Here is a 72,089-nt window from a genome sequence, read left to right on the forward strand (position 1 = left end):
CACTTACAAAGTATAGTTAGAACCTACGATGTGTGTCGTATTAGTAAATGTATTACGAAATATTCCCAATACTGGACTGAAAAAACACATTTTCCCTCAATATTTAAAGGATGTGGAGGATTTACATTTTTTAAAACTACACTATTTATCATCAAATCCAGAAATACTGACGAAATTTAGAAAATGAAAGTGAAGAAATACTTGACTAAATATTTTTGCAACAAGTTTTGCGGATCTCACGGCGTATAGTCTGTGTAAAAAACTCTTTGTATCCTTAAACACATATTTGTTTGAACGATAAGTAATTTTTGATACATTTCCATCGTAAAAGAGAAGACTGGTAAAAACGGACTAGTTATTTACACTTTCAATTGTTATATTGAAATATACATGTGTGCACACCATTTCATAATAATGTAAACCACCTTTATATCATCGCCTTTCTTTTTTTTTTTTTGTCATTTAGAAATGTTCCTTAGTTATAAATTGGATATCATTTTTCACTCGTACATTTATCATGTATGTGGTTTATCACCACAAAATTCGAAATACTCTGAGTCAGGAAAGTAATCATTGCTGAACTTAAAATTAATATTCCGATTGAAAGTTGTACAGAGCACACATATAGATTCAAATACATCATTGTTATATCTAACTTGATTGACAAACAAAGATGTTTCTTCGAAAGATGAAATAAATAAAGATTTAAGTCTGTAGATTTATAGTAATTTATTAATCTATGATATGCAGATCAGTCACAGTCTGGAGAATATTACTTATAACATTCATATTTACAGAATTCAGCAAATACGTAAATAATAAATAATTTAAATTTTGCAAAATCATATACAAACTATAAATTTGAATTATATAAAAACTTGAAGCATTACTTATTCAAATCCCTAGAGAGGTGTGTTTTAATGTTGTTTTTGTTTGTGTTTTGTTCTTTTACTATTTTAAGGGGGGGGGGGTCACTTTAAACAAAGGAGAAAATAACCAGTGGACTCACTTTGTGCTGTGGAAACATGAACATGTTGCCCACAAAGATCCCAAATACAGATAAGTCATACAGGGGTTATCATGGAACAAATAACTTATATTGCGAAACAGTGAAAAACACTCATTGGTTCAAGCATAAGAGGAGCACATTTTTTATTTGAATCACTGAAGGTCAAAAGTAGAGGCAATATCTCGGGTAATTATCAATACTCTCGTTATTTGTGCTGTAAACTCGATTTGACCCCTAATTTAATGTTTCAACGGTATGGTTATACATGCGGATAAAGGTTATTTGATTTTAGGGGGGGGGGCTGTTGATGTTTTTCTTATAGACGCCTTGCAAAATGTAAGGTCAATTTCAGGTCACTCATGTTTTATTTAGTGGAGGCAGAAAGCTGTTTACTGACAAGCCTCCACAGAGAAGTTATTTCACAATAATCATACTTTAATTGTTAAAATAAGCAGTTGTTATTAGCAAAATATATCTTAAATGTTTCAGAAATTTGTGAATTATTTGATGCTTTTGTCTGCAGGTTTATTTTGGGTTCATTTTATGTAAAAGTTAAGGATATTACTTAATGGTGAATAAAATAGTTAAAAAAACTAATGAAATATCAAAAATGAAATATTCTAATGAACTATTTTTCATATAAATCAAAAATGGTAACATTATGATATTTCCATCTCACGGTCGGCTCTCAACATAAAATATTTCTTTTCTTGAAAACACATGAAAACTGTGCATTAACAGAATAAAATGATGCGGAACAAAATATTATGCTACTACGTTAAATATATTTTTAACAAAACAAAACATATTTATTTCATACAGGCATTCTTATTCAAATATATGGATGCTCAAATATGCAAAACACAGAAAACACCATGTCATTATATGTACTTAGATTCCTATACGTATATTATAAATACAGTTTAATTCAATAACTTATCAGTGGGCGCATTGAATGATAGTATCTGTAGCTTATCCAATGCTTTTATGTTCCAATAATAATGGATCTGCAGTGTTTTGTCTGCAGAAATGGATAGTTAAAGTAAAAAAAATAGATTTTTATACAGACAAAAAATACAGACAAAAAAGTATAAACAATAAAACCCAAAGATAAGGTCATTTTTGAGCATTTCAATGAACTTAGGCTATTAGCAGACAGCTTGCTGCCTCCAGATGTAACCTGTGGTGCAGCGTTCTATTTTTAGTAATTTTGAAAGGGGTCTATTTATTTACTATTTATTTACTATTTACAATGTTTGTGTTTTTGAAAAGCTTTCATTGATGCTCTATCTTTATTCGTTTAAAAATTATTTATACATTTATAAATATTGTAAGGTTTTTATTTCGGCAGTGTTCATACTATTTATCTGATCTTTAATACTCACTATCTGTGTGATTTACTCAAGTAGTTTTATATACTTTCCATTAAAGTTTGTAATGATATATTGTTACACAGTGAAACTTATTTATAATCACAAATTTCCTTTAATTTACTAAGATTGCTCTCAAAAAAATATCGTTAAAGGAAAAATGTTTCCAAATAGGAGGAAAGTTATAATCTATAACTCATTCTTATCTTTTTACTTATCTTTTTATCATTATCATTATGATTATTTTATTTTTGTTATAATCATGACGTATTAAAATGTCTGATCATAGTGATATATTCAATAAAATTTATAAAAGATATATCGTAGAATGATTTTCATTCTGCTCCTTACACTTGTAAAATCATTAATTAAAATAACGATAAGACTTTTTCATTCATTTAATGAAAGTAACAATTAATACTAGATACTGCATGTTTTATGTTGTATAAATGTATATTATTACCTTCAATATCATGTATCATGAAGTGTAAAAATACTTCTTACATGTAAAGCGAAGACAGAAACGAAAGTCATTTCATATTGGAACAAAAGGAGGCGCTTTACAAAACAACAACACTTATCTGTCTTAGGAATTATTTACTAATGATTTGCCGATAATGTGAATTAGTCAATGACCTGGTATGTAATACGAAGTTACAATAATCATTAATGTTTAAGCATGCATAATGTAATTAGCGTTTTGCGATTTTTTATCTTTCAGAAGTCAACGGGATCGAGATTTATAAGTGATGAGTGTGGAATATACAGTTATTATCAGAATTACACAGAAATACATAAAGATATTTGAAAAAAGTAATGTATGTATAGTCATTTACTAAAAATAATTTGGTTAGTCGACCATGAGAACATGATTAAATTAAGAAAAACTTATATTTACATATATTGTTAATAACTCAATGAATATAAACGTTATAATAATAATGCACTAATTTATGCGTCCACAAAATTATCTAATTAACATAATTCCACCCCACATATGTCAAAATAAAAATATAGTAGGACCAGATAATACACAGACTTGCAATACGCGTGTCTAAAAAACAACAACATGACATTGCGCACATTGGAGCTATAATTGATAACGAGCCCTCTAATATGTAAAAACATGAAAAATTCTTTATGGAAAAAAAAAATTAGAATGAATTGCTTTTTCACATATAATGATTATGAATGATAGTTGAATAAAGATTGGAATTGTAAAAAAAATTGAAGCACTCATTTATTTATGGACTTCCTAGATAGAAAGACATTCTGCTGACTTATGATACGTCGTTTTAGTAAAATCTACATATATATTTCAGAAAGAGGCAAATTATAGCATGATATATGCATATTGCGTCACATAGCTTTATAATGGCTATAATGGCTATTCTATCTTTGAATAAAATATCTGTTCTGTTCTGTTTGAATTAGACACGTAAAAGTGTAAAATACAATAAATTTTTAAACACGAGAAGGATGAACAGGCGCAAATTTGAATAATTCAGCGTTCCAACATATGCTGGTAATGTGGCTGTTCATTTTAATAATTTCGTGAGCACATGATCAATAAAAACGCACACATGTCGACTCTCTGCCATATACATATATTCGTTAAATGTTTACATTTATTTAATTCAGTCGAGAGAAAGTCAACTACTATGAAATTTAATTTCATCAGAAAAATCGACACATTTAGAAGATTGACAAAATATCTTACAAACTGTCAGAATATTTAATATCATCATTATTTAGATCTTTTTTCATCTGAACATAATATGTCATCGTATAACAAAATTCTGGAAACAAAGTGATCCCTCGGAAGCATTAATCACAACAAAATAACATAAGAATTGCAGACTCGGTTTTATTGAGTCTGTACATGAGGGATAATGAATAAGTGCAACATCCCTCACGCCCCCTAGCACCGGCTTGAGCGGTACTCAATTCTCAACACTTTATAGTGTTGGCATCAATGATTTTGAAGGACCAGAAAATATAACAACAATGAAGTAAGTGAAGTACCGGGCAACTTTTTACGGCTGCCACACGGCACTTGACACCTGCTGTTGTGAAGTGAAACCTTTCATTTATGCGTATCCTGGGTATTTAGAACAAGCGAAATTTAACAATAGATATTATATTAATAAATTCATGATGCATGTAAGGTAAATAGGGTAAGCGACGGTTGACGTTTAGGTTGAGTTTGTAACATTCTTATATTTTGAAACTCGTTGTTTCGTGTATGTGTGTGTGTGTTTGTTTGAGTGTGTGCGCGTTTAAAATTATCTATACTCGCCAGATGATACCCATATGAGCATGCCCCAGAAGAGTATTAGTCATTAAAGATTATTAAAATCCCCCAATTTTAAATGATTTTCCTGGCTCTTTAACGTGCCTAGTGTTTAAACGCTCATATAATGGACCTCGATTTAAACTCTCATCCGAAAGACTGATTAGAAAGTTTAGTGTACCAGCCCGGGAATCGAACCCACAATGTCGAGATATTTTTCACTCTAGTTTGTACTTTTATTGTTTGCTCTTGTGTGTCCGTGATCATCTAATCAATCTGTTTTTAAACAATTATACATGAATGATATTGGATCAACGGATTGTTAAACGGGTTGCTCTGTTACACGGTTAAAGTTCTATTTGTATATCAAATTTCTTTAATAAATGTAAAAAAAGGCGAAACATACAGTCATGTATTTCTTCAGCTATTTCTTGCGGAGGGTTCATCAACATCTTTCTGTCAATAGATGTAACGGCTGATTACAATCTTGACACTTCTTATCGCCCGCGAATGAATGACCTTACAGTCTAGCATGATTTACATATGAACAGAAAAGATGCACTCTAGACAACCTGAATATAGACCTGAAGTTTCCATTATTATCAAAATGCTTAACTTTTCCTACTTAATATTAATCTGAAATATTTTTTAAGTATCAGAAAATCTTAACAGAACAGTTACTGATCTTACTAACAATGTGGTGTTAAAAAAACTATCATTTTAGAAAATCTAGAAAAAAAAACAAATCTTTATAGAAAATAAGTCTAATTATCTGTGATTCTTTTTCATTTAATGTTTATATAAGATGCTGTTTATCTTCTAGCGACTTGTTTTGTATACTGAGTAAATAATAGCATTTTTAAAGATAGAACTTCAGAGTGCCGTAAAATCTAATCATAAATACATAACCCCTGCAATATGTACTTCTTAAAGGTCCAATATGTATCAGACATGCTACCATTTTTATCTTAAAAACTTTTTTTAATTTTTGGTATCTTGTTAAAACTCATTTGCCATATATCTAGGCTATCTGCAACTATGTGTTACACCACTCTATCATTGAAATATTTTTCTGTTGGTGGACAGAATGCACGGTCAGCGCGGTATTCGTATAATTATGTGTGTAATAAAATCTGGAACGAATTTAGCGGGCTTTATCTCTATCTCACCGTCATGGAAGAATTGATGTTCAGCAGTACAATTTGTACATTTGTGTTATTGTTTTATAATCAAAAGGATTGTACTTAAACTGAGCAAAAGGTTATGCGATCATCAGATGCAAATTTAAGGTATTTATTTTATTTTTTTTCAGTTCAGAATCAAAAATATGTATCAATGCCATGTAGTGATTGTTTATATATTTTAATTTTAGAATATAATGTGAAAATCTTTAAGGGATGGCGGTTGATAAGTTGACTTCTTATGAAATTATTGTTCCATATACATGAACATTGCACATAATTTTTTCGTCGATTATCGATTATATTGACACCCAAATAAACAAAGAAGGTTACTTTATTTTGAAGGAAGAAATGAAAAATGAACAGAAATCGGTATTTTTTCCTGTTCTTTTAAAGAACATAATTAAGTAACATTTTCTTTATCTTTGCACATTGTTAGAAAATCATTATAATTCATTGAGATACAAAAAAAATGATATAAACATATGGATGAAATAATTGAAACGATATTATTCGAACATTTAGAATAAAAATATCTAAATACATAGTCTCTTGTATCTATCTATAAGATGACATGTGAAGAAAATAATAAGTGAGAACCCTGAAACTTTATATCTTAAATGCCTTGTTGAAATTAATACAAACTGCATACACTTGTAAAATAATACACAGGAGGTCATGAACTTCGACTAGCCGATACAGTCCTACGCATTAACCCTTCCAGCCCGCTAAATCTCAGTAAGGGCTTATCAGCTAGTAAATCACTATTAACTGTACGTCTCCCATTTATGAGTTGAGAATTATTGTCATTTTTAATTGGCCCTAACATTGAAGAATCAAATTTCTGTAGAAATTTATCAATGTTTTTTTTTTCTCCTTTCTTGTTAAACCGGGTCTGCGGCTTAATTGAATTGTAAAACTTAGCAATTATTTGTAAATATACTTTATAACACACGATATTTTTTTTTTAATTTATAATTAATAAAATTCAATAGTTAAAGGTCAAGGTCACACTTATATCTTGCAGGTTCATGCTATCACATTTAGATATTACAGGTACAATAATTCAAAGAACAATATGAAGCAATTTGTTACTTTCATTCTCTTTTCTTTTCATAATACCTGCATGCTTGAAACCTTTTCAGGGGCATTCACCACTTGGGTGACAGCTCTTGTTATTTCTTAAGGTATCGGTTTCAAATATATATTCCTTATCATCATCCACATTATTTGATAATATGCAAAACTCTGAAACCACAATATTTCCAGAACTATATACCCTAGAACATATAATTTTCCTTGAAATAATGTTATATTTTACTCTAACATCTTCATTTCATATTAAAGGATTGACATTAAACTTCAAACATAGTTTCCAAATCATCAACTAGATCTACATCATAAAAAAATTATTTGACAATGTTTTAACACCAATTTTTCCATAATTATCTCCCCATGAACTTATTTTTTCTCTTAGAAAATGTTACTTTTCACTTACTTTTTTTTTATTTCTGAATGTATCTACTTCTAAACTTTAAATTTATGTATCTTATCATGTGTGATAAGATTCAAAACTATAGCATGAATATTTTCAGAAGTATTCCCCCCCCCCTGAACTTTTTCAATTAATGTGATATCATCCAGCTTTAAACTATACATTCTTGTAACATGATAGGATCATAAAACATTCAATGGTGCTGCTATCAGTGATACAGTGACAAGCCGTGTAATTACGATTAAATGCTCATCACTGACCAGAGATAGTAAATTATTTTTTTTTTGGGGGGGGGGGGATGGAAATGTTTGGTTAATGCGTAGGACTGGATAGATTACGCGTGAGTTAACCCTTATTAGTCGCCGGTAGAAACCGGCGACTATATTTGTAACAGTTTAATATTATATCTATGGTAGGAGAAGGCCTTAAAATCTGAAAATAAAAGCAAATCAATTACTGAACAATTAAGGACCACAATTATTTTTCAGAATCTTAAAAATTCAAAAATAAATTAACGTTGCTAAATGAAATGAAATATACAAATATTGACATCTTAAAAAGCAACATTACAATTTTCATAAAATGAATTAATAACGTATCCCTATGGACCAGTCATTGAATTTAGGGATACTTTTACTTTTTTCTAAGTGTCAAGCGTTGCTATTTTATGATTGATAAATCATGAATGATATTTAAAATGACACATTTAAATTATCTGGTTGTTTTATATCTTATGACACCTATTATATTTCATTATTTTATCTAATTATAAACAGATTCTCCCTGTTCTATTGTAAGAATCACGTGACTACACGTTGTATGTTAGTGTTATAGAATCTATTAATAGTAACAGATTGCTGATAAGAAACGGTATGGGGGCTAATTAGATGCAAATGTATAAATAATTACAAAGTTAACTTTCATTAATCAGTTTCATATTTTATATCATTAGAAAGGATTAGTACATTAAAGAATTAAATAAATTTTCAAAACCTTTTCATTTTATCTTGGTAAAGGGTTAAATTTTGCCCTTTCTGTCAATGTTCAATAGTTTAGTTTAGGTTGAACATCACAAAATAGATTTATGCTAAAGAGGCACATTTATTGAAATAGATAGTGGTAATCGTCGTCTTCGTTATGTTCCGTCGATTTCCGTCGCGCAGGTTACCAAAACGGTACGACACATAATAATGAAAACTAATAAAATATCTTTTTGTTAATATTTTATCGAACTGAAAGGCAATTAAACGTTAACTATATCGTATGTAACGACAGGAATATTGATTTCAACTAAATAGCTTATTTTTTTCGATAGCGCAAAAAAATAGTTTTATGAAAACTGCAAAAGGGATTTTCAAAGATTCGAATTTGGCCTACTAGGTCACAACTTCGTCCTATACTTACCACATATTAATTAATTTAATATCGAGATCTATACTATCAATAAAATCTTTAGCATAAATCATAATAAGTTACGTAAACTAACGTACGAAATACTTGCTTAATAATCATAGCAGTTCCTTAACAATATTGCTAAGCAAGTTTGCTTCATATATGATGTTTTATTGTGAATAAACAGTTACTCAACATAAAGTGTTCCTCTTTTCTTTATACCTGAACCATTAATTAAACTGATTTTTTTTATATTTATGATAATACAATCATTTTCTATCCGGCGACTTGATGCTTTAGCATCAAAATCTCTACTTGTCTCAGCTGTAATGGATCTCACTGGTTTATCAGTAAGACAGATTCAAACGTTTGATTATAAATAGGCGGGGCTATTTCCTTACTGTTTTAATTTTATAACACCTTTATACTATGCTATTAAAGAGGGTTACTGGGTTTGTTCATTTAATCGATTCATTTCATTATATAAAATACTTTCAGCAAATGAAAAGTGTGTAGAAGATATGTATTATATTATATGAATGAAATAAATGAGCTATGATAAATTTCTTATGAGAGTTATTTTCTTCTATTTATCTTTTTTACATTTACATTTTACGCTTTTCATGAACATTTATGCAGAATCTGATTTAACAATATTGACAAAAGGGCTTTTTAAATTCCAAACTGTATTCTTTTTTTTATCAATAAGATAAATTATGACGGTAGAACTAAGTTGTATCATAAAACAATTTAATGTTATTTCATTATTTGTTTTCAGATATGTGAAACAAACAACACAAAACAACAGACGTGATAGACGAAATCAACTAGATATCACACAGTACCTGGATTTTAGAATTTGATCTACAATTTTATTGATTGTCTGACAAACTTTATTTTATTATGCTTTGCTTATTTATAAATTTTTGTTGTTTTATTTCTATCAATTAACAAACATATCTTGAACAATAGATTACACATGTATTGTACTATGTACGAATTTAAAATAAAAAAATAGAGAGGACCGAATTTTCATTTTTTTTAAAATAACGCTAAAAAGAAGATGATACATTATTTAATAGAACATGTTTGAGTTCTTTTTCAAAAAATACATATTTGTTTTCATCCATTGAAACTAGTATGAAAATAAATATTTCGCGACAAGTGAAATATCAGAACTTTCATGCCACAATGTGAAAATTAATCCTGTATTAAATTCTATAGAATAAAGAACTTGAATTTTCTGTTTATTGTATACATTTTTCTTTTGTTCCGCATTGAAATTTGTCTACACTATAATTATGTGATTTGGCTGACTTAGAAGAATATAATCCGACAAGACACCAATGACAATATCGAAATAATTTCAATGCAATGAAAAATAAATTAAACGAAACCACTCATATTTATGTAATAAATATTTTTCTAAATATTTCTGAATTTATATTAAGGATATTCAAGAATATAATGAAGTTTTATCTGTAATTACATGTTTTATTTCATCGAGTGATATGAAAACAAATTTTTCACTAGTTGTTGTAGACACATGCTAGATATAATAATTTGATAATAATGAATTTCTGGAAAAATGATGAATTATCTGTTTATCATAGTTTGTTATGTTTTAAAATGATTGCAGCGATTACATTCCTTTTTCATTTATTTCAATATGTATATTGACAAAAGTGGTTACGACACCAGTGATAAGTACGGAAAATATGTTACTTTGTAGTAAAAGTAAACTTAAACATAGAAATATATGGAAAATGAAAATACGCATTTCATTTAACCAATTCTTCTTAATATTTTTTTTCGAAAATGTATAATAAATAAAACATATATTTAACACTACATTTAAACATAAGAATTAAGTACGACATATGCTTATCGTTTTTTTTAAAGTTTTATAAAAATCAGTTTACTTAAATGATCAAACGTGTACGATTAGTTATTTGATAAATATATTTATCTAACAGTAAGATGAATAATTTATAAATAAATGTAATATGTTATATAGCCCATTACTATATTTTTTAGTGTATGCACATTAATATTGGATGTATTTTTCTCTCTCTCTACTTTATATTCTCAACAAAAAATGAAAATGATCTGATATTTGTGTTATTTTTAACCTTTTTCAATTTCATATTAAAAAAATATATTGACCGTCTACAATTAAAAGGTTTTTTTGTAATATGCGTAAATTACTGTTACATTAAAAGTAAGATGTATGCCTCCGAACAACCACTTAGAAAATAAACCCATTTGAAATTGATAGTTGTATATCATATATCCGCAGAACAAACAGGTACAATGCGTTTCGTCTGAGGTTTAAAAGATAGGGGAATTGTTCCTCTATGTCTATGCTCTCTCTGTGCATGTAAAATTGTTGCTGAAAAAGCGCATTGAGGTCGACCCCCGGAAAAAGGACATCTGGAATTTCCTTTTATATTCTGGAACGCATTTGTTAATGATAAAATTGCAGACTTAAAATTATCAATTAATAACACAGATCAGTATATGATGTTAAGAGCTACTTCTGTGATAACATAATTTTATCATATTTGATAATAAATAAGAAAAATAGTGGTGGACAGGTGGGTGGGGATTGAATATAGCGATCATTATGAGAAAATGTAAACATTATATCTTCTTTTAAAGGTTTTGTTTCATCATAAGGCTTTGTTTCATCATTAATCAAGAAAGTGCAATCTGTTAAGGACATATAATAATAAGTATCCACTATCAAATGGACCGTTGACAATTTGGACCATAACAAATTATATTTGTATGGGTACAAAGGCAATTCAGTCCCCGGAAACTTCCCCCCCCCCCTCTTAAAATTTTTTTGTAAAGTGAATATTTTTATTATCGCAATCAACTGCAGTGCAGCATCATTGTCTGACATAATTATCCAGTATTTAAATCAAAGGTAATCTAAGGGGTCGATAATAGCCTGCCTTGCTCTATATATAATGTAATAAAAGGCAAAAAAAGCCCCACTTATCCAGAAATCAGGGTCAACTCTAAAACAAATTTCGGCCCTTTACGAACTCGACCCATAATTATATATAAATGGTAGTGGTTAATTTTATTGCTTTTTATATATTTTCATAAAAATTTTCATTTTTTAAAATTTTCACGGTCACAGACCTCCACTCAAGGAAAATAATATGTTTTATTGATGAAAGTACTAATTTGTATGTGAATTTGTAGAGAAAGGAAGAATTTATAATTTATATACTTCAGAATATTTTTTGTAAAAAACATCATTTAAAAGTTAAGTAAACAATCTTTCTCCTAATAGGTTTTTTAATAGAGGGACCACTTGCCCCTCACCGCTGTGGGTTCGAATCCCGACAGGGACTTTGGATTCTTTCATGTGAGGAAGCTCTCCAGCTAGCTTACGGAACGTTGGTGGTTCTAATCAGGTGCCCGTTCGTGCCTGAAATAATGCATGGAAGGGCGCCTGAGGTCTTCCTCCACCAGTAAAGCTGGAACGCCGCGATAGACCTATACTGTGTCGATGTGACATAAAACCCAAAACAAACAATATTGTAATTTTACCTTTGACCTCTTGTGACCTTGACCTTCATTTTGCAAATGACAACTCGCCATTCTAAGTTATATTAAAATCCAGCCATGTATATAGAAGTTATACTCTCAAATGAATGTTTAATTTATTCAACCTTTGACCCTCAAGTAATACCTTGACCTTTGCCACAGACGCCTGTATTTTTTGAGCGACCCTTTGCCTGAAGAAATTACACTCTGGACAATCATTTGCATCGTCCCCTCAAGTGTGACCTTAACCTTTGAAAAACAGACCTGGGTTTACCATGTGACACACCACTCATCATGGTGAAGTATTGTATCACACTATTTTGCAATGAACACACAGACAGACCTTTGCCACAGACACCTGAATGTTTCAGGGGACACTGTCTCAATAATATTATTTCTTAAGTTAGAAAAACCACATATAAGGTATTAAATGTATTTATTCTTCAAATAACTAACCTAACTTAAAGATATATTATGCTCAAATTTTATATTTGAAAACATTGATATTTATAACTATGGTTTATGTTTTTAATGTAGAGTTGTGTTTTATAAGTTTTGAGTGCACACTGGGACACTGCTACACATTTTATCACAGTCTAGATACATGGTGTCATTACAAAAACAACTTGCAGTTTTTTTTAAGAAAGGTCAGTAACAGAGAATGCATATTCCAAAACATATTCAAATTAAGACAAATTTAGTTTGAATTCTCAACATTTAAAAAAAAAAGTTCTGCAATAACAGTAGTTTTTCCAAAGATGAGCATAATATTTCTTATATTAATCCATTATACCAGCCAGGTATAAGTTGCATTTTTAGCACATGCAAAAAGTCCAATAAAACATATCTATAACAGTGTACAACAGTAAATATACTAGAACTATGATTAAAGCAGCACGCCTCCAGATTTATGCTTATTTTCATGAAAATTTTGAAAATGTATTTGAATGTATAACATTGTGAAATAACCTTAAGGAAGCAATTTACACATTTTCAATGGCGCTTTATAACCTCATTAATTACCAAAAAGTGGTCAAATTATGCATAAATAGCTCTTATTGCGTTAGTAACGCAGTAGAAATATAGTTGTAAATACTGAAAAATCAGTCATTTATTGCAAATAACATGTAAAATATTACTTGAATCTTGAATCATTTTACTTTTCCTGAAATCTTAGTACATATTTTTCAAGTATGGTTATATTGAAATAATTTTACTCATCTGGAGGCATGCAGCTTTAAACCACACCATTATACTTAATGGGTAAGGTGTGTAACTTTTATTTCAAAAATACATAAAAATACACAAATTGTCCCGGGTGAATCGGCTAACATATTATAAAAGAGGTTTTAAATGATCAACTTCAAGGTGATAAAATTGGATGGACCCATTCAAGAACCTACAAACTTCTTGTCTTGGATATTTAGTGAAAATTTCAAAACTTAGTAAATTTCAAAAGGGCTATGAAGAAAAGCTTACATAATTACATAATGTTTCTTGCCCTGTGGAAAATGATCCTTAAAAGAGGTCTTTTAAGAGACCAAGATTTTTATGAATGGGTGGGGTGATTGGGTCAATTTTGATTCAAGGTAAATGCTGAACAAAACTGAGGATTAAGATATCAAAAATATTTTAGTTTTGAAATATTTAGAAAAATGTTATATAGTACAATACAAATAGAAGAACAAATTGCATTACCTAAAGACAAAATGGAATATCCTCTGTAACATAAGAATTGTCGTGTAAATCAAGAGTAAAATAATGCTAAAAAAACCTAATAATGCTTAAAAAACCTATCTGTAAAGAAAACTAATAACATTTGTATTCATCACTATACAAAAAAGGGGACAAAAAGATTTTTAGGCATGAGAGAGCATGTGTGAGTGCTTGTGTATGTATGTGTATGTGTGTGTGTGTGAGTGCGTGCATGTGTGTGTGTGCATTAGTGTGTGTGTTTACATTACTGTTTTAGAATTGAATAATTATTAAAATGGAATATATTATGTTGAATACATAGAGGATATTGAATGAGTGTTGGTTTATAACTAAATTTATTGAACGAGTTGAATAAAATCATATTATGCAAGCATCTGGTGAGCATAATATTGTTATATTCAATGAGTTCAATAAATTTAGTATTTGATCTACACAAATATAATATTCTATTTATCACATATATAAAATAAGAACGGTAAACTGTTAACAATAGTCATTTTCATTTGACACTCCTATAATGTAACGCTAACATTAGTGCGCCTGAACGCTATGTTTACACAAATGACGTCACATCAAAGTGTTATTACAATAGTGTAATAATGTCTAGTGTTATATCTTTCTTAGTATAAATGGCTTTATTACACTCATGTGCAGCATTTTATGCGATATATGTAACAACAGTATGTTAACTGGAATGTTTGTAATTCATATATGAAAGAACATGATAAATGAAAAAAAAAACAACAACTGAGGATTACCAATATATTTCGCCTATTAACCAGAAAGAGTATATGGTTTCAGATCCTGGATTACCCTTGAATCTGCATATTTGTTAATTATTGTATTTCAGTGTCCATCATTTATAAAAATGTACCTAAAAGAGTAAAAAATATTGTATGTAATACCTTGACCCTTTAACAGCCTAATTTTCATGACAACACAAGGATGTTACTATTAAAGACAACTTTTATACAACTATTATAACTATTAAAGACAAATAAAGGAAACCAAAGTTTCTAGTTGGATGGCTAGTTTAAGAAGGTAATCAATAGGCCTCCAAAAATTTGAGAACCATCCGATGAATCATACCTCATACCAAATATGAAATTAAAAGTCAGTGAGGCAAATAGCCAGTGACACTGACCTAGACAAGAGTGGATTTTTCATTGGATCCATAGTTAACATGACCTGTCGGTGGACCAGTATTCCAATTTTTAAGTGATTAACTTGGAAAGTTGACTTTTTTTTGAGAAATTGATCTTTTATAAGTTATCGAATGTGCCCCTTATGTAATGGTATAAAATCTAGATATATATTATAATAATTACCAAATGATCTAACCATGACATTAACCAAAGTATTGCAGTATACATGTATATAGTAATGATTAAAGTAGTTCGGAATTTAAATATCTATGGAGCCATAGTTTTTAATTTCATATTCTCAGTAACATTAACCATACTGATTTGTATTGAAGTGAAGTTTCTGAACAAAATCATATTAGTTCCATGATAAAATATTTAATAATAATAAATAATTTAATGTTATCCATAGTTTAAGTTCTTAAACCAATTATCTAGTCTTCATGCCATCAATTATGATAGGGATTTTAAGTCAAAAATGTTTAAAAATCAATTGAATATGACACTTCACAAACATTAAGTAAAACAAATTAACATTTTTATATACCTAATTATTGTCTGTCAATAATGAATAATAAACTTAAATACAAAGTCTCCTTTGTATGTAAAGCAGCACGCCTCCAGATTCAAGCTACTTTTAGAGAACATTTTGAAAATGTATTTAAATGTAAAATATTGTAAAGTGAACAAAGAAAATAATGTTCATATTTCAATCAGCACTTCAAATTAACAAAATATGAAAAAATAGTCCTTATTGCGTTAGTAACGCAGTATAAGATAAAAAATAATTCAAAATTAGTCAAAATCTAAGAACATTTTTCTTAAGGTTTATTTTCTTGAAATATTTTGGCTCATCTGGAGGCATGCAGCTTTAATTATATGCAGCCAAACAAAACACACACTCAAAATCGTCTTCGATGGCTGATTTTGTTGTGACTCCACAACATTTTGTGTGGAACCACCGTCCACAAACACAGCACTGTATCAAACGCAAGACTCCCTTTTTCCCTTGCAGTCGGGCTGGTCACATCTCCTGTCATCTTTCGATACTCCTTTAAGTATTAGGGCAGATCGTACATATTTCCTATAATTTAGGCAATGTACCTGACGCATTATCTTAGGTGGCAGGTTATGTGCAATGCACTCTGCATTCTAAAATTTAAGAAAAATATTTTAAATATCCAAGAGCAAAATGTATGTGCACTAAGAAATACTCTCATTAAGACTTAACATCCATCAAGCTATTTGTTGAACCTGACATTCCCCACAATTCCCAACAATTTAAAAATATAGCTTTTAATTCAATTATTTTAAAGCATACAATTTTCAGCTCAAATTATCGAATTGATTTGATTTACTTGTAGCAGAAATGTTAATAATTTTAAAACTATTTGACAATGTAAATAATTTAAAAGTTAGATAGTTCAATTAAACCAACATAAAGAAAGGGGTGATAATTCTGCAAAAGTGCTTGGCTGATTGATTGATCTGCCTGTGGTGGTCAATAAATATTTTTAGTTTTAAGCATATACCTTTCAGACAAATAAAACATAATACAAGACGAGACACTGAATAGATTTTGTGTAAATCACTTCATTTATAATGTTTCTACGTATAATTTAATTACCATAAGTACAAAATTCTGGAAACAAAGTGATCCCTCGGAAGCATTAATCACAACAAAATAACATAAGAATTGCAGACTCGGTTTGATTGAGTCTGTACAAAGACACCACAGGAATGGCCATCTATCTGTTTATTTGAAACTGAATCAATTGCTGTCCATTGTCCCAGTTTTTCGTGTACCTCTGGGCAGGAATCCCTAATCTCCATATGCTTTCTGAAAGATAAAGGAAAAATGTATGAAATACATAACTTTTTGACTAATTCAACAAAAATATAACTTTGCTTTCTATGATTAGTAGGTCAGCCAGTAATTTCTTTCAGTACCTATACTTTATCAGCAAGATATAACAAACTTTAATTTCTAAGTTCTTAAGTTCTTTTTGTTACATATTTTGTCATATCTTGGAGGTTGACCTACCCGACCAGTCCTCCTGGATATGTAAACTATTACTGTTTACTGCCTTTACTACTCCCAAATGACAGAGAGCCATTTATTAAATCGAATGTCATGTGGTGGAGAAAATTTACACTCTCAAGAGGATTGAACTAGCTATCTCTGATAACTAATCCAATGCTGGTTGTAAGGTATCTTCTAAAGTGGTCATGGAAATGTCATTCAAAAAGTTTTCCTTCTTTAAGATTTGCATGCCTTCTTGTTCAGCAAAAAGGTTGTTTATAAACAAAAATCAATTGAATATCTGTTTGGAAGAAGTTGAGCTGTACATACCTCCATAAACTGATGAATTTCTCTGCATTTTTGCCATTCATAGAATCAAGTATGGTTACAGTTCTGTCCCTTGTGTTGGCATCCAGTAAAACCCAATGATTTCCATTGACATTTATCGGTAAGATAAGATGCTTGAACTTCAGAAACTGTACCTGAAATATTTAAGTGAAGCATAAACATTTTTTTATGTTCAAAATTTCATTTATTTGTTTATCCAACCATATTTTTATACGGATTAGGCTATACTTCTATATTGATAAGGTATATAAACAGTGACTAGAGAAATCCAGAAGTTTCTGTATCAGTATTAAATTTTTACATCCATGTTAAAGGTAAATTATATTTTTTGGTAAATTTAAACTTATTTATTGAAGATTTTTAGTTTAACTTGTTGACCAGATATAGTTACAGTCAGCATGAGGCCTGTAAATCACTATTTTTTTTACTATACAGCCCCTTCTTAAAGATGGGGTATGTTATGGTATGTTATGGTAAAAATCTCAGATAACTTAAGGTAAAACAAGAGCCATCACCACAGGGACAACACTTAATAAGTATGAAAAACTCACTGAAGATTTAATACTGCAGTAATAGCACTTCTAGTGAATATAACAGTCTTTAATAGTCTTTAACAAATAGTAAATCAACTTTTATATTCAATCTTGATTCACAGTCAGTCAAGGTCATGTAGAGGTCAAGATCAAAATTTAATTAATTATCAGTTCGCATCAAGTGTTGTTCTGTCCAAGAATGAACCAAAGCCATATATGATAAGTTAGTACATTTCAATAATTTGTCCTTGATGGTAAAGCTCAACACAAGGTCAAGGTCATATGTTTGTCCTTTACAAGTCAATTTTAAATTTGGCTTAATCTTCTTTTAGGATTTGCCATCCAGATAGATTTGCTCAATTATAGAGACATTTAATTCAAAAATAACAAAGTTTTAGCCAATCATAGCAAATAATAAGCAAAATTCAATAATTTGACCTTTACTGTCATTGATGAAAGCTATTATCAATTGGGTCTTTATAAAAAACCTTCTCCTCAGGATTGTTGCGTCTATATTTGAAGACAATCCATTCACAAATAAAAATAATCATAGCAAATTAAAATTATTGGTCTTCAAAAGTATTTAATGGTATGTCTGAGTTGGAAGACAATCCTTTAACAAGTATCAAGTATCAAAGTTCAATTATGGAGTACAGGTCAAGTTCAGTCTAGACAGGTTGAATGGCTTGTCCTAAGTGTTGCTGTGTCCAAGTATGAAGGTAATCCATGAAGAATTAAAAAACAGTTTTTAAGTTGACCTGACAACATGAACCTAAAATTACTTTTTTTTCTTCTGAATAAAGCTGACCATTTTTAAAATTAGTATGACCAAGATTTGTATTTATGTAACAAGCTTCTGGACTTACAGCTTATGTCTGGACAATGAAATTATATTAATATTTAAAAGGGTTTATTATTTATCTTTTTAAATAGCCGATGGCCAAGGTTGCCATTCTCCCACAAAACCGCTGTGTAGGATGGGAACACAAATATGTCAGTTACATTCATCTGTGTTTTGAGCAATCCAAGAAATGCATTTATTATCTGCAAATGATATGTAAATAAACATAATATTAAACAAATATTCCACTGATATTGCCTTGTTTCAGGTTTAAAATGCTATTTGTACTTGAAAGGGAGATAACTCCCTGTAAATGGTTCTCATAACCTTTATTTCTACTTGACTTTATTTCACCAAACAATCAAAAGACAAATATATATATATATATATATATATATATATATATATAGTTCAGACAAGTTTTGTGACAGACAGACAGACGACAGAAAAGTGATCCCAATATGTCACCATATATATATATATATATATATATATATATATATAGCGGGAAAAAAAGAATGAAGTGATGCCTTTTCCAGTTTACATTGCAATTGTTTATTAACAAAACTATAATAAATAATTGAAGAGAAATATCAACCGGTTTCACCCGTTAAAGGGATCTTCAAGATAATGACGTTAATAACGTCGCTTGGTAACGACGTCAAAACAGTGTAAAGGGACGTTACTCTTATAACGTTTTAAAGGGACATAATAATAAGCTATAATATTATTGTTATAAAATGCGGCCTGTGCAAACACATGATAGAAGGAAATACATACCATTTCAAGAATGGCCGCGAATTTAAAGTAAAATTCTCAGGATCATGCGACATTAGAAATGTAATTTATGCATTGAAATGTAATGGTTGTTCCAAAGATTATATTGGAGAAACTTCAAATTTAAGAAATCGAGTAACATTACACAACCAACATATACGAAATCCAGACAATGCATTATTACCAGTCAGTCGACACATTGCAATTTGCGCAAAAGACATCACTCCAAAGTTTAATATAATGCCAATCTATAAAATGCGAGAACCAGACACATTCAAAAGAAAGAATGAAAGAAACTGTTTAATAAACGTTCTTAAACCAGAATTGAATTCAAATTACTTTGATATATATATAACAATAATATTATAGCTTATTATTATGTCCCTTTAAAACGTTATAAGAGTAACGTCCCTTTACACTGTTTTGACGTCGTTACCAAGCGACGTTATTAACGTCATTATCTTGAAGATCCCTTTAACGGGTGAAACCGGTTGATATTTCTCTTCAATTATTTATTATAGTTTTGTTAATAAACAATTGCAATGTAAACTGGAAAAGGCATCACTTCATTCTTTTTTTTCCCGCTGTTTTTATCCGTATTGTTTTAAACTTTACATTTTGGATATATATATATATCTATATATATTAATATATATATATATATATATATATATATATATATATATATATATATATATATATATATATATAAGATTACGGGAAATAAAATTATTTTGTCTAAAGAAATAAAGAATTAAGAAAAAATAAACTATGTTATTCAATTAAAACTACAAATTAATCTTATTATAACGTTCTTGCATAAGCATCGCCTCTGTCAATAAATGTCATACGTTTGTAAAAGCAGAAATCAATGAGATTCTATATATTTCAGTCAAACTTGTTCCTGAAAATTATATTTTATTTTTCAGTAACCAATGTCTCTCTTTCCAAATGTGTTTTTTATTTATTTACTGAATGACCAGTTCTCCGCGACCATTATGACTTTTTTCACAATGTGAAAAGTCTTGGAGTACCAGTAAGGCTCTCATTCATAGCTATCGCCTTCCCCGAACCTGGTCCCAGAGGATTTTTATGGTCCTAGGTAGACAGGCATAATTGGGTTTTTTATTGAGTAACGAAGGTTTTCAAATTTCATCATCTGGATTGGAGACAAATTTAACAATCTTAAATGTAACTCAGGAACATTACGGGAAATATCGTGTAACTACTGTGAACAGAATCGGTTCATATGACCAGATAATGTTTCTATCAGAGACTTCACAGACAGGTATTGTATTTATTGTCTTTTTTTATTATTATTCTTTTTTTGTAGGAATCAGGCATTGTTTGCCTGTAAACGATCTACTTCGCTTTTTTAGTTTTGGTGATCACCAACATTTTTGAAACAATAGATAGAACGCATACATGTTGACATTAAGATTTGTGTAAAATCGTTGGCGCCCAATTGCAGAAACGTTCTTAAATGTACAATTATGCTATAATAATACAGTTCTCAGAGGTATATTATATAAATGAATAGCCATTAATAATACATTGTGGTCGACAGTAAAGTTGAAATAGCTATTTATTGTAATGTGTTTGAAATCAGTTCACAAACCTGACATCTGCAAAAGTGATATAGAGACAACAACGTTCACATTGTCAATAATACTCGGGGTTGTATGTATCGTTTTGGTTGGATATGCAACAGGTCTAACCATACTGTATAGACGGAATGTATCTAAGAAAGGTAAGCCTTTATTTTTGCAATGAAATATACATTTTTTTGTAATTCTTTATAAAAAATATTAATCAAATATGCATTTTTTGTTCGTTTGATATTAAATTAATTTAGGTGCAGAAAAATCAGCACATAATTATTTATATTTTAGGTACATCATCTATCATATATGGATCTAACTCTAAAACGTAAGTCGAACTTTTATTTTCGTTCTTTCTTTCAATTTCTGCAAATCTTTACTGTTTTAATTTACTCTACTCAGTACCGTAAGTCTTGTGTTGTTAATCGTAATTTAACTATCTGTGTTTAAAATTTGATGTGTTACTGTGCTAAGTAACATCAATCGATACCCTTTGACACCAAAACAATTACAGTTTAATTCATCATAATAAATAGATATAATAAATCAATTTCAGTGGGAATGACAACACGGGGAATATAAGAAATATTATCGAGGTGGACCACTATGAAAATAATGCAGCAGAAGTTGACGAGGAACCTTCTAAACATTATACAGAGCTTACACAGTATATAAACGACGGAACAACGTATGAACAATTGCAAAATTAAATAATACGTAAACATACGGTTTCCTTTTCAGAATTACGCTACGGTTTTACCTAAAGGTGACGCTGACTGTACGATTAACTATATTAGTAGTTATAACATCCTTATTGCTTATGTTAAACGTATATCTGTTGAACGTTATAATGCATAAAGCTTATCTAATAAGTCTATCTAACATTTGGAATTATTCTGGTTTTGAGCTGGTATTTTCTGGTAGTGTAATGAGTATATGAACATATTTGTAAAAGTTGAGTCTGTTATATTATTTATCATTACAATATTAAAGTGACATTATGCTTATTTGTTTTCACTGTCAAACTAGGAGAAAGTAGTTGTATATTTCAAACGATTGACTATTTTAATGGTGATCGAAATATAATTGATGTTTAAAAAATATTTATTTAAAATATGAAAACAAGCTAAAATTTTGAAATGAAAATATTGAACATAAATAAAAAAGAAAAACCTATTTTAAAAAAAACCATACACATTTACATAAATGTATATAACATAGTCTGAACCAAACACATTGGAAAAACACAGATACATGCATGCGCAGTAGAAAACCACTATTTCAGAAATTAAGGTGTAGCAAAAGTCATTGCATAATTTAACTTTTTAACACAACATGACATTACCTGCTTATTATAGATAAGGAATTCAAAGAAAACAAATAAATGATTGAATAATAGGAAATAATATGTATTTACTGATAAAGAATTCAAAGAAAACAAATAAATGATTGAATAAAAGGCCCACAAAGTCAAAGGGCATAGGGGAAGGGGACAGGAGGCCCGGGGAAGGGGGGGGGTAAATGAAAGAGATAAAACTAGGGGCAAAGGGGAAGATACTTACCGCAGACGAGAAAACAACAAGGGACACAAGCAAAAGTGTCACCAAAACAGTATGAAGCAACATAGAAATACATCTGAGGAACACAGACGGGGGTCAGCAGCACAAGTACTGCTGGGGTTTTTTAAACCCGTTAATGGTGCACCAAACCTCACATTTAGCCCCAATATGTTCCTATAAACGAGACAGTGTAAATAAAATGAAACCCCGCCAAGTGAAATTCTAACAATTGTTATGGTTACAAAAGGTTTAATAAGTAAAGCACCAAAATGATCATTTAGAAACATATAAAAGTAACCCCAATGCCCATAACAAAAGTACTTAATGTCCTAAAAGAAAACAGAGCAACAAGAAAATCATCTACAACGGCCGATTGGCCCGACGAAGCATGACAGAGGACGAAATTAAGGCAATTCAGTCCCAAACGGCTTTAAGAACTGTCCATCATAGGGTCTCCCAATTGGTGCGTCAGATTTAATTAAAGGGAGTACACTGAGGTTTTTGACATGATGGGACTGAAAATATTTTAATCCAGATAAATGTACAATTTGATGCAGGTTTAGCCACTAAACTTGTGCAAAATTACAGATCATTCGCGCACTTCGTTTTTTCCAGAATGATTATTCAAATTGTAAAAAAATGAACCAAATTGAAGAGCGTTTAAACGCTTTCCACCTCAAATCGGGCCAAGAAAGGCATAAAAATACGATTTTCAATTTATTTCAAAGTATATTTCGTAACTATATTTGCATATATTTCTGTTTAAAGTGTCCCAGCTCATTCATGTAAGCAATTCAAATGTTTTTAGGGTTTTCAACCTCAGTGGAGTCCTATTAAACTTCACATTATTAAACTTTATCATGTACTTGACACAAATGCAACACAAATATGATAACGTTTTATAATGTGAAGTTTCATATGGCTTTTGAAACACTCAATTACACATCTTATGCCATAACTCACCACTTATCGGCATTTTTACATATGATTTATATAGAGAAATATGCAGCCGGTTATTTTTACTCGAAACATAACTGATAAGAAAAATGTTTTCATCTGCAAGTTAGAACATTGTTTATCGGTGAATTGATCAATAGCAGCCTTTTTTTAGTTCACCTGAGCACAACTCCTAAGTGGTATATTTTATGGTAGCAATGTGTCCGTCGTCATCAGTCGTTGTTCGTCACTGTCCACAATTTCTTAAAGCAGTATCTCCTCCTAAACCAAAAGGTTGAATCCGACGGCTTGTCCTTAGTTAATCATATACAGAAATTATATAGATGGTTCCAGTCCATAAGCAGGTTCCAATAGCTAAAAATAAACTATAAATGTAGTCATTGAATCACTCCCGTCAGAAACTACAATGCCTAACCTAAGCTCAAATTCGGTGCATCGATTTGTATAAATCATGCTCCTGGGGCAATATTGACCCCCGGAGCGTAATTATGTTCCATAGGTTCATTTGATATGGCCATACATATTGATTTCAGAACATTGTAGGTGATGTAAACACGAAACATTCACTTTATACAGTCTCTCTAAGTATCTCTGTGGTTTGAACTTCAACATCCTATATATACACAGTGTTGACAGGGGTTATCCAGGTTGAGTATTTGGGGAAATTATTTCTTAGACCTCTTCTACAAAAGACATATAAATTGTGTCCCAGCGGTCAAAATATTCCTGTCCTGAGGTTCACATAGTTAACAAAAGTTTTTAATATACACATGTTTTAGAAGTCTCTGAAAATACAATGCCAAGACCATGTAACATCCACTTTTGGTCTTCTACAAAATTCTATGATTCATGCCATAGCGCTGTTTCGAGGTTCACATATGTTGTATATAGACTTGTTCAAAAAACCCTTCGTATCCACTTTTATTTGTCTTCCAATGAAAACGCTGTATTTCTCAAACATTCTGGGTGTTAAATGTCCTAGAAGAAATAAAGCCGATATTATATCGAATTCCCTTCATAGTCGCCTCCTTTTTTTTCATAGTGCTATCGCTACAGTCGGAAGTTTCTAATTTCTGTAGAACAGCATGGATGAACACTAGTTAGCATATACATATAAAACTATACTTGTGGCCAACTGCAATGCTTAGATATTTGATTTGGCGTAGAGCATTGATTAGTTGTCGAAATACAAAAGTTACATAAATCATGCCCTTGTATTTAAAAATGGCCTCGCTTTAATCTCCATTCACTTTTTTACTAAAAATGTTTTGATCCTTGAAGATCGTTCAACACGACATTATTGTTGCGGTGTTTTTGTTCCTTCTATTTGACTTTTATCAACTTGGGTGGTTCCAGTATTCTTACTTGAATACTTTATAATAACCCTTAGGATATGTTGTCTGCTTTTTTAAATTATGTCATGTATTAAATAGTCTTTGATCTACAAAGTATAACGACATAAATGTAAACATTTTTGTGAAGATAACTGGTTTAAAATTTGTATTGTTTAGAAGTCAAATAAAATTATGTTTTTGATTCTGATATCTTTCTGAATGTGTTCTGAATAAACTGATAAATGGCGATGGTACGATGGTGAAAACACGATGGCACGATGGTGAAAACGCAATGGCACGATGGTGAAAACTCGATGGCACGATGGTGAAAACACGATGACATGGAAATTGATGATGAAAACGCCATTATACAATGGTGAAAACGCGATTGCACGATGGTGAAAACGCGATGGCACGATTGTGGAAGTGCGATAGTACGATGGGGAAAACGCAATGACACGATGATAAAACGCGATGTCACGATGGTGAAAACGCAATGTCACGATGTTGTTAACGCGATGGTACGATAGTGAAAACGCAATGGTACGATGGTGAAAGTGCAATTGCGTGATGGTAAAAACGCAGTGGCATGATGGTGAAAAAGCGATGGTACGATGATGATAACACAATGGTACGAGGGTGAAAACACGATGGCACGAAGGTCAAAAACCCGATGGCATGATGATGAAAATGTGAGGGCACGATGATGAAAACGCGATGGTGCGATGGTAAAAGCGCGATAGTACGATGATTAAAACGGGATGGTACGAGGGTAAAAGCGCGATGGGACGGTGGTGAAATCGCGATTATACGATGATGAAAACGCGATGGCATGATGGTGAAAACGTGATGGCACGATGGTGAAAGCGCAATGGTACTACGGTGAAAGCGCGATGGTACCATGGTGAAAACACGATGGTACACTGAAAGCGCGATGGTATGATGCTGAAAGCGCGATAGTACGATGGTAAAAACGCGTTTTGACCATCGTACTATCCTGCATCGCCTGTGAGGACGAAATAAAACAAAAACACGATTGTCCAAACGGAACACCATAATATATAGACTTTAATAGGAAATATATTTCCGTCTTTATGTTTGAAACTGCAATTTTATATACGTGTAACTGTGTATAGCTCTAGTTATAAAGTCTCCTTTGATTTAAACTGATTTTGAGTTTCACTTGACCGATTACGAAGTTGAAAACTCATTATCATAACACAATTAAGTGTACAAACTGAAACAATGAGGTCACATTTTACGTCATCAAAACAACAAGTGAACAAAAAGAGTAAGTAGGTTTAATTAAATCAACAAAGAAAGTCATCGTCGGATACCCACGGTTGATTATGTAACATAACATAACATATGTAAACATTATAAAATATTTAATGGTTTGGACGTGGGTATCCGACGATGGTTAAAAGCAAGAATCGCTTGATTTTATGATAAGAACTTTTGCGTATTTTGTACAAACACAGTTTTAATGAAATTTAATGATAAAAAATCGACAAATTCATTCCGAGAAAACTAGATTCTTGTGTACACATAAGGGAAGCAACTCTATAGAAGATGCTGTATGTGTAGAAATCTATAGTGATAGGAATTTCAACGAAAGAAATTTTAAAGCAATGTTTGAAGGTGCTACATTTAAATCTATCAAATGTATTAAAGGCACGCCATAGACGGGCTAAAATGTGGAAATATGCCATGAAATGAATAATACCATCGGGACGAAGCCCTCTGAACAAATTTTCATTTTGCAGGCCGATTATCATTTCCGGCATTATTCTCTTAACTATATGCATAGATATTCGAAATATAACATCATTTATTAAACATCATCTAATGTTATATAAGTCATGCTGTTGGAGTTAGAAATTGTCACCTTAGGGCCACTAAATTTGCACATATCAATGATGGACCGATCATAAACAAGTGAACCTTTTAGCAGCCGATATCAGCGATTAGGGCACTAAACATATGTAATCTATGATCCGGAGGACCACAACAAAAGACGTGGGGGAGGGGATTACAGGATTTCCCACTCGTGCCTAGATAAAATATAAATCTTCAAAAATATTTAAAAAACTGTCCCACTCTTTTTATAAATTTACGTGACAGGTTAATTTTGTACCAATGTATATTTATACAAATTTCCTTGGGCCAAGTCTGTTTTTAAAGTCCATGCGAAGTAAATTTTTAAATTGAAAGGAATTGTGCCAAAATTAGACTTATTTTGAGGTTTGATCTGTTCGCTCATTATATACACTTGGGTAGGCATAATCTCTCTTAAATGACCAAACATGGCTAGAGTAAATCATTGTCTAAGAACAAAATGCACAGTCACATAAGACAAATTCGGTGCTGATGACTATCTTTTAATACATGTATGAAATCACATGGTCGCATGCAACTGTAACAGGATGAACATAATTATGTTCAAAGACATTGATTGTATTTCAACTTTTCAGAAATATATGCGCATACCCCTTTTAACGATATCATTTTATCCTAGTCTGAGGATGTGCAAAGATTGTGTGAAGTTGCTTCTGTGCGGATAGGTTTGATAACATAAAGTTATATTATTCTTAATATAAAATAAAAGTATTAACATATATATGCGACACTTTAAAATTAAGTAAATTTGGACATGAGTGTACTTACTTTTACTGATTCTGTAACAAATGGAACTTAAGATTAACTTTAAGAGATGTTTTTCATAACTGTGAACAAAATCGAATTGTACAAACATCGATGTATTATAGTTTAACAGTGTAATAAAGGGAAATAACAGTGTTCAGTGTAGTTCTTACAGTACAGTATCAACGTAATGTATAGGTTTTATCCTCGTTTTGTAATTAAACACTATACTTAACGATGTCTATTTAGTACGTATGAAGAAAACAACATGTATTTAGTAATCATTTAGGAGAAGCATAAATTGTTTGATACCTCTTGAACAAAATACATTCACCTAATTCCAGCAAAGCATGAATCTGATGCAGCGTGACAACTGTCAACTGGTGCTTTTTCTATGTCAGCTCCGGGAATAATTTCGATGTGAAAATATTGCAAGTTTCAGGCAACTGTAAAATATATAATTTTGACATGCTAATAGACCTTCTCTTTGTGTATTAGGAATACATTATTATAATACATGTATATTACTAGTGTAAATAGTTTTTAAGTTTTCTCTTGTCTTTAACGGAATGAAAATATGCATGGTTACTTAGTGAATCGCAAAATAAAACTACTTTAAATTTAAACCTTATTGAAAGTAACAAGTCTCTTTATGAAAATTGTGCGATTCCATATAAACATCTGTATGTATTAGACGTCAAAAGTAACCTTCAGTTGTTTTTTAATTTCCTTGTAAACATTTTAATATTTTGTTACAGGTTTTATTGAAAAATGGTGCTCAACATATAAAATGGTTTGGTTAAATTTTAAAATTGATGCTACGTGATTTGGTTGTTATCATGTCAGGGATCATGTCAATGACAACAGTTTAGTGCACCACTTAATGTAACTGCAACAATATTGATGAACATACCTGAATAAAAGTATTCCAGACTAAATTATTTTCTTCTCTCCACAATTCTGAAGTACCCTTTCACACGAAAAATGGCTCAACGTTCAAATTTCTAATACCTGTATCCGATATCAGCGTCAATCTGTCAACCTATAGTCTAAAAATAGTCAACTACAGCAATGACATGAAGAAAGGAAAACTGTCAATTACATGATAGATAAATCATGACGATTAATATTAATAAATTAACAAGATTTGTTTCTCTTGGATAAATATGAGATTACGAATGCTTAAGGTACGAAGTTCTTTCCGGGCTTAGTTTCATGCAAAACGGGCATGAAATAATTAAATAATTTTACGGGGAATTTCTATTACTTTTCTTGAAATGGCCAAATATTTTTTGCATTTTTAGTAGTACTTCGTGCCTTTATCGTGCCTGATCTAGCATATAAAGTACAAATGAAATTAACGAGGAATCAATGAAGGCAAAAATTGAGAGCGCCCATCGCGGGTTAATTGAAAATATTACAGGGGATGTTGCACTAGTTCATTATCCCTAATGCGCTGACTCAATCAAACCGAGTCTGCATTTTTCGTGTAGTTGGACTGACTTTAATTATTCCAGGGATCATTTTTTTCCAAATATTTGTTATAATGGATCTAGGCAATGATATTTTGGAGGTCACATCGGCATTTCTCATTGCGCAGTATACTGATTTTACATCCGCGGATGGTCTGAATTCAAAATCTTTGCAATATTCAAGTCTAAATTTGGAATTCTGCTTAAGCCGGTGCTAAGCAATCGCAACTACTCGGCCGTTTCCGTCAGTCTTCGGATAAGGACCTCGAACACAATAGTATGAATACACAGAACGGATGCGGTATTTCGGTCTAACCTACGCTAAGAAACTAAACATGTAAACAAATAGTAATTTAATGCTGGGAGTTGTTGACAAGTTTATTTCCAATATATGTAGTAAAGATCCACCTAAAATAAGTGAATTCATAGGTACAAAAGCAAACAATACATTATTTATATATTTATTATTATGGTTGTAGAAACCGAAAGTACAAAAAACAACCTGATGACATTTAGTCGGATTTGTTTAAAATTGAACATCAGTTACAAATTGTTGTCAGACATATTTTCAAGCAAAAGAGTACCGGAATAGACATTACATGTCAAATATATACATTCGTTTTACATTATCTCTGTTTGTTTACATCTGAAACCACGTGTTAGAACTACTTTCAATCCGTATTGTTTCCGAGGTTATTGTAGATTATAGCCGAGGCAGTTCCGAATGGGTGCTAAGGAGACTTTTGTCTCTATCTTTCTTGGGTAGTCTTTTATCAAATTTGCTCATATTTATTTGATTGGACCCTATTAGGGGTCTTTCGGGCTAAAAATAGAAAAACCTTCAGACATCTTCTTCTAAAGAACTAATGGATGGATGATCACCAAACTTGTCGGTAGCATTCTTGGGTAGTCTTTTATCAGATTTGCTCATATTAATTTGATTGGCACCTTTTAGGGGTCTCTAGGGCTAAAAAAGTAAAACCTTTAGACATCTTCTTCTACAGAACTAATGGATGGATGATCACCAAACTTTGTCTGTATCATTCTTGGGTAGTCTTTTATCAAATTTGCTCATATTAATTTGATCGGCCCCTTTTAGGGGCCGCTAAAGCTAAAAATAGAAATACATTTATACATGTTATACTAAAGAACTAATTGATGGATGATAACCAAACTTTGTCTGTAGCATTCTTGGGTAGTCTTATATCAAGTTGCTTATATTAATGTGATTGGCCCCTTTCAGGGTCAGCTTAATCTAAAAATGGAAATGCCTTTAAACACCTATTTCTACAGAAGTAATTGATGGTTGATCACAAAACTTTATCTGTAGCATTGTTGGGTAATCTTTTTTCAAATTTGCTCATATTAATTTGATTGGCCCCTTTATAGGGGTCTCTAGAGCTAAAAATAGGAAAACCTTTAACGTCCTCTTCTAAATAACTAATTGATGAAGGATCACCTTTTGTCTGTAGCATTCTTGGGTAGTCTTTTATCAAGTTTGATCATATTAATTTGATTGGCCCCTTTTAGGCGCCGCGAAAGCTAAAGCTAAAAATACCTTTACACGTCTATTTCTACAGAACTAATTAATGGATGATCACGTAACTTTTTGTCTGGAGCATTCTTATGTACTCCTTTATCAAGTTTGCTCATATTAATTTGATTGGCCCCTTTTATGGGCCACTAAAGCCAAAAATAGTTGAACCTTTGAACATCATTTCCTACTAAAATAATTGATATATAATCACCAAACTTTGTAGCATTATTAGGTAGTCTTTTATCAAGTTTGCTCATATTAATTTGATTGGCGCGGTTTAAGCTAAAGCTTAAACACCCAAGGTCATGGCATTTCTTCATATTATTGTTTAAATATATTCTATGCTCAAATTAAATATCAGAAAATATTGACAATGTATTATTTCTAACACTGTAAAGCAGTTGTTTCTGGTGAGCGACTCAGGGCCATCATGGCCCTCTTGTTAAAGAAATATTTGTCATATTTACCATTTATAAGTAAGGTTCACTTGCAGTTGTACTTTTTGTCTAGCCGCTGCCAACACTAGTTGTTCCAGCATCTTCATTCCATTATTCTTTCTTCTCATGAGAAGGAAGAATTATGTTTGTTTAATTTCACTCTGACTTACGTGTTACATTTCACCTAGAAATTCAAAGCATTCAGAATGTATAAAAAGCGCACCATTTTGTTTTATGGACAGCGCCATTTTGATACCAGGAAGTTTTACTTTTATAAGTAGTTTTGAGGTAAACACAGTAACTAGCAGCAGACGATAGAAAACAGTATACTTGTAATTGAATCAAATTGATCATTGAACAAAAGAAGTAAAGTTTAGAAGAAGGAGACACATATGTTGTTACCCATCACACATTCTATCTCAACTATCATAAATACGCCATGTAGCGTGTGTTAAATCATTTCTTCGTTTTCAGTAAATACATTCTGCCCCACCACCCCGTCAAATCGGACGAGTCTATTTGTTATTCGCTTATGGTCATTTTTCAATGTTAAATTGTCCGGTCAGTTATAGCCCGTTTCAAGTCAAAGGAAACTACATCTGCATGTACTTGATACTGCTTTTTTTTTCAAATTTTTTTGGTCTCCTGTTTAAGATTTCATTTATAAATTTAGTGTTGCCTTAGAAGGAATTTAAGTAAGTTTAACTTGTGAGATAATCAACTTCATGATTTAAAGTACTACTTGTCTCTAAAACCTAGCTAAACACTTTTTTGTACTTTCTGTGCATTCCACACGTTAACTGTGTAATTCACAAGAGCTAAATCCCTTACATACAGGAAAGCGGTGTTTAGATAGGTTTTGGAAAATGTCAATTAAGGAGTCTTATTGCTTTACACTGTAAGCATGATTTAGTGACTGGGTTTCATAACGTTAGATCCCCTTTCAATGTTCCATTTTATTTAGTTTCGTCCATTATTATCTCGTTTAGGGCACACACATTTTTTTACTTGGGAAACATATGCCGCTTTTCATGGAATGAAACAAACATGTCACATTGATGGTTCCATATAACCGCCGTAAAACCACATCTGCGGCTGTTTTAAAATTCAAAATTATACCAGTTTATACAGTGCTGAGAGGAGTGGACAGTAGCTTGCAATTACCACTACCGTTCATGAACAAGCTCATTCATACCATGCTTGCAATCTTTTCAAATGGTGTTGCCTTCTTTAAGATTTTTTTTCTCTATTTTGTTTAATTTATGAAAAATTTCACGAATTATATATAAAGCTATTAAAAACCTATAAAACAGTCTTCTTAGCTTTTATTAAGATAAAACTCGAATAACACAGAAAGCAGTTCTAATTATGGCAACTGGTGAGATGATTTCTTAAAAGATTAACATTAATTGTCACAGTTAATAAATTTATTGAATATAAAGGTACTTAGTTTTGATCATTTTTTATTATAATTATAAATATTCAAGGACGTAATTTAGCGAGGGTTAAAATTTAGAACTATCCTTCATAAAATTTGAATCTATCCTTTTTGCTCAACACATTATTTTCACGATGTGTAATTTAAATAATCACCGTGTGTTTATAAAGTTAGGTAAAAGAAATACTGAACTTAAAGTGAACTAAGTTAGGCAAAAAAGGGAACATCTCATAGTTGTTTATAACTCGCCACATTTCTTACATTTGAAGACATTATTTTGGACAGGATAAGGAATAGTTTTACATAAGTACATATTTAGATGTTTCTGACATTGATAGGTCGTATAATAGGTTAATAGTGTTTCAATGGTTTGCAGGGTGTATTTTTTCGGACTGTTTGAGATGCTCCCTCATCCCAATGATCTCGTTTTGTGAAATGAAGTTAGGCAATTCATTCCTAATTTTAAAATAAGTATCTTCCGCATTCAGCTGGATAAAGAGCGGGTCAAATGCACACCTGAAGTACCCAAAAATAATGATATTATATAACATTTTTTCAAGTAGGCAAAGGCTTTGCAAGGTTATATAATGCGAAATCTTAAATTTTGTTTAAAAAATATTTATTGACCAGGGAGGTATGGAATACAAGGTTATCTTAACTACTTCAAATAAATGAGCCGCGTCACGACAAAACCAACGTAATGGGTTTGCGATCAGCATGGATCAGCGCAGTCTGATCAGGATCCATGCTGTTCGCTATAAGTGTCTCTATTTGTAATAGAGTTGGTAAGCGAACAGCATGGATCCTGATCAGACTGCGCGGATGCGCAGGCTGGTCTGGATACATGCTGTTGGAAACCCATTATGTTGGTTTTATAATGACACGGCTCAAATGCCCTGATATATAAAAACCTACTTTAAAACGGCACGTGGAGGACATAGATATCTACATCCTCATTTAAGTCTAAGTGCTTTTGCATTATGTTTTAAGTTTATAGGAAGCGAAAATGTCCTCTTTCTAAAGTGGAAACTAACCAAGGATAGTTTTATCATGAAAAGTATCAAAAATATAAGTAGTCATTTCTAATGAAAATTTTCTGTATCGTATTGGGAACTGCTTGAAATTTGCACGTTTATACCAGAAAAACGTGTTAAAGTGGAGAGATATTTAGATCTAAGTCTGCCTTCTTTTAAGATATGGAAGTGAATCGACCACTTCAATTTATAGCCTCTACTTATAAACAATTTATTTGAACAGAAAATATAAGTATTCCAGATGAAGAATCATAATTCAAATTAATTGGACACTTTGAGCTTAACGAGTGGATTCTGAACCCGATATGTAACAGAAAACACCATTGTTGTCTTCCGAGATCGATTAATCATCAGCCGAGATAGGGGAATTCCCTTATTTTCCCACCCTATATCAATTTCTCGATGTGTCGAAGTAAAATGAAAGTCCCGATTTTTTCCCTTATATATTCCTTATAAAAACCTACTTATGAGTCGAGATTTTATGTGTCGAATTTTTCGATGTGTCGAAGTTTTTTCGTGGTCCGTATAGAATAAATCTAGAACAATTTTCCACAAATAAGCCGAAGTACTTCGATCATTTCGACACCTTTGATCTCGAGACATTTTTCACACCTTTTCTGGCTGCGAAGACGTGTGAAAAAAAGCTTTAATCGTTACTATTTTAATTGCATTAGCGCCAATTTAGCGGTATTTAACAGTAAGAACTATCATTTGAGTACTTCCGTGACCCGGTGTCGCGTGATAATCACACGCGAAATAATTACTATAAGCTGGTTTAGTTATTGCCCTTTCGTATTGTTACACCTTTTGTAACTTTATTGTGTACGTAAATCAATTTAGCCGTGAAAAATTACTTAACGTGTCATATTTAACATTGTATAATGTAAAATATCAGATTAATGAATGAAAGAAAAACATGAAATAGGTTGCGTTATAGATCTTATAAATAGGGCTAGTCACGGGTTGAAATTTGGTCATGAAATTCAGACCGATTCATGAGTCGAAGTCCCGATGTGTCGAAGTTTTTACACAAGTCCCTCCAACTTCGACTTACCGAAGTTCTACTAAAATCGAAATTCATCTTCAATATCATTACATTGGCATAGTTGGCATTTCCTATCATTTCTATCAATATTTCTATGTCTTCCAGTTTCAATAAAAAGTTGATGAGACGACAAACGTAATTTAGCAAGAGTATATCTTGAAATTGGACATTTTATCTTTGTTTAATATTCTGATATTTCAATAATAGGTTTAATTTCTTTGAATAATAAAACTGAAGATCTGGATGAGATAGCCTGTCTCCAGTTATTTAGATATATATCCTGAAGTCTTGTACGAAAAATTACTGTAAACTTTTTTATATCTACGGAAGAAGGAAACAACCAAGCATTATTAAACCCAGCATTTTGTAATAAATCTCTTACTTTTGAAGCCCATTTGACGACATTATTATCTTCAGCATCCTGTCTTAATTTACTTATGGTACTTGATAAAATACAATTATTTGTTTTTTTCATCATGTAACTTTAAAAAATACTTAACAATCCTTATTTCTCTAGCTATATATAAAGGGAATCTACCCGATTCACCATAAACAGCAGAACTTGTAGTAGACATTTTAACATTTAATAACCATTTCATGAATTTTCTATGTACTCTTTCAATATTTTCTGCTTTAATAAAACCCCAAACATCACTCGAATAATTCAATATAGATGCTACATAAGAATCAAAAAGATTTAGCATAATATTTACAGGCACTTCTAAATCTCTCGTTATGACAAAAAAGGGACCCCATTGCTTTTAAAGCTTTGTCTGCTAATGTTTTAGTTGCATTCATAAAAGATCCACCGCTGGAAAAAACAATACCTAAATAATTAAAACATGAAACAATTTCTAATATTTCCCCACCATAATACAGATGTTCATCTCTATTTATTCTCCCCCCTTTTTTGAAAATAACAACCTTGGTTTTTTCAACATTCACTTTTAATTTCCACTTCTGACAATAATCTTTTAAATTATTTAATGATTGTTGTAGCCCGTCTGCGGTCTCTGAAAAAAGTACGGCGTCGTGAGCAAATAGTAATAGGTAGATAGATAACTGATCTAATGTTAAACATGAATTACTGTCATTTTGTAAAAACACCTCTATATCTTTTACGAATAGTGAGAACAAAATGGGCGAAATAATCTCACCTTGTAATAGACCGACATCACAATTGAAGAAATCTGACAATGTATCAATATGTCGAACACATAATTTAACCTCATTATACAAAGATCTTATAAAATAAAAATTCTTCCATTTACACCATTCTTTATTAATTTGACCCAAAGGGCATTTCTATATATTGAATCAAAGCATTTCATTAAGTCTACAAAACAACATATATAATTTCTTTTTTTTTTAAGCTGTCTTTCAATAAAAGAATGTAAGAGAAAAATAGCATCAACTGTACTGTAATTAGATTTAAAACCAAAAACTTTGCATCAGTGAGAATATCATTTACAAGTGCCCATTTTTTTCAAACGTTCATTTTAATTATTACAGTAAATAATTTAGCAAACCAACTTATCAAAGTAATACCTCTGTAATTTTGTAGGTAAACTTGAATCGCCCTTTTTTAAAAAACAGGTATTATCATGCCGCTTGACCATGATTTAGGAAAACATTGTTTATCTAAAATATAGTTAAAAATAAAATTTCCAAAGGTTTATCTAAAATATCGATTCCCTCTCTTGAAGTATTCGTACATAATATGATCGAACGAACAAGCTTTATTCGTCCCCAAAAGTTTTAACTGCATTTCTTATTTCAGTAACAGTAAACGATGCATCTAACTCATCAAATGTAGAATTTATGTTTTCACAATTTATCATAGTTATTTAAAAAAAGTTTCTATTTTCAACATCTTTCTTCTATTGAAAAATCTGATGTAAGGTTCTTAAAATAATTAAAAAATTTCTTCCATTTCAATACTATCATCTAAACAATTTGCCCTTTTCTTACTAAATAATCTCCAAAAATCTTTTTGGCTTTTTATTCCTCATTTCTTTTAAAGATGTTGCTTGTTTTCTATTAAAATTCCTTTTTACTTTTCTACAATGGTACTTATAATCTTTTTTTTGCAATATAACATCTCTTTATTTTCAGCAGTTTTGTTAGCATTGAATTGCGATACTGATTTTTTATAAGCAATATATTTTTTGTTTACAACTTTCATCAAACCATTTATTGTTTATATTATTATTACTATCGCAGAAAAACGTGTTATATGAAATCGAACGACATGTTTCAAAATAAATATTTCCTTTATCAGTCAGGAATTTAGTAAATATATCTACCATTTCGTTAGGATCATGGTCATTTTGTTTGCATTCATATAATTTTGGCAAAGTAGTTCAACGTCACACGAAATATCGCGAATAAATTCATCTCTATACTCAGGATTCCATTTATAAACCGTGTGTTTACGTGGTTCTGTCTCAACCGGTGAAGTCATAAAGTAATTAATTATATTGATAATTGTCACATAAATAAAACATAGTAAAGAAGGACAATATGAGTGTGTGAGAAATTATTCCAACTTTTGATGTCTATGAATACATTCTTTATTTTAAAGATAAGCGAAGAATTATTTCAAGATTGATTAATTTAAGATATTTGATCTTAATTGTTTAAATATTGAATTTGTATAATCAAGCAGGGTTTTGGGTTAAAACCCTTTTTTCAACCCGTTTGGGAGAATATTTTATTTTTTTTTAAGGGTTTTAAAACAGAATAAAGGGGTTAAATTTTCTGACCCAAATTAAAAAAAGAGGATTTTAGATTTTGCAGGCAATATAGATTATGTAGGGGATGTTTAATCCCTTGTAGGTGTGATTGGGCAATTATGTTTTTGGCCAGTATGTATGTTGAATAAGATCAATAAAGAACAAATATGAAAGTGATAGGTGAAAATAAGGAAAATATGTATTTTGCAGGCATAATGTACGTTGAAGTTTGCAAACTAGTTGAATAAAGAACAAACTATTAATTGATAGGTGACAATAAGGAAAATCAGTAGGCGTAAATAAGGAAAATCAGTATTTTGCAGATAGAATAAATGTTGATTTTTGCAGACAAGTTACATAAACAACAAATATGAAATGATAGGTGAAAAAAGGAAAGACTGTATTTTGCAGACAGAATTCAGATTGAATTTTGCTGACAAGTTAAGTAAAGAACAATACATGACACGATAGGTGAAAATAAGGAAAATCTGTATTTTACAAACAGAATATATGTTGAATTTTGCAGACAAGTTAGATTAATAACAAATATTTAATGATTAGTAAAAATAAGTAAAATATTTATTATATATTCATAAATGAAATATTGAGAAATATTGATGAAATAAAATGCATATTTTTATTTTCCGTATTTTCACTGTAGAAAATTATTTTTCACTGCAGTGAAACATATTTTTCGCATTTCACTGGTATCTTGCCGACTACTTTCTTTTAAATACAGCCAATACACAACACTAAAAGTAAATTCTATCTATTCATAAAGATAAAAAAGAGAAAAGTATATCTATTTTTTTTCTATTAATACAGGATTTATTTTCATGTTGTGGTATGAAAATTAACATATTTCTCTTATGGCTACTGCGATGAAAATAAATCCTGTATTTAAAGAAAAACTTTAATATCCTCTATGTATTCTGCTATCAGAATGTATACATATTGCAGATAGGTTAAATAAAGAACAAACTACAAAATGATTGGTGAAAATATGGAAAATCTGTGTTTTGCAGACAGAATGTATGTTAATTTTGCAAACAATTTAAATAAAGAACAAAATATGAAATTATAGGTGAAAATTAGGAAAGTCTGTTTTTTGCAGACAGAATGTATGTTGAATTTCGCAGAAAAGATAGATAAACAAAAAACAATATATTAAATGAAAGATGAATAAAAGAACAAGAGCCGGATGAGCCGGGTGATAATCCCCAAGAAGGTTATGGACAGAGGAAAGTATAAAAAAATAAACAAAGGCAATAACTCCAAAATAAGGCAAGGCAGAGTTATGGTTTTTTGCACTGCACTTCTATTTAATGATACCTATTTACCCATACAGTTTCGTGATGATATTTTTATAGTTTCGGAGTTATGTCCCAGGTAAAATTCAAAGTGTAAAAATGAACAAACGGCAATAACTCCAAAATTAGACAAGGCTGTCTTTAGGTTTGTAAGCATTGCAGTTTTATCCAATGAGATCTATCCATCTACAAAGTTTCATGTTGATATCTTTTATAGTTTTAGAGTTATGTCCCGGACAAAAGTCAAAAAGTAAAAACAAAAAAGGGCAATATCTTCAAAATAAGGCAAGGCAGAGTTATTGTTCTTTAGCAATACACGTCAACCTAATGAGATTTATCTACCTATAAAGTTTCATGTTTATATCTCATATAGTTTTAGAGTTATGTCCCGGACAAAGTTCAAAGTGTTAAAATAAAAAAGGGCAATAATTCAAAAGTTTTAGCGTTATGTCTCGGACAAAGTTCAAAGTTGTAAAAATAAAAATGGGCAATAATTAAAAAAAAATAGGCAAGGCAGAGTTACGGTTCTTGTGCACTGCACACCCACTCAATGATATCTATCTACCTACAAAGTTTCATGTTGATACCTATTGTGGTTTCGAAGTCATGTCCCGGATACGAATAGCGGACGGACGGACGGACAAGGCGACGACTATATGCTCACCCTTCGGGGAGCATAAAAATCTGTATTTTGCAGACAGAATGTATGTTGAATTTAATAATGATGTTTGTATAATTATTAAGAATAATGAAATATAACCTTTTTGTAAATACTTACTGTACAAAATTTTTCATGAATATTGTTAACTTAACATTTTCCCTTATATAAGCGTGTTTTGATTGTTCCCCCCCCCCCCCACCCCTTGAGGCCTAAAACAGTGAAAAAATGCCCTATTTTGGCCCAAACACTGTTTTTCGTTTGAGAAATGTTGTTAAAAAAGTGACCACCTTTTCGGCGCCGCCCCCTAACCAAAATACACATCAGGGGGTTGCCAGAAGGGGGATGTGCCCCTTCTGTTTAGGGCGTTTGAAGGGAGGCGACAGTCCCTCTCATCGCCAATAAAATTTTGGACATGTGACAGGCTTAAAATGGCCCCAGGTCGATTTTACGGTAACTAGTAATCGACGCTGAAAAGCCTTTTACTCTAGCTCAATTCATTGAGAATTTGCAGCACAATGATTACAATATCTGGCTGTTGTAAAACACTGAGTACAGTTGCTTCAACTTGGTTTGAGACGTTAAATGGACCAAATGTGAATGAAGACTTTGAATAAACACAGATACCATAAAATGATCGTTGTGTAAGAAGTGGTAGCTGATAATCTTGTCTGAACTGTGAGAAGTTTGTAAGGGCTGTGTCATTTGTGTCATCTTCTGTTGAATCTGGTTTCACAGAAACCTATTACATCAGATGATTGTACATTTTTGTCTATCTGAACATCTTGAAGGTGCTTGTGTAAAGATCTAGCATTCAGAAAACCAAGTTTAAATGTGAATTTCTGCTCTGTGAAAAAGTTATGGCTGAATACTAGAGGAAAATTTCGCATTTTGTCCATTTCTTTTTGTACTTCTTTATCTACTGATATCTTATCTTGTAGATTAGTGATGTAAAGTTTATCCAATGACTTAAGAGCCTACTTAGGGCTACATAATGTATATGGTCTACTTCTCGAGTAAGAGTAAGGTCAACAACAGCAGTATCTAATGTATCTCCTTGTGATCGGTGGATTAATTCCGCATGTGCAGGTCTGAGTGGAAAATGATATCTTTGTATTTGAGCTCTTCAATCTTATTTCTGCTCCAAATTCTTTTGCAACTGGATGTAATGGTGTCCAGTTTGGATTATAGCAAGACCTATACAGTCGTTTATTTTCACTGCGTAGTGATTCTCCAATTATTCCCAGAAGGCATAGTATCTGTGATTTTAATATCTATTTTCATGATCTGGCATGTAGCCATTCGTTGTATCAAGATTAACAGTAAGATCATAGCAAATATCTTTACATGCAACCACAGTTTTTGGTTATTGACAGTTTTTGGCATGGCTTTTCCTTAATTGATCTAAAACTTTTTACGCATGTTTGGTGGTGTAGAGCCAACCAAACGATCTTTTGCATTGATAGTGTAAGAATGGTTCTGTGATCTTAATATTGCAGAATTGTTGTATGCATTGACACTGTCATGTGTATGCATTAAATGGATAGCATCCTATGGATAATGTTCCGAGTCTTTTTGTATGATTCTTGTTTTCAAAATTTTGATATCATCACTGGTGTGATTGCCTTCTCTGAGTCTATTGAGGAGTTCAGCAAACTGTTTATTATCTGCTTGTCTCATGATACATTTTAGGTATTATTATTTTTTTTTTTTTTGGTTTTTGTTTTTTATTATTATGATGATGTATAGTTTTTTATGTTATTTCACAGACAAACTCTGTTTACATATATGTTAACTCAATGACCCCGTTTATGCTTATCTTTTATGTACTTATGTTTTATATATATCCTAATGGGTAATTATATTATGGCATGGCGAGCATCTGTGGGGTAATTCAATAACATTCAGCAGTTCATACGGAAACGCTTCGTCTATTCATACAGTAGAATTAGCCGTTTTTGTATTAATCATACAATTGCTTTACTTATACTAATAATTTCATTTTAAGCCTGTTTTTCATCACAAGCCCAAAAAATCTTATAATTCGAGGATATCAGCCTCAAGCGACGCTTGCTTTTTTAAGCTGTGTTATCTTAACGCTTTTAAAACATGTATTAGCCTTAAGGGTATAGTTACATTTATATACTTTGTGATTCTCATAGCTATATATTATTATATTCCGGGGGTAAAAAAAATCAACTTATCAAAAACGTTGTATTTTGTTAAGTGGAAAAGGTAAAGAATACAGTTTGGTATGTTACAGTCCATTAATACTATTGTGTTATATATTATGTTTTATTCACTTAAGTTATTTTGCACAAATCTTAAAAATTTCTGGAGATGTAGAATCAAACCCAGGTCCTATTTTTAGCAAGGAAAATTTGCTGTCAATTATTCACCAAAACATTAGAAGCATACGCCATAAATTTGATTATAATAAGCAATTTTTTTAGAAACTGATGTGTTATGTTTTACTGAGACTAAATTAGATTCAAATATTGAAGATAAAGAATTACAATTATCAGGTTTTGATTTCATGTTTCGTAAAGATAAGTCGCGCGAGAGGGATTCTTGTTTACGTTTCATCTTTTCTTAGACCCAAACGAGTTATCTCCGTTGAAAACATAGTTCTTGATTCTTTTTGGATAAAAATCAGACTTATTAACTGTGTACATTATATAGACCTCCTCACTATAGAGTTGAATTTTGGGACAAATAAAACTCGTGCTTAGGAATGGCTCTGGATCACAAACAACACTTAATATTAGTAGGAGATGTAAATGAAGATCAGCTCAACATGCAAAATCATAAATTTAAAGATATACTTTTGACAAATAAAATAAAATGAAAAATATTATTAAAAGCCCGACTAGGGTAAACCATAATTCGCAGACTCTTATAAAGAACTATAAAAATGCAAATTTTGTTAAACTGAATAATTTAATAAGAGATACTGACTGGACCTTTATTAATAATTTAAATATAAATGAAGCTTGCAACACTTTTACCTTAAAATTCATGGACTTAGTTAATCAGTGCATCCCGTCGTATTTTGCATTAAGTATGCCAAAAGATAAGCCATGGTTTAACAGTAATATTCGTAAAAGTTTAAGGCAGAGAGACAGATTATTTCATAAAGCAATAAATAGTAATAAAACATCAGATTGGACTAAATAAAATCAAATTCGGAACAAAATGAAGAAAAACGCAAAAGAGTTATTTTACAATAGTTTAGAATTTTCCTTGCATGATCTTAATAGCTCAAACCCTCGACAATATTGGAATATAGTTAAAATGTTAGTTAAGAATAAGACTCAGCTGAAAACGATTCTATACCACCTTTAAGAAATAATAATAACACATTCTCCTTATCAGAATTAGACAAAGCCAATACTTTAAACTCTTTCTTCAGTTCAATCTCTCAGTTCGATGATTCACATTCCCAACTTCAAGACTTAAGTTTTAAAACAAATTCAAGATTAGAAGACTTTAATATTTGTGAACAAGAAATCAAAGATGTATTAGCAAATTTGGTTATAAATAAAGCTTCTGGACCAGACGAAATAAGCCATAAAATGTTGAAAGAAATTTCGGAAACCTTATGTATTCCACTGTGTATACTTTTTAATCATTCGTTAAATGAAGGTTAGTTTCCTAGCAGTTGGAAACTTGCACAAGTCATGTTATGCCTCTTTATAAACAGGGTAATAAACATGAACCACCAAATTATAGACCAATTTCATTAATAAGCTGTGTTGGTAAAGTAATGAAACGCATAATTTTTAAACATATGTATAATTATCTCCATACGAATTATTTAATATATCAAAATCAATTGGGGTTTTTGCCAGGTCATTCTACAGAGTATCAACTTATTGATATATATAACCAAATTTGCAAAGCAATTGACAGCAAAGAATCTACTTGTATTATTTTTTGTGAAATTTCGAAAGTATTCGATAGAGTTTGGCATTCTTGTTTCATCCTCAAAGTAAAGCAATACGTCATACAAAGGAAACTAAATACAAGGTAAAAAGACTACTTAAATAACAGAACCCAAAAAGTTTTTGTATCTTCGACATTTTCTTCTTTATCAACTCTAGAAGCGGGCGTTCCTCAAGGCTCGGTACTTGGTCCTTTTTTATTTTTTATTTATGTCAATGACATAGCAGACTCACTCTTATATATTACTAGACTTTTTGCAGACGACAGTTCTCTTTCTGTGTCCTCAAAAAACATAACCTTTATTGAAGAAACATTAAACAGGGATCTAACGACAATAACAAGTTGGTCTAAGCAAAGGTTAGTCGATTTCAATCCGGCAAAAACTTAAGCAATGTTTTTTTCTTTATGTAATATAATCAAACCACAATTATTTTTTGATCATGTACAACTCAATTTTGTCGAACATCATAAACATCTTGGGGTCACATTTAGTCAAGTTGGGTCTTGGCATCAACATATATCTAACATAGTATCTAAAGCCTCTAAAATACTCGGTTCCATGAAAATGCTCAAATTCAAAATTAAAAGAGAATCACTTAATAATATATATATGTATCATATTTACGTCCACATTTAAAATACGCGTCTTTAGTCTGGGATAGCTGTGCGCAATACGAGAAAGAAACATTAGAAAAAATACAATATGAAGCTGCACGTGTTGTTACATGATTGACAAGATCCGTTTCTTTACCGAAATTACTAACAGAAATAGGTTGGGTTTCGCTTTCAGATAGGAGACATATTCAAAAATTAGTTTTAATATACAAAGGCAAAAACAATTTATTACCACTTTATTTAATACAATTATTTCCCCCATCTGTACAATATGCACATGAAAACCCATATTCTTTAAGAAACAATCAAGACTACGCATCAATTGTCAGAAGAACAGAAATCTATTCGAAATCCATTTTGCCATCAGCACTACAACTATGGAATAAACTTCCAATTAATATACGTGAATCAGAATCCCTCCATTCCTTTAAAGCAAACATTAAAACAATATTTAAATCCCCATCGGTCCCTTCATTTTTCATTAAAGGTGAACGCTTCTCTACTGTACATCATACTCATTTTATAAACAACTGCAGTAACCATAATTCGGATTTATATGATAATCACATTGCTTCAAGTCCATCTTGTATAGGTGGAGCACACATTGAAAATTCAGAACACTATTTTATTAAATGCAAATTATACAGTGAACAAAGAAGAACATTGTTTTTAAATACAAGATCTTTTATCCTTTTAGCGTACGAAAACTTTTGTTTTGAATAGAAGGGCGGTCTGAATCCGAAAATGAAATTATTTTTAAAGAAGTACAGACTTTTATTAAATCAAGCAAGAGATTTAATTGAATAAAATCAAATATTTTTACTGCTGAAACAGTGCTTTAATATTAAGCAGGGTTTTGTGCGGTGAATATTTTTGTATTTATTTATTTATTTAATTATTAATATTATTATTATTTTTTGCATTTTTTGTAACTTATACAATAATTTTGTTATTTCATTCTATTATTTTTTCTCCTCAAAATTTGATACTTAGAACACGTAATTCAAAAGCCATAAATTACTTTAAATGGTACACTATTGACTTTTGAAACTTATACTTTATACATTTAAAATATTTAAATAACTCAATTTTATCACTCTTAGTATCATAATTTTATTAAAATGCTTATTTATATTTCTATTTTATATATATATATATTTTTTCTGTTAAATGTTCATTTGATTAATTTATATTTACATATAAAACATTTGTTAAAATTAGTTCATGAAAATTAGTTCCTGAAAATTACACAAAACCTGAAACCTGATAACACACAACTTTATTCAAATAGTATAAACATATGTCTGACTAACCTCAGGGAAGGGCCCACGATAATGTTGTAAGAACTTTTGGCCCAACCCTTTTGTTTGTACACTTGATTATGTTTGTAAAAATATGAAATTGTATATTGTGTGTATATTATACAATAAAACATTATTTAACTAACACATTTTAGTTCAAATAACTGAAATAGATCTGTCCACATATTTGAGGCCAATTACATGAATCCAGATTTAGGTTGTCTAAAAACGAAGGTGTCAAACACAGGAGGAAGTTGATAAAGATCACCGACAGCAATTACTGATACTCCACCAAATGGCATTTTGCATTACTTCAATCAATCTTTGATGTATAATATTAAACATTCTATATCCAACCATGGACATTTCATCTATGCAAATTAGTTTCACATTTCCAATATGTTTACAAAGACTATTTAGTTGACTAGAGGACAGAGGTTTGTATTCTAACTTATTGTTTGCACTTATCTTGAATGTATTGTGTATTGTAGACCCTTTTATATGATATGCAGCTTTTCCAGTAGGCGCTATAAGAAGGATTATTCTAGTTACAAAGCCATCTTCAGCTTGTTTATATTTCAGTGCTGTCTGGTACAGTGCACGAACAACAAAAATCTTGACTACCCCAGCTCCACCACTGAGAAAGCGAAAAGTTATCTCATCTGAAGTCTTCAAATTGTGCATTGTGTGCTATAAAAGTGTGTCTAACTTCTTCATAGAAGGAAGCAAACCCAGCAAGTGTTACTGCATCCAACGTTTTTGGACTCTCTGCATATTTGAATATGAGACTGCTACACTCGATGTTTTCATCATCATCATTCATTTTATCCAGAACTTGTTTTGATTTCAAAAGTATTACTCTCTCTTCTGGAGGACTTGTGTTTACAAATACTACATGTCTGGATGCCTTTTTCAATGTAGTTGAAGACAAAGGTAAACTGCCTCTTGAGCACTGATCTAAACAGCATTTAAGAATTTATTTCCAACCTGTTTCACTTGTTGTCTGATATCTGAATCACCACAACTTGCCTCTTGTGTAGCTTTTCTAGGTAGTTCACTCATTCCTCGTTGGCTCTTTGTTAAGTAGGAAGCAACACAAGTAGCACATGCATAGACATGCATCTTTTACAAATTGAATGTCAACATTTGCTCTCCATGCACACAAAACAGATTTGTTGTAATTATTGACACGTGTTTCTCTGTAATATCGCTTCAGGAAAATGGTTGTCTTTTTGATGATTTAATTGCGCACAAGTACTGTTCATCAGATAAGCCAAGATTTGCACGAAAGTCTTCATAAGAAATGGGTGACAAGTCATCAATAACATTCAAGGCAGATAATACTACCTTCCATGTTGCTTCATGTGCTGCAATTTCTTGTTTACTAAATTCTGGGGTAGAGAGAGGTTCAAGAATGAGAGTTCTATAAAGGAGAGGTTTTGGGAATCCAAATCTATATTTCTTCTCTTTATTTTTTCTACATGTGTGACTGTGCCTGTGAATCTGGAGTTGTACAAGGTCAACAATGGGTCATCAGTATCTGGCATAGCACAAGATATGTAATCATCAATAAAATTACAGATATCTTGCTCAGAGTCGGTTCCATAAGAGGGGGCATTTTTACACCATGTGTATGTGTGGGGAGCCCCTGTGTTGGTATTCAAATCCGTAGAAATAGTCCTGAATTTCATGTAGTGGACATGTCAATAGGAATTCATTGAGAAATTTATTAACTGCATAATCAAAGTGCCTTGCAAAGGTTTCTGGATCAGACTGGATTCAATGGCATTTATGTTACCATGTAAATGCTTTGATTTCATCTTCACTGTAGGTTTTGTTATCAAAAAGTTTTCCAAGTATACCAAGAAGATGTGTCCATCGTGTTTCCGCAGCAGAGAGAGTAACAAAGAAAGTGGAAGCTTCTATTTGCCTTCTCTCTGCATATAAATCTTTGCTGACCTTTTCAAAGTAGGGAGGTGACCCTCTTATATTGGTTAGAGCTTTGTATGTTTTGTCCCAATGAATGTGGGAGTTAATGGCATCACCCATCAGAAATAAACTAATGAATGATAATAAAACCCCTTAAAAAACTATTTTTAAGAATTTTTCTTTTTCTTGTATATGTAAACTTAACAGAATATATTATATTTTTTATACAAGGTTTGAACAAAAATGTTAAAAAATGTTGACTTGTGTTACAGTTCTTAACTAAAGAGCAAATATTTCTTGTAAGTGTACAAATGCATACAAAACTTCTAAAATGCAAAATGTTAAGTCATTCATTCGATTTTTATTCTTTAGTGCTCTATACTCTTTATTAGGTTATTATTTTGTTTCCCCAAGAGAGTACAGATGAATAGTCTGAATATTCTTCAGTCTGATGTTTCTCTTCATCTGGGTTCAATCAGATAATCATCTAGAAGATGAATCCTGCATATCTTGTAGTATGTCTTCATCAATGGTTGTTTTTGAATACTGAGTAGATGACTGTGTTGCCTTTTCCTGGCTAGATGAAAGTGTGTCAATGTTTTTTCTCATTTTCTTAAACAGATCATCTGAATCTTTCAGTTCTTGTACAAGTATCTTTTATTTTTATCTTCAACTTCCTCTAGCCTCCTTTCCATTCTCTGAAGATTTTCATTTGTGAAATTGAATTGAATTGTGAATTTTTGCATTGTGCATCTTGTTCATCTCATGCAGAATGTTATCAGTATACTTTTTTAGTCAAATCATTACATTGTTGCCACGTCCTGTAAGGGCCACTCCCGCAATATGAAATCCAGTGGCTTTAATATCATCTTAATTTTTCTTGATATTCATGTTCTGAAACTAAAGGATTTTCTACAACTACCTGGCCACAAGGCAAGCAAGGAAATGAAAGAAAGCATTTAAAAAACTTTTGACAAGTACAAAAAAAACTTTTCATGTCAAACCATTTTTCCTGGTATTTCCTGTAGAATATAATTATATAATTAAAATTTTAATTTCATTTTTATTTGCAAAGATAAATCATCAATATGTACATTAACTGAATGAAGCAGTCAAAATATCTCTTATAGAATGAAATGTAAGCCCATGACATTCAGCCATAAAAAAACCACCACAAGCACAGTTAAAGCAGTGTTTGTAAAACAAACTTTTATAAAATAATTTAATGTTCTAATGTTGTAGAAGGGTTCCTTTAGTATAAAATATGTGCCATAAACAATAGACAATATTATTATTATTAGAAATTAATCTTTTGTTACATATTAAGCTTTAGCCAAAAACACAAAAGTTCTAAAATTTAGAATTAATGAGACAGGACAAAAATTTATGTTTCTCATACACATGTTTTGATAGCATACCAGAGAACTTTCCTTGCACTGCTTAAACTATATGAATATACAATATATGAGGAAAAGCAAACAGCACAACATGAGTACACAAAGACATGTAACACAACATCAAACAGTTAGATATACAGAGCATTTTACACGGTATGCTATAGGAAAATATATACAATAATGTTAAACTACAATAATGTATAGGATGAGTAAAAAGTAGTGACTGTTTTGATATGTTACCGGATACACCACACATTCTGTAACAACAACTTAAGTGTTGTCATAAAAGTTTAAGATCAGATTCAAATACTTTTCAGAGATGTATGTAGAACAAAAACATATTACTTATGAGTATGAAATAATGATAAAATGTGATTTGGTATTTTTACAGTATGTTCTAGGAGGTATGTCATGGAACAATCCACTTTCTAACTATAGTGTACAGCATTTAGAACCTTGACTGTTTTTGAAAGTTGACTGTTGTACTACAGAAGTATAAATTTCATGAATGAGGTGATCCTAGTTAAATTTGGTCATTGAAAATTCTTAACCACTAAGTCAACAATTGCATAGTGAGATGTTGTAATAAAATAAGATGACAGATATGCATTATGAAAGACACGTCTTGTTTTAAATTTAAAATGTGTCCACAGGACATAGGTGCTCCCACTAATGAGTTAGTCTTGAATGAATAAAAAAGGTGACTTCTGTAAAACAAACATCTTTCATAGTAACCAATTATGTATATATAAATAAAAGAAATTGAAACATAAACACATTAAAATAAAGTATTACCTCCTTCAAAAAGCAATCCTCCTTTAAAGCTGAACAACCTTCATATATATTAACAGTTGCTGTTTCCAAATCACCAACATCAAATTGTTTCGTTGGAAAAATGCTACGACGGATGGAAGGAAAGACGCCTGGGGTATAACACAATGAAAGCAAATTTTTAGGGCATATAATTAATGTACTCAATATAAGTAATCATCCTATGAAGTTTGACAGTGTAAAACTGTTAGCAATATTAAGGTCATTTAAAATGGAACTTAAGTTATGCTCCGGAAACCGTTTTAGGTTTTAAGGTAATGGTGATCTTGACATTTGACCTTGTGACCCCAAAATCAATAGGACTCTTCTACCCAATATGGACAATCATCCTATGAATTTTGAATATTGGAACTCAAGATATGCTCTGGAAACCAAATTGCTAACAGACGGACGGACAGACGAACGGTCTTTGGTCTTATGACCTTAAAATCGATAGGGGTCATGTATTCGACATTGCTTTTCATCCTATAAATTTTTACAGCTGTAGGTTGAATAATATTTAAGTGATTGAGCGAAAACCGTTTTCAGTTTTAATGTTATAGTGACATTGACCTTTGACCTTGTGACACAAAAAATAATAGGGGTCTTTTTCTTAATATTGACAATCATCCTATGAGGTTTGAACCCTGTGGGCCATATGTAACTGAAGTTATGCTCCATAAACCGTTTTCTGTTTTAAGAAAATAGTGACCTTGACCTTTGACCTTGTGACCTAAAATTCAATAGGGATCTTCCACCTAATATGGACAATCATCCAATGAAGTTTGAATATTGTGGGCCAAATGGAACTTAAATTATGCTTCGGAAACCAAATTGCTAACGGACGGACAGGCAGACGGACGGACGTACGAGAGGGGGTATAACATAATATGCCCGAAATTCTTTCAGGCATATAAAAAATAAAAGATGTCAAAAAACAACATTTTTCACCAAGATTAGGTGTTAACATGGAAAAACTAGTTTTTGGGTAATTCCTAGGTTTTTCATCATTTTTTGTTAACCTTTTCCCTTATATAAGTGTGTTTCGACTGCTTTCTCCCCCCCCCCCCCCCTTTTTGAGGCCTCGAACAGTGAAAAAATGCCATATGAAGGCTTCAAACACATTGAAGCATTTTTCATAGTTTCATAGCAGTTTGAAATTGTTACAGGAGGCTTTTCAATGCAAACGGCCATTTTTCGCAATATGCTCATGGGGTAAAAGGTTAAATAAGAAACATATGTATTGTATCTATGTATACATTAAATAAAATGATATTGAACTTTACATTTTGTTTTTCCTTTTTTATTACACAGCTTACCAACTGATCACCGCCTCCGTGGTCGAGGGGTTAGAGTCGATGACTTCTAATTCAGTTACCTCTCTGGTGTGGGTTTGATCCTCGGGAGGAAGGTAGTCTAGTACTGGTGTAACTCTCCAGGAACGATGGTTAGGAAACTACCCGCCTATATGACTGAAATACTGGAAAAGGCGTAAAATGAAACAAACAAACAAACAAACAAAAAACCAACTGATCAACTGCATAAAAGCCCATTCACACCTTAAAGGGATTAAACATCCCCTATATAATCTATATTGTCTGCAAAATGTAAAATCTTTCTTTGTTTAACTTGTCTGTCTCCAAAATCCCTCTTTGTTTAACTTGTCTGCAAAGTCCGTCTGCAAAGTATACTGAACCCAATATGTTGGCGGTGACGAAGCAGTTTTTCTGACTGTTCAATTTAATTAACACCTATAATTATGTCTGCCAGAGCCCAAAAACAATGGGCGTTAACAAAGGATGAAACTATTACTTCCTTTGAAGCATGGAAAGATAACTTGCAGTACACTTTGTTTCTTGACAATGATTTTGCTCCATTTCTACATGACTTAAAATGGGAAAGGAAACCAATGGTTACATGTGCGAGGGTTAACTGACGACAACGAAACAGTTTCCGAAGCTCGACGCCGTACTGCAGCCCGACAATGCACTCACCTAGAATTTATGCTGGGGCAGATTGCGAGTTATTGTCCAATCATAGCCAGGTCTCTTAGTCATACAGAAATCTACTTCTATGAAAAGTATCTGTCAGGTAATACGCTCCCATTTCGGATTTCAAACGTCTGGTAGTCGATTTTTGGATTTCAACGACATTAAGTTAGAGCCTGGTGAAACGCCTGAGGATGTATTTAAAAATTAAAGTGTTTCGTTGTGGATAATCTACTTCGTACAGATGGCGTCATCAAACATCATGACGTAGTGCCTACTGCCGATGAGGAACTTTCACCTACATCAGAGAATCAATTGTCCTTACTTGGCTTAGACCTATGCACCCGGATCTACCAGCAATTGCAAAACAAAGATATGGAAGTGAACTCAGATATCAAACACTTGTATCTCTAAAACCTGAAATATCCCTTGCTTTGAACTATCTACTTGATGAAGTTCATTCAGTCGCAGAAGTTAAAGTATTTCGAGCTTCGTATTATGACAAAGTGTCTAATTCCAAAAAATGTGACCGTCATTGGAGAACTTTATCCAAAATTGTGCATCCTTTGTAAACAGACGGGCCGTTCTTATAGCCATTACCTAAGTCAATGCCTATTTCTACCTGATAATGACAAAAAGTACTTCAGTAAAACGCGCTTAGCTGTTTGTGATGAATCTATTTCTGACGTTAGTGATGATGATCTACCTTCAGAATTACCTAGCATTTCTAAAACACGCTCTGTGTATACTTCAGGACGACCGAGCACAAATATCTCACCATATTTTAAGGCTTTCTACAAACAATATCCGCTACATATAACACTTGATAATGGCGCAGAAATTAATATGATAAAGACTACTTCTGCCCAGCGCGTTGGGGAAGTCATTACTAAGAGAATCCAAGGCGCACAACAAGCTGACGGAGTAACATTACTATAGGTTATCGTTGAAACAAAACTTACTATCAATCGCAATGATACAGACTTGTACCTTGAGACACTCGTTGAGAATGACTTAGATTGTGAGACTCTCGCAGGAACTCCATTTATGTCTAAAAATGATGTGTTTACTTGACCGGCTACGTAAGAGATAACTATTCATGGAACTGATAAGTTTACATATGGCCCTACTGAAATTGACCACTTACATAATAGTGTTCGGAGTGCAAAAGCAACTACTCTTCGTGCTCTTTCCATCACCATCTGGCCAGGAGATTATGTAGAGCTAGCTGTACCTCCAGAATTCTCAAGTAATTGTTATCGAGCTATTGAACCGCGTGGATGGCCGAAACCACAAGTTACAGAGGCCATTGCAGGGAAAATTCGTATATGTAATGATACTCTACAACCACAAATTTTGATAAGAAATGACCATGTGTGTCAAATGAACACAGTTGTGCCATATGTTACGAAAGCAGATGTCATTGTCAACACAAATACAGTTACACAGTCTAACACTTCTTATACTTACCACTCTGACTCAGTACAAGTTGATCGAGATAATCTTCTAATGACGCTCGTGAACAATTCCAAAATTTGTTAAGGCAATAATTATGATAGTGTGTTTAGCCCTGATTTACATACTTACAATGGAGCAGAAGGCCCTTTTGAAGCAGTTTTTAATATGGGTCAATGCAAACCTCAACGGTAAGGACGATTATCCCAGTAAGGTCGAGACATATTAATTGAGCAGCAAGACAAGTTTGACGTGCTGGAAAAGCTTGGTGTGTTCATGCGACCAGAAGACTTGGGCATTACCGTTGAATACTTAAATCCCTCCTTTTTAGTGAAGAAATCTTCAGGAGGATTTCGTTTAGTTACCGCATTTGGAGAGATAGGTCAATACAGTAAGCCACAGCCGTCACTAATGCCTGATGTCAACTCAGTTCTCAGGACAATGGAAATACATTATTGTAGCTGATTTAACTAGGGCATTTTACCAAATACCATTGTCAAAAGCATCAATGAAATATTGCGGTGTGGCAACACCATTTTGCGGTGTTCTTGTGTATATAAGGAGTGTCATGGGCATGCCAGGCTCAGAATCTGCTCTAGAAGAATTGATGTGCCGGGTATTAAGTGACTGTCTACTAGCAGGATTTGTCGCTAAATTAGCAGCCGATCTTTACTTTGGAGGAAGTAGCCCTGAGGAGTTAATCAGTAAATGGACCAAAGTATTATCATCTCTCCAAAAATGTAATCTTAAACTGTCTCATTCCAAAACAATCATCTGTCCAATTTCCACTACTGTTCTAGGTTGGATCTGAAAGGATGGTCAAATCTCCGCCAGTCCTGTATTGACGACATATTCACCACCATCCACCTTTCGTGATCTTCGTGCCTTTTTTGGCGCTGACAAAATGCTTGCGCGAGTTCTACCTGGATGTGCTACTCACAATGGAACATTTTAAAGCGCAACTCGCGCGATAAATTGATATGGTCAGACAAATTACTTTCTGACTTCAAATCAGCTCAAAAGGCATTGGATGGCCACAAATCTATTACTATCCCTTAAGCCAGTGACCACATTTGGATTGTAACCGATGCTTCCACTTCCAAACATGGTATCGGTGCTACTCTAACTGTTCATCGGAGTGATTAATTGCTGCTCGCCGGGTTCTCCAGCGCTAAGTTTGGAAAGCTGGATCTGCTCAAAGTAATTGATAATGTATGTGAATGTTGACACATATGTGCCTCACTTAAACAATCTTGTGAAACAATCTTCCGAAGATCCCCCGGTGTTTATTGGTATCAACTTCGCAGCAGATGTGCTTAAACAGAAAAGACAACTCATACTTGTTGTTCGTGAAACTGTCTCATCATATACATTAGCGAGTATAATTAATTTGTGATAAAAAACGTGACACTTTACGAGATAAGAACTTAGTCAGTCTCATAGTGGGCATGCACCCTATGAATAGGCCAAAAGCAGTTTTCGAGTAGATCTTACCCTTCCATGAAAAACGACAAATTTCTTTGAAAAACATAATATCACACTTCAAATTGGGCGTGCCAAAAATGACAATAAGAATCCTCTAGCTGAAAAAGCTATTTGTGAATTTGAGAGTGAAATATTAAAAATGGACCCTAACGGAGGTGTTTTGACCCCTGTTCAGCTCAGAACTTGTGTCTGACAATTAAATTCTCGTATCCGTAACCAAGGAGTGTCTGCTCATGAAATATGGACCCACAGAGACCAATTTACCAATGAACTTAACCCCTTGAATGATGAAAATATTGTTATGAATGAACAATACTTGAGGAAGAAAAATCACAAGTACAGTAAAAAAATCAAAATCCCCACGGAATCCTATCAGTATTATAGTTGGAGACCTAGTGTAATTGTAATCAGAGAAACAAAGTTGAGAGCTCGTAACCGGTATCTTGATGTTTTTATAGATGGTGAATGGTGCTTTATTTAAAAATTCGTTGGTAACCAATTACGTGCAACCTCTTTCAAAGTGAAATGCTCTGAGTGTTATCGCGTTGAAAACTCAACACCAGAATATAAAAATAACCAAGTTGATTTAGATTGTGACGATGATGTAGAAGTCTCTACTAAACCTGCTTCATGTGATGAGCATATTCCACCAATATTATATTTTCCACAAGACGACTCTTGATACCGATATATAGTTTGAGCATGAGGCTGAGCGCATACATCGCGATAGTAGTGTACATATTGTACAAAGTGATTGCTCTATAGAAAATGAAAATCAACCACTCAATGTTGAACGCATAGTGATAGGCATGTTCGCCAAAGAAAACCACCAGCATATCTTAAAGATTATAATGTATACTGAACCATAAAAGAAACTTTCGCAAAGTATGTGCCAGTTGTTCAATCGTGCTACTTAGATGTACACACTTATATACATGTAGTAGCTTGTAAAACTCGTTTTGTTTGCAAAATTGGTCAGCTAATCCCTGTATAAAAGCCCGATATGTTTATTCAACGTAAAAATCGAGTTTCAAAAGGATTGAAAAACTGTACTTACATATCTACATTCAAACTTGGAGAAAGTTTCTTTTTTGTTTCAGTATATATAAATATCTAACAATACAATTATGTAGATTGAAATGAGATTAATTAAGTTATACATATTTGATTTAATTCTCTTGTCACTATATAGCAGGTCACGGGTGTTAAGAGGCACACTGATCCTCAGGCGTGACCTTGGCTTACAGAACAGGGAGTTCGTAAGACAGTGTTGTTTTATTTAAGTTGTCATTATGTTATTTTGAATTTCAACATTGTAAAGACCATGTTTAAGCTTTCTTGGCTACCAGTTATGTTTTATTCAAGTTCTTATTATGTTACTTTGAATTTCATCATTGTAAATTGATATGTTTAAGCAGTCTTTAATAAATTATATTATTTGACATTGAATCTCAAAGTGCTGCTGTAACAAATAGTAAAGGGCAAAGATTGAAGAATAAAAAAAGTGATTACGCCACTGTATAGACAGTCTGGTAAACAAACGGAACGATATGTTCCGTACGGAGGTTAGAGTTTATGTTTGTATTTAGAATTGTCCTCTTTTGTCCTTATTCGTGGAAAATAAGAACATTTCGTTTGGCATCAATTAAGCATTAATTTAACTCGTCACAGTTGTTTGCGAAATCGATATTTTCTAAACAAAGTATTTCACGTAGACTATATAATTTATTTTGATTGAGGCGTAAACATATTATTTGAGTTTTCCAAGCATTTTTTATTGCACAAATAGGCTATTTAAACCTTTTGTTCGTAAGTTACAAGCGGAATTTTAATCGGGTAAACCCCGGATTACCTTAGGGCTGTTTCACTGGTAAGGGTAGAAGAAGGAAGTTTTGTGATTATAAGAAAAATAAAGCATGTTATCGTGTTTCACAAAATTAATAGGTAATATATATATGTCATGCCAATGTTCCACCCTTGTTGATTTTTATATTGCGCACTGGATCAAATATGAGTGCTTAATACCCCTTAGCTATCTGGAATGATAGTGTCATTTTTAAAGAATAAATGTCTACATAGCCATAAATTAATTTAATTTAAATGGACCTATATTACGAATGTTATATAAATCCATAAATACTGTATTTGGCTCACTCAGTGACATATTAATTAATCCAGCACAGTGTTGGTGATAACCCTAGAACAAATTTATATAATCAATAGTCATATTCAATGTGTCGATCCCTGCATGAAATTTCATACTTTAATATGTGATATAGTTATAGTACATGGAACGAGTTAGTTACGTGGATATAACAATGGCTTTGGTGACATCAAGGGGTGTTTCTGCTAAAAAAATGTTGAGGCCGTTAGGCCGAGACAATTGTTTTTGCAGAAACATCCAGAGATGTCGCCCAGCCAGTGTTATACCCCCGTAACTAACGAGTTTCATATACTATAACTGTTTTATCGCAATGGCATAATGCTTTCTGTTTTGTAATAGAAATAAATAGATAAATAAATAAATCGTTAGCTACATTACAGTTATTCTTGATAAGGCAGTCTTTTTCAAGTTGTTTTCGCTGCCGAAAAAAAAAGATATACAAGGGGCATCCAATGTTAGAAGCGGATCGTAAACTGTTACCAATATTGATCCAAGATTGAAGGGCTTTTTTCAGTGGAAATATTTCATTCAGCGGATGTACCTTTTTGATTAAATGAGAGTAAATTTCATTTCATTTATTATCTTTGTTTATATTTTTTATTGTTTTTATTTATTTTACATTATTTTATTGATTCCATTTTTTTTGCTACTGGGAATGTTCGTTACCACTGCCCTATTGGAGCCTCTGTGATAAAAAAACAACTACATTGATACATACAAGGTGCGAAAAAAATTCAACCGTTATATATCAGTCGAGTTTTTTCCCATATGAAGAAATGAAAAAAAAAACTGTACTGTTATATATCAATGCAGTTTTCAAATGCTCATTGAAGTTTACTGCGTATAATCGGTAAGTAAGAACAAAGGAAAAGTTCCAAACCATGCGATAAGAAAGATTTGTATTTGGGTATATTTGGGTATTTCGTGCCGCCGAGAAAGATTGGTTACAAGAGATACTGTGTCAATCGTGTTGCATGGCAGATCGCGCGCGCGTTTGTTACGCTGTTACACTGTTTATATCAACAACCGTTACCTGGCATTGACGAATCAATGAAATTCAATCAACATTGAAATGAATACGTTGTAATTTTTTTTAAATCATTGCCTAATATTTTACATTTGAATATCAAGTCATTTCACTTGATTTTTCTTTATTTTAATTGAGTCAATACGGCGTTTTATTATATAATGGAAAATATTTAAATAACACATGCTTGATTTGCAGGTAAAGAATAATTATATTCAAAGTTGACCATATTTAACTTTTTTATTATGTTTAACTTATGTTTATCATATATACACGACAGAGCAATGTGAGTCTCGCCTGATGATTTATGTAGCTCTAGTCTCGCCTGATGTTACATGAAGCTGTAGTCTCGCCTGATGTAACGGATGTATATTTGGTCTCGCCTGATGTTACACGTAGCTGTAGTCTCGCCTGATGTTACATGTAGTTGTAGTCTCGCCTGACGTTACATGAAGCTGTAGTCTCGACTGATGTTACATGTAGCTGTAGCCTTGCCTGATCTTACATGTAGCTGTAGCCTCGCCTGATGTTACATGTAGCTATAGTCTCGCCTGATGTTACATGTAGCTGTAGCCTCGCCTGATGTCACATAATAGCTGTAGCCTCGCCTGATGTTACATGTAGCACTAGTCTCGCCTGATGTTACATGTAGCTGTAGTCTCGCCTGATGTTACATGTAGCTGTAGTCTCGCCTGATGTTTTATGTAGATGTCATCTCGCCTGATGTTACATGTAGCTGTAGTCTCGCCTGATGTTACATGTAGCTGTAGTCTCGCCTGATGTTACATGTAGCTGTAGCCTCGCCTGATGTTACATGTAGCTGTAGTCTCGTCTGATGTTACATGTAGCTCTAGTATCGCCTGCTGTTTTATGTAGCACTAGTGTCGCCTGATGTTACATGTAGGTATAGTCTCGCCTGATGTTACATGTAGCTGTAGTCTCGCCTGATGTTACATGTAGCTGTAGTTTCGCCTGATGCTACATGTAGCTGTAGTCTCGCCTGATGTTACATGTAGCTGTAGTCTCGCCTGATGTTACATGAAGCTGTGGTCTCGCCTGATGCAACATGAAGCTGTAGTCTCGCCTGATGCTACATGAAGCTGTAGTCTCGTCTGATGTTACATGTAGCTGTAGCCTCGTTTGATGTTACATGTAGCTGTAGTCTCGCCTGATGTTTTATGTAGATGTCATCTCGCCTGATGTTACATGTAGCTGTAGTCTCGCCTGATGTTACATGTAGCTGTAGTCTCGCCTGATGTTACATGTAGCTGTAGTCTCGCCTGATGTTACATGTAGCTGTAGTCTCGCCTGATGTTACATGTAGCTGAAGTATCGTCTGATGTTACATGTAGCTCTAGTCTCGCCTGCTGTTTTATGTAGCACTAGTCTCGCCTGATGTTACATGTAGCTGTACTCTCGCATGATGTTACATGTAGCTGTAGTCTCGCCTGATGTTACATGTAGCTGTAGTCTCGCCTGATGTTACATGTAGCTGTAGTCTCGCCTGATGTTACATGTTGCTTTAGTCTCGCTGATGTTACATGTAGCTGTAAGTCTCGCCTGATGTTACATGTAGCTGTAGTCTCGCCTGATGTTACATGTTGCTTTAGTCTCGCCTGATGTTACATGTAGCTGTAGTCTCGCCTGATGTTACATGTAGCTGTATTCTCGCTTCATGTTACATGTAGCACTAGTCTCGCTTGATGTTACATGTAGCTGTAGTCTCGCCTGATGTTACATGTAGCTGTAGTCTCGCCTGATCTTACATGTAGCTATATTCTCGCCTGATGTTACATGAAGCTGTAGTCTCGCCTGAATGTTACATGTAGCTGTAGTCTCGCCTGATGCTACATGTAGCTGTAGTCTCGCCTGATCTTACATGTAGCTATATTCTCGCCTGATGTTACATGAAGCTGTAGTCTCGCCTGATGTTACATGTAGCTGTAGTCTCGCCTGATGTTACATGTAGCTGTAGTCTCGCCTGATGCTACATTTAGATGTAGCCTCGCCTAATGTTACATGTAGCTGTAGCCTCGCCTGATGATTTATGTAGCACTACTCTCGCCTGATGTTACATGTAGCTGTAAGTCTCGCTTGATGTTACATGTAGCTGTAAGCCTCGCCTAATGTTACATGTACATGTAGCCTCGCCTTATGTTACATGTAGCTGTAGCCTCGCCCTGATGATTTTGTGTAGCACTTCTCTCGCCTGATGTTACATGTAGCTGTAGCTGTAGTCTCGCCTGATGCTACATGTAGCTGTAGTCTCGGCTGATGTTACATGTAGCTGTAGCCTCGTTTGATGTTACATGTAGCTGTTGCCTCGTCTGATGTTACATGTAGCACTAGTCTCGTCTGATGTTACATGTAGCTGTAAGTCTCGCCTGATGTTTTATGTAGATGTCATCTCGCCTGATGTTACATGTAGCTGTAGTCCCCGCCTGATGTTACATGTAGCTGTAGTCTCGCCTGATGTTACATGTAGCTGTAGTCTCGCCTGATGTTACATGTAGCCTGTAGTCTCGCCTGATGTTACAGTAGCTGTAGTCTCGCCTGATGTTACATGTAGCTGTATTCTCGCTTGATGTTACATGTAGCACTAGTCTCGCTTGATGTTACATGTAGCTGTAGTCTCGCCTGATGTTACATGTAGCTGTAGTCTCCCCTGATTTTTCATATAGATTGTAGCCTCGCCTGATGTTACATGAGGCACTAGTCTCGCCTGATGTTACATGTAGCACTAGTCTCGCCTGATGTTACATGTAACTGTAGCCTCGCCTGATGATTTATGTAGCACTAGTCTCGCCTGATGTTAAATGTAGCTGTAGTCTCGCCTGATGTTACATGTAGCTGTAGCCCCGCCTGATGTTACATGTAAATGTAAGCCTCGGCCTAATGTTACATGTAGATGTAGCCTCGCCTAATGTTACATGTAGCTGTAGCCTCGCCTGATGATTTATGTAGCACTACTCTCGCCTGATGTTACATGTAGCTGTAGTCTCGCTTGATGTTACACTGTAGCTGTAGCCTCGCCTTATGTTACATGTAGCTGTAGCCTCGCCTGATGATTTGTGTAGCACTACTCTCGCCTGATGTTTACATGTAGCTGTAGCTGTAGTCTCGCCTTATGCTACATGTAGCTGTAGACCTCGCCTGATGTTACATGTAGCTGTAGTCTCGCCTGATGTTACATGTAGATGTAGCCACGCCTAATGTTACATGTAGCTGTAGCCTCGCCTGATGTTACAAGTAGCTGTAGCCTCGCCTGATGTTACATGTAGCTGTAGTCCCTCGCCTGATGTTACATGTAGCTGTAGCCTCGCCTGATGTTACATGTAGCTGTGGTCTCGCCTGATGCAACATGAAGCTGTAGTCTCGCCTGATGCTAACAATGAAGCTTGTAGCTCTCGTCTGATGTTTACATGTAGCTGTAGCCTCGTTTGATGTTACATGTAGCTGTTGCCTCGTCTGATGTTACATGTAGCTGTAGCCTCGTCTGATGTTACATGTAGCTGTAGTCTCGCCTGATGTTTTTATGTAGATGTCATCTCGCCTGATGTTACATGTAGCTGTAGTCCCGCCTGAATGTTACATGTAGCTGTAGTCTCGCCTGATGTTTACATGTAGCTGTAGTCTCGCCTGATGTTACATGTAGCTGTACTCTCGCATGATGTTACATGTAGCTGTAGTCCCGCCTGATGTTACATGTAGCTGTAGTCTCGCCTGATGTTACATGTAGCTGTAGTCTCGCCTGAATGTTACATGTAGCTGTATTCTCGCTTGATGTTAACATGTAGCACTAGTCTCGCTTGATGTTACATGTAGCTGTAGTTCTCGCTGATGTTACATGTAGCTTGTAGTCTCCCCTGATTTTCATATAGATGTAGGCCTCGCTGATGTTACATGAGGCACTAGTCTCGCCTGATGTTTACATGTAGCACTAGTCCTCGCCTGTGTTACATGTAACTGTAGCCTCGCCTGAATGATTTATGTAGCACTAGTTCTCGCCTGATGTTACATGTAGCTGTAGTCTCGCCTGATGCTACATATAGCTGTAGTCTCGCCTGATCTTACATGTAGCTATATTCTCGCCTGATGTTACATGAAGCTGTAGTCTCGCCTTATGTTACATGTAGCTGTAGTCTCGCCTGATGCTACATTTAGATGTAGCCTTGCCTAATGTGAACATGTAGCTGTAGCCTCGCCTGATGATTTATGTAGCACTAGTCTCGCCTGATGTTAAATGTAGCTGTAGTCTCGCCCGGATGTTACATGTAGCTGTAGCCTCGCCTGATGTTACATGTAAATGTAGCCTCGCCTAATGTTAATGTAGATGTAGCCCTCGCCTAATGTTACATGTAGCTGTAGCCTCGCCTGATGATTTATGTAGCACTACTCTCGCCTTTTGTTACATGTAGCTGTAGTCTCGCTTGATGTTACATGTAGCCTGTAGCCTCGCCTAATGTTACAGTGTAGATGAAGCCTCGCCTAATGTTACATGTAGCTGTAGCCTCGCCTGATGATTAATGTAGCACTACTCTCGCCTGATGTTACATGTAGCTGTAGTCTCGCCTGATGCTACATGTAGCTGTAGTCTCGCCTGATGTTACATGTAGCTGTAGTCTCGCCTGATGTTAGCATGTAGATTGTAGCCTCGCCATAATGTTACATGTAGCCTTGTAGCCTCGCCTGATGTTACAAGTAGCTGTAAGCCTCGCCTGATGTTACATGTAGCTGTAGTCTCGCCTGATGTTACATGTAGCTGTAGTCTCGCCTGATGTTACGTGTAGCTGTAGTCTCGGCTGATGCTACATGTAGCTCTAGTTTCGCCTGATGTTACATGTAGCTGTAGCCCTCGCCTGAATGTTTCATGTAGCTGTAGTCTCGCCTGATGTTACATGAAGCTGTAGTCTCGCCTGATGCTACATGTAGCTGTAGTCTCGCCTGATGTTACATGTAGCTATATTCTCGCGTGATATTACATGAAGCTGTAGTCCTCGCCTTATGTTACATGTAGCTGTAGTCTCGCCTGATGCTACATGTAGATGTAGCCTCGCCTAATGTTACATGTAGCTGTAGCCTCGCCTGATGTTACAAGTAGCTGTAGCCTCGCCTGATGTTACATGTAGCTGTAGTCTCGCCTGAATGTTACATGTAGCTGTAGCCTCGCCTGTTGTTTACTTGTAGCTGTAGCCTCGCCTGATGTTACATGTAGCTGTAGTCCTCGTCTGATGTTACACGTAGCTGTAGCCTCGCCTGATGTTACATGAAGCTGTAGTCTCGCCTGATGCTACATGTAGATGTAGCCTCGCCTGATGTTACATGTAGCTGTAGTCTCGCCTTATGTTACATGGAGCTGTAGCCTCGCCTGTTGTTACATATAGCTGTAGCCTCGCCTGATGTTACATGTAGCTGTAGTCTCGTCTGATGTTACATGTAGCTGTAGTCTCGCCTGATGTCACATATAGCTGTAGCCTTGCCTGATGTTACATGTAGTTGTAGTCTCGCCTGATGTTACATGTAGCTGTAGTCTCGCGTGATGTTACATGTATCTTTAGTCTCGCCTGATGTTACATGTAGCTCGATGTTCCATGCATTTATACATGTATATCATGATCTCATCATGTGTTAGGCATTAGGGTAGTACGGTCAGCCTCAATTGGGTGAAAAGGATATTACCCCCCCCCCCCCCTTTAAAGCTGCAATATCATTTGCTGGCGCGTTTTGTTTTTAGGTCGGTGTGCAACAAGATAAAAAGATATTGCACATGACAATTTCTTGTTGTTATTTAGCAAATGTGTTCTATATTGCTGTCAATATGAATTAAAAATGGAAACAATAAGAAAAATAAACAGAAACAAATATTTAAATTGAAAATATCAACATGTACAGATGCTTTATCAATCGTATCAAACTTTTCTTAACATAATTTTGGTGTAAATCATGTTCTTATTTAGGTATTTCTTCCAACCGTGATCCTGATGCTAGGGCTTGTCCATTCATTTATGTACGGGAATACGTACACTTGTAACCTCCCATCATCAGTGGCTGAACTGCACCATCAGAAACATACATACACGATTATTTTTCTGCTGACATTAAAGGCCTTGAGTTTTTTAATGTACAAAACTTGACACAATATAGGGAGGAGAAAAAGGAAATCTATGAGAAAGTTGAAAAAGTTCCTGTCCTTGTTTGATTGAATCTGTTCATGGACGGTACAGGTGATTGCAAAATACCATCAATGCCCCTACCCCTCAGCACCAACTCTAGTAGAAATCAATATTTTTATATGAAATTTTGAATTAAGAAAGACAAATAGCGACCTAAACAAAAATCAGCCAATATTAATAATTCTTTATTTTAATATTGTTGTTGTTGTTATTTTTCTTAAATTTTAAAGATCTCACATTGCTAGTATATTTGGGGAGTGCATAACATCTGTGTCATTTATTGATATATGAATTTAATGACGCAGCATACCACCATAAATAACAATCATGTCCGCCTATCTCAAGTGTTCTTCAAATAACCACAGACTGCACAGAGTGTCATCTGACCGCCCTCAGTTGCTGTATTATTTAAGTTTGTTTATCTTTACTAGAACAATTGCATTCGAGCACTTTTAAAGAACATGTTTCAAGATCCTCATGATTTTAACAGTCGTGACATTACTGTTCAAAGTATGAACTTCACCTGTTTCATTCTATAGTTATATCCAGGAATTTGTTCAAGGACTTATGCGAGCACCAAATAAGGACAATAATATAGTACATTGTCTACTCAGGCTATACAGCATTTTATTATTTCATCACATTTGCCAGCTTCCTTCATGAAAAACTGAGGTTCTCAGTTTGCACGGACTGACCAAAAGGACTACTTATAGTTCACTGGTCTACAGTGGGCAAACTATCCATTTATATTTTGATAAATAGAAATCTATCATTAAGCTATTCTTAAGAACTATTGCTTTAAAAAAATGTTGATTAAATTCTAAGTGATTTACTATAATGGAGATTTATATACTGAAGAATAATATTTTTTCTAGACAATTGTTTACATGTATCTGCTGTACAATTTTACGTTATATTGAATCATTTCTCCAGTTATATAATTATATTTGTATCTCACACTCTCCAACAATATCCATTCATAATTCTTTCGTAGTTTTGTTAATTAATGTCTGATTCAAATATGTAATACCATCGCATTTTTTCATTGTATTACACACCTTCTATTATAAACCTTATCACTTGACGTGTCTTTTAATTTTAGTGAACACAGGAAATTCTATAACCCGCAAGTACAAAAAGCTTTCCATACCCTTTAATTATGTCGTGATGAAGGAAACCCTTACATTATTTTTGATGGCTTTTACGTCATCAACACTAAAGGCAATATGGCGACTATTAGTGTAGGAATTCAAGATTTTTTGGTTCAAGATTTATTGGTTCAGATTACGTCCCATCAATACTGTAAAGTTCGTTTGATGACTTTCCAGCTGTTCTGCCTCTTAAAAGTGAATAAACAAAACACAATTACTATCAGACAGTTTAACCAGCTTTATTCAATATCTTTACATGTGTGTGTGCGTAGTAAAGGCTGAAAATATATAAAAAGAAAATACTAAGTACTATTATAGGTAAATTTCTATCAAAGTCATATATTCATCTCAAATGAAGCAAAGTTCTACTGGAAATTTAGTTCATAAACCTTCACTTGCAATACAGAAATTAAAGTACTTTACTTAAGGATAAACTTTCTACATCTATACTAAAAAAGGTTCCATATGAAATTGTATATAAATTGTTACGAAAATTTAAAGTACGAATCTACAAACTTATTTCACCGAATAGAAGCAAAGTACAAAACAATATATCAATGTTTATACGTAAATCATATAAAGTTACAGTCTGTGAGTGAAAAAACCAAAAATACATACATTGTTGTGGCTTTATAGACATCTACAGCCAAATCTTTTACAAAGTTTACAAATGGCGGTGCCACACCGCTTAAACACGAGAAAGTAACTAAAAACAAACACGACTCTCACTGTAGCGTTATCGACTCATAGTATCGTCCTAAAAACATCGTCCAAAACCGGACGATACAACACACTCCCCGCCTGTTATTATAAAATAATAACACTAATAACCCTATACCACAACATTACATTGATAACACTGTACCTGTTATTATAAAAAAATAACACTAAGTTTACAAAAGTCTAATACTGAAAATGAAGGTTGAAAAAATATGTCCTGAAAAAACTTCAGACATATATAAGTCTAGTAATTAGTATTGACTAGAAATCTTAATGATAATAAAAACTAAAATAACAAAACAAGATAGATGTTTCCAAAACCTATCACTTGAAATGTAAAATTGAGATTCTATCAGTTCAAAGTTTAGAATAGGCAATTCACTAAAAATTTAAATATTCTCTTCCGTAATATTCAATAACTAGTTTAAGATCTTTACAGAGTTTAAACAGGAAACGGGAGGTCGAGAGTATGATTCCCTCTGAGGCTTCCAAAAATTACTTAACAACATTTTGAAGAAAAATATACAAAGAAAGTTAAGTGTAATGTATTACATTAAACAGTACAAGAAACAATATCCTTACATTACACGCACCTTTACAAATAACTTTATATTACTTTCTGACAAGTAACACCAAATTAACAATTGGTCTAGTATAACAAACTTTCTTTCCTTTTTCACAATACAAATTTCAACTTTGCGGATTCTACCGTCTTTACTTGGAAAAGAACGCACAACTCTTCCAATAGGCTAATAGTTGCGTGCTACTTCAGCATCCTTAAGTAATACAATGTCATCAACTTTTAATGGTTCTTGCTCTTGAACCCATTTATGCCTAACTTGAAGAGTTTGGAGATATTCTCGTCTCCAGCGTAACCAAAATTGATCGGCTAAATATTGGATTTGTTTCCACTGATTCCTATATAGATCTTTAGTCTCTATATATATATTGCCCAAGGGTGGTTGGTCAGATTCTAACTTCTGTGTTAACAAAGCAGAAAGACTTAATATATCTGGAACTTCGGGATCGTAAGACACTGGAACAATTGGACGTGCATTTACGATAGCTGATACCTCTACCATTAAAGTTACAATGACGTCATGAGTTAAAGTTTTGACATTTAATAGCATAGCGTCTAGTATTCTGCGAGCAACACCTATGCGGCGCTCCCAAGTGCCTCCCATATGACAGCTATGAGGGCTATTAAATACCCAAACTGAACAAGATTTCTGTAAGAAACTCTTAACATGTTCATTTTCAACATTAATTGCACTGGCTTGAATGTTATCAATTGCCCAAATGAAATTTGTACCACGATCAGATCTATAAACCTTAACTTTCCCACGTATGGAAACAAATCGCCTAAGAGCGTTAGTAAAAGCACAGGAAGATAAATCTTCGATAACCTTTATGTGTACTGCCCGAATAATCAAGCAAGTGAATAAAACAGCCCAACGATTTGAGAGAGCTTGTCCACCTCTTGTACGTCTTGAAACAATCTGCCACGGTCCAAACACATCAACCCCGACATAACTGAAAGGAGATTATTGAACTAGATGTTCAATCGGTAGGTCTGACATCTTTTGGCATGAAAATTTCCCCCTAATTTTTTCACAGATCACACATTTGTGAATAACAGAAGAAACTAATCTCTTAGCTCCAATTATCCTGAAACCTGCAGACCTAAGAGCTCCTTCAGTAATCTGTCGGCCCTGATTCACAACCGACTCATGGTACTGTTTACCAATACTTCAGCTACAGGATGCTTTTTGGGCAAGATAATAGGACTCTTTTCTACCTGAGACAACTGACTTCTGCACACACGTCCACCAACATGTAACAAACCATCACTGCTTAATACCGGGTCAAGGGATGAAATGTTACTGTCTTTGTTAAAACTTTCTCCTCCAGAAATAAGCTTAATTTCCTTTGAAAATACCTCAAGTTGGACTTGAAGCAATACCCATGACACAGAATCTTCCTTATTGGCTAAAGTCTTCGAGAGTGGGCAGATATGCCATCCTTTACATTGTAAACTTCTGTGAAAGGAAATGGCAATATGTCTTAATATAGAAACTGCACGTATTAAACTTAGCCAGGAGGAAAACTTTCAAACAAACCCATGCTGAAATTCAAGTCTTTTACGTTTGACGCCATACCAGAAATCTCTTTGCGAATTTCTTCATCTTGAGTGGGGTTTACAAGTGGAAAACTTTCAGGCCTAGAAACATTTGCATCAATTTGCAAAAACTTTGGACCTGATAACAATGAACTCTTCAGTAACTTAACAAGACTGGCACCTCGGCTACCAATATCAATAGGATTGTGTTCAAAGGGAACAAAATTCCACTGTGAAGGATTAGATACACTAACAATCTTATGGACACGATTACTAACATACGTGAAAAACCTTTTGGGCTGATTACAAATGTAGCCTAAAGTAACTTTACTATCTGTGTAGAATTTAACTGTGTATACATCAACACATAAATGACTTGCTACAGACTGATACAGTTCAACAGCTAAAACTGCAGCACATAATTCAAGCATGGGTATAGTGTGACCCTTTTCTGGAGCAAGTTTGCTTTTCCCAACAGCAAATCCTACATGATTATCTCCCTTTAAAAATCCCTTAACATACACAACAGCTGAGATGGCAGTTAATGACGCATCTGAAAAGATATGTAAATCAACCTTCGACATTTCACTCAGTGACCTTTCAAAATAACACCTACGAATACTGAACATCTCTAAATCTTCTAACCTTTCCTTCCAATTCTCCCATTTCAGTGCAATCTCTGTAGGCACAATGTCATCCCAATCAACTTTAGTACGCATTATCTCTCTAAGGATTAATCTACCCTCTAAGATAACAGGGGCCAAAAATCCAAGTGGGTCAAATACACTATTTAAATATAAAATACCCCTTTTAGTGAAAGGACGAGCTGACATATCTGTTTTAAAAACAAAGTCATCAGAACTTAAATTCCAGACAATTCCAAGACTACGTTGGCTTGGCAGAACGCCACAGTCAAGATCTAAATCTGTTAAACCTTTCGCCAAATCTCCTTGGTCAAAGCATTTCATAACCTCAGGGTCATTTGATGCTAATTTGTGTAATCGTAACATACTAGCACTTAATGTACTTGAGTTCGTTTAACCAAATCATCAGCAATAGCAGCTGTTGTATGCGAGGACAAGCCGTCATCTACATAAAATTCTCTTTTCACAAAGTCTTGCACATCTTGATCAGACCTTTCTACAGATTTATGAAGACCGTATGTAGCTATTGCAGGGGAAGGGCTGTTCCCAAAGACATGTTTACACATGCGATATTCTACCAAAGGAAGGGAAGGGTCATTTCCTTTAAACCATAAAAAGCGAAGCAAGTTTCTATGCTTCTCGAGAACACTAAATGAGTAGAACATCTGTTCAATATCGCAGATTACTGCAACTTTCTTTTTCTTGAAATTGTAGTCAATAGCTAGTAATGTCCTGAATGTAGGATAAAGACTGGAGTACGCACACTTGTAACCTCCAATCATCAGTGGCTGAACTGCCGAAATGAGTACAGGTGTGATAGGGGAGTTAAAAATGATTGTTTACTATCTCAAAAGATAATGGCCTATTTGTGTTATGTATGTAAATACAAACCACTATGATAACTGTTCAAATAGTTTGTACAATCTTTAGAATAAATGGACTCTTTAATTTGGCAAAACACAATGAAAACCTTGAGAATAATATATCATTTTCAAATGAATGACAACTAACAACACTATTAAGAGATATTTTTTATTCACAACAAACTCATTCAAAGCAAGTATAAGTGCAATACAGATATACTAAAAGTCAAATAAACACTAAATATAAATTATATAAAAAGTAAAGTTGTGCGTACTAGTACCTTTTAGGGTCTGTTTGCTTGCCATGTACTAGGAAAAAAAAATAAATATCTACCAAATAATATGGTTTGAGGACCGCCTCCGTGGTCGAGGGGTTAGAGTCGATGACTTCTAATCCGGTTACCTCTCTGGCGTGGGTTCGATCCGATCCCCGGGAGATGCTTTTGTAGTTTAGCGCGGAGGAAGGTAGTCTAGTACTGGTGTAACTCTCCAGGAACGATGGTAAGGAAACTACCCGCCTATATGACTGAAATACTGTTGGAAAAAGGCGTAAAATGAAACAAACAAACAAACAAAATATGGTTTGAATTTGTAATTTTAAGAAATATTTTTTTTTTCTGTAATACACATATATGCGGATATATATGTAAACGATTCATATTTTGACAAAACTAATGTGACAAGACAGACCTACTTAATTTATGGAAAGAAAACGTTAAGATTGGTTCAAACATTTCTGTGTTTGCTTTTAGAAAAAGTAAAACGTCGAGCGTTGCCCCCGCTCGGCGGTGGCTCTTGTTGTACTTTGGCAACTAAACTGAATTAAATGTCGCAGTAAGCTTGATAAAGCTGCAAGGAACTGTGTGACATATATTGATCACAAGTCAATACAAAACGCATAATCTTTATGTGGGACAATTTTTTTTAAGCTAAGATATTGTCTATCAAAGATGACTTCCGGCCAGGTAGGCCTTCAACCTTGGTTATCAAGGCACTCACACGAAACAACATGTGTTTCGGTTCAACAATGTACATCAAAAGTCGGAAGTAGCGAACAGTTAAATGACAGAAAGTCTGATCCTTTTGTCTACAGTGGTCATATATGTTTTTTACCAGAACAGAACAAGGAAATATTTATTTCAGAGAAGGGCACAAAGATCAGTTTTTCAACAAATGACTGACTTCGTATTGTGTATTAAAATAGTTTTGAAGTTTATTCATTTCTAGAGCAACGCATCATAAGTTGATAGTCCATATGTAATAAAATTCAAATTTTGGATACAGTTAAATAAAAGAGAAATTTTAAGAATAATAAGCTTTTCAAAAGAAAATGAAATAAAAAACAGTAATATAAAAGGTATGTATGTCGAACAAGAAAGATGACTGTAGTCATTCAGCGGACATGACTTCAATCACAGCTTTAAAGCCGAGCTTTAATTTATCAAAGAATTTCACGAAACTTTAATTTGAAAACGATATTTGCCACCGAACTCATTTAAGTTCTCAATATCTTTCTTCCGGTCTAATTTATTTGAATAAATAAATCAAAAACTTATATATTTGTGTTCTAAAAATAACGGACCGCATAAGAGGAAATTCGCATTCTTTTATCAGCACTTGATAAATTACTTAAGAAAATGTGCTTTTCCCACATACCTTTGTTTCGTTTACACTAACAACTTTAAAAACACGCTATTTATAATACAAGTATTAGAACTTACGCTTCGATATGGAAATGGTGAGAAGTACATGATTGATAGCATAACATAGGATAACACTACCTAATAACCCGAAAGAGTGGCGGAAATTACGGATAGCAAACCTCTTTCCATTTTTAAGTTAAAACGGATTTTCCGCAGTACATATTTCAAGCTATTGATTCGATATCTTTCTTAAGATGGCTGAGTGTTATGGAGTTTATTCGTTGCCAAAAATCCAGCCTTTGAAACTTGTCAAAGCTACCCCGGGTTTTACTAACAGATTAGAAAATCTAATTTTCGATCCAGATTACATACTCACTGGTATTGAGCATTTTATTTTTCGATTTTATAAAATGGAACTGTAGAAAGCAACTTAAAAAAAATTGCAAACTGGGGTTTAAAAAAATGTTTAATTTTTCAAATTTGAAACATGTAGAAATGAAAACGAGGAAGAAACAATTTAACGTTTAATGCTGGGGCATAAATACGTTGAGAAATTTTAAAGGGCATCAACTTTGCCCCACTCAAGGTTTAAACACACCACCCCCTTTCCCTTTTTCATTCAAACGCGTTTTAAACTTTTTAAAAACCGATTTTTCAATTTCCCATAGGGGGAATAACCCAGGGAAAAATAGACAAATTTTTAAAAAAGGGGGAAACCCAAATTTTTCACAAAAGCCATATAAAATAAAAGAGGTAACTCTTGTTGGTACAAAAATATTTCAAATTATATAGAAACTGTTATAAATTTCACATACATCAACTGCATTACAATTGACTTTGAATATTCTCTGATTTTGTTAAATCGTATTCTAGTACAGGATATTCAAGTAATGCAAAATTTGTTAAGATGTAATGTAACAATGTAACAACGTTTATACTGATAATGAGCATAGTAATATGCAAAAACTAAAGTTGGTGAATTAACATAAGGGAATGTTTCCCATATATAATGACACACCACTATTTGTTAATGAACGATAGGGTTTGTGTGCCTTCAAAAGTGACACGGTAACAGGCGAACGCATATCTTTTACATAGTACTAGAATGCGATACATGGAAGTCTTTTTTGGCAACACGAATAAAGAGAACCTGTGCCTTCTTTCTTTAAAGGACATATGTTGGGTTGTAGAAAAACCTATATTTTTGACCAAGTGT

General features: G+C 33.1%; 2 protein-coding genes and 1 pseudogene across 2 annotated transcripts; all 3 read right to left on the reverse strand.

Moving 5' to 3' along the window:
* Positions 1–15,975: 15,975 nt before the first annotated feature.
* Positions 15,976–46,367, reverse strand: LOC132735337 (uncharacterized; annotated as a pseudogene).
* A 21,328-nt stretch (positions 46,368–67,695) lies between these two features.
* LOC132735332 (uncharacterized) lies at positions 67,696–68,733 on the reverse strand. Its single transcript, XM_060722275.1, has one exon. The coding sequence runs from the start codon at positions 68,731–68,733 to the stop codon at positions 67,696–67,698; it is 1,038 nt and encodes a 345-aa protein (XP_060578258.1).
* Positions 68,734–68,741: 8 nt separating this feature from the next.
* On the reverse strand, positions 68,742–69,149 carry LOC132735333 (uncharacterized). The gene has a single exon (XM_060722276.1). It carries the CDS (start codon positions 69,147–69,149, stop codon positions 68,742–68,744), a length of 408 nt encoding a protein of 135 aa, XP_060578259.1.
* Between the last annotated feature and the right edge of the window lie 2,940 nt (positions 69,150–72,089).

The sequence above is a fragment of the Ruditapes philippinarum genome, unplaced genomic scaffold, assembly GCF_026571515.1.
Source record: "Ruditapes philippinarum isolate M1 unplaced genomic scaffold, ASM2657151v2 ctg780_1_1_1_1, whole genome shotgun sequence".
NCBI classification, from domain to species: domain Eukaryota; kingdom Metazoa; phylum Mollusca; class Bivalvia; order Venerida; family Veneridae; genus Ruditapes; species Ruditapes philippinarum.

Bases quoted from the DNA above. Each gene is read 5' to 3' on its own strand.
- LOC132735333 (XM_060722276.1), bottom strand. From the start codon at position 69,149: ATGATTGGAGGTTACAAGTGTGCGTACTCCAGTCTTTATCCTACATTC.
- LOC132735332 (XM_060722275.1), bottom strand. From the start codon at position 68,733: ATGTTACGATTACACAAATTAGCATCAAATGACCCTGAGGTTATGAAA.